The sequence below is a fragment of the Triticum aestivum genome, chromosome 5A (assembly GCF_018294505.1).
Source record: "Triticum aestivum cultivar Chinese Spring chromosome 5A, IWGSC CS RefSeq v2.1, whole genome shotgun sequence".
NCBI classification, from domain to species: domain Eukaryota; kingdom Viridiplantae; phylum Streptophyta; class Magnoliopsida; order Poales; family Poaceae; genus Triticum; species Triticum aestivum.
In genome coordinates this window covers 378,721,885-378,793,973 of record NC_057806.1, presented here as the reverse complement: position 1 = coordinate 378,793,973, position 72,089 = coordinate 378,721,885, and the positions used below count along the sequence as shown (strand labels likewise).

The window sequence follows — 72,089 nt, the reverse complement described above, 5'->3', positions numbered from 1 at the left end:
GTTAGTTGCAGGTGAAGATTGAAGTTTGTTCCTTGTTGGAACCTGTTTACTTGTTGGGATATCATAATATATCTTATTTAATTAATGCATCTATATACTTGGTAAAGGGTGGAAGGCTCGGCCTTATGCCTAGTGTTTTGTTCCACTCTTGCCGCCCTAGTTTCCGTCATATCGGTGTTATGTTCCCGGATTTTGCGTTCCTTACGCGGTTGGGTTATAATGGGAACCCCTTGACAGTTCGCCTTGAATAAAACTCCTCCAGCAAGGCCCAACATTGGTTTTACCATTTGCCACCTAGCCTTTTTCTTTCCCTTGGGTCGGCCAGCCCAAGGGTCATCTTATTTTAACCCCCCCCCCCCCGGGCCAGTGCTTCTCTAAGTGTTGGTCCAACCCAGAGCACCGTGCGGGGTCGTCCCTTGGCAACTTGGGTTACGTTGGCTCCCGTACGCTTAGCTTATCCGGTGTGCCCTGAGAATGAGATATGTGCAGGTCCTATCGGGATTTGTCGGCACAGCGGGTGGTCTTGCTGGACTTGTTTTACCATTGTCGAGGATGTCTTGTAACCGGGATTCCGAGTCTGATCGGATCTTCCCGCTAGAAGGAATATCCTTCGTTGACCGTGAGAGCTTGTGATGGGATAAGTTGGGACACCCCTACAGGGATTTGAACTTTCGAAAGCCATGCCCGCGGTTATGGGCAGATGGGAATTTGTTAACGTCCGGTTGTAGAAAACCTGAAGTTGAACTTAATTAAAATACATCAACCGCGTGTGTAACCGTGATGGTCTCTTTCCGGCGGAGTCCGGGAAGTGAACATAGTGTTGGAGTTATGCTTGACGTAGGTTGTTCTAGGATCACTTCTTGATCATAGTTTTATCGACCGTGCCTTGCCTTCTCTTCTCACTCTCGTTTGTGTATGTTAGCCACCAAACATGCTAGTCGCTTGCTGCAGTTCCACCTCATACCTTTTACCCTTCCTATAAGCTTAAATAGTCTTGATCGCGAGGGTGTGAGATTGCTGAGTCCCCGTGACTCACAGATACTTCCAAAACTAGTTTGTAGGTGCCGATGATACCGTGCAGATGACGCAACCAAGCTCAAGGAGGAGCTCGTTGAAGATCTTGTCCTTTATGTTGTTTCGTACTAGTTGATCAGTAGTGGAGCCCAGTTGGGGTCGATCGGGGATCTGTGTAGCTTTTGGGGTACGACTATATCTCCCACGTGTCGAGGTACGACTTAGAGGCATAATCGCATTGAAGGCATATCTCGCAAGTTAGGCAATCTTCACAACATCCCATGTAATATAAATAATAAAGGGGAGATAACATAGTTGGCTTACACTCGCCACGTCAATCAAGTACATAAATAACATTACATCATCCAAACACTCATGGCCCGACTACGGCGCCAAAATAAAAGAGAACCCAACATGCGACAACGGTCCCGTTCACCCCCAACTGGGCACCACTACTGATCATCGGGAAAGGAAACATAGTAACATTGAGAGTCTTTGTCGAACTCCCACTTGAGCTCATACGCGTCTCCTGGAGCGGAATCATCAGGCCCTGCATCTGGTGTAATAGTAATCTATGAGCCACAGGGACTCAGCAATCTCGCACCCTCGCGATCAAAACTATTTAAGCTTATAGGAATGGCAAGGTAAAATATGAGTGGAGCTGCAGCAAGCGACTAGCAAATATGGTGGCTAACTTATTCGCAAAAGAGAGCGAGAAGAGGAGGCAAAATGCGAGCGAGAAACTAGAGAGCAACCTGCGCAAACATTACTCCAACACCGTGTCCACTTCCCGGACTCCGCCGAGAAGAGGCCATCACGGTAACACACTCAGTTGATTCATTTTAATTAATTTAAGGTTCAATTTATCTACAACCGGACATTAACAAATTCCCATCTGCCCATAACCGCGGGCACGGCTTTCGAAAGTTCAAATCCCTGCAGGGGAGTCCCAACTTAGCCCATGACAAGCTCTCACGGTCAACGAAGGAATAGACCTCCTCCCAAGATGTTCCGATCAGACTCGGTATCTCGATAATTCAAGACACTTCGACAGGTTAAAACAAGACCAGCAACACCGCCCGAATGTGCCAACAAATCCCGATAGGAGCTGCACATATCTCTTTCTCAGGGCACACTCAGATGAGCCAGACGTCGGGTAGGCCAGCCCAGAGTTGCCCCTGGTAGCCCCGGACATCGCTCGGTGGGACCAACACTCAGAGGAGCACTGGCCGGGGGGGGGTTAAAATAAGATGACCCTTGAGTCTGCAGAACCCAAGGGAAAGAAAAGGCTAGGTGGCGAATGGTAAGACCAATGTTGGGCATTGCTGGAAAAGCTTTAATCAAGGCGAACTATCAAGGGGTTCACATTATAACCCAACCGCGTAAGGAACGCAAAATCCGGGAACATAACACCGATATGACGGAAACTAGGGCGACAAGAGTGGAACAAAACACTAGGCGAGAGGCCGAGCCTTCCACCCTTTACCAAGTATATAGATGCATTAAGATAACATAGCAATATAATGATATCCCCAACAAGTAAAATATATGTTCCAACAAGGAACGGCCTCCAATCTTCACCTGCAACTAGCAACGCTATAAGAGGGGCTAAGCAAAGCGATAACATAGCCAATTAACGGTTTGCTAGGACATTGGTGGGTTAGAGGTTTGACATGGCAATTTGGGAGGCTTGCAAGCAAGTGGTAGGCATCATAGCAATGGCATAGCAAAAGAGCGAGCAAACTAGCATAGCAAAGATAGTAGTGATTTCGAGGGTATGATCATCTTGCCTGCACAGTTGTCAGAGTTGACTGGATCCTTGAAAGCAAACTCAACGGGCTCCTCATTACCGAACTCGTCTCCCGGCTCTACCCAAACAAGACAAACAAGCAACAAGGACACAATCAACCACGTGCAAACTCAAACAACACAATGCAAAGATGATATGCTATGCGGGATGCGATGCGGGATGCAAAATGCAAGATATGACAGGAAATGCATGAACCTGGCCTCAACTTGGAAATCCAAGTGTGCCACTGGAAAGATGAGATGAAATCGCTTGAAAATGATATAAAGAATGCCGGAATCGGAGTTACGGTTTGGAAATGGCAAGCGATTTAAAAATGACACCGGTCTGCGATTTACAGCAAGTAGGCATCTAAATGCAAAGAAATGAACATGCTACAGCACTCAAACATGACAACAAAATACATGGCAGGGATGCACACAAGATGCTTAACAAAAATCTAGCACTGAGCTACGGCCAAATCATCCATTAACAGGTTCAAACAAGCATGGCAAAAATGCAAATGGCAAATAGATCTCAGACTTAGTGAAATCAACACTTGTCTGAAATTTCAGATCAGGTAGCCCTCTTCGGAGCAACAAAACTACATGCTACAGGACCTAAACATGGCAAAGTAAAGCATGGCATGGAGCTACTCAAAGAGCTTAACAAAAGTCCCTTAGTGACCTTGAGCCAAAAGGGATAATAAAATACAATTGCAAGCAGGTGAACATAGCAAAAACATAATCAGTTTTCAGACTTAGTGAAAAACTGACACATGCTGAAATATAACTCAAGTAGGCATGTTTACGAGCTCGATGCACTCACTACAGAGCAAGTCATGTCAAGACAAGCATACACCCATCAAGAAGGCACAAAATGCGAGCTATACATGGAAAGAACAATAGCATAGCATGCACGGATCAACTACAACATCACCGGCAAAATTGCAAACAAGTTGACAATCTGCCCAGATTCACAAAGTAGCAAAAGTAGAGCTCGATTGACTCAAGCTAGGGTGCTCCATAAATGCAAACAAATACATGGATGAATAGATCACTACAATGTTAACAAAACTCCCTTACTGATCATCCTCAAAAGAGGCACGGATCACTAGGAAACAACATGAACATATGGCAACATGAGATAAACAGCTCCAGGACTTAGTGAAATCACTAAGTCCCTGAAAACAGAATTAGCAAGTGCACCACTTTGCAAGCTTGCACAAGTCACCACACACATCCTAAAAATACATGGGTTGCACCTCTGGAAAGATGACAAAACCCTTAACAAAACATAAGTAGAACTCACGGGCATATCATACACACATTAATCATGGCAAAAAAGACAAAAGTGCTAAACGGAGTAACAGATCTGGCAATTAACTCAAGTAGCCCTCTTCTAACAGCATTTCGGGCATCAAGATGAGCTCAAATAAAAATGATACAATGGAATGAAATGATGTACTCTCTGGGATGAACATTTTGATATGCTATATGCATGAATCGGAGCTACGGATGCAAAGTTATGGGGCTACGAACATGTGCATATGGACTGAGAATAACTGGGACTTAGAAAAAAAAAACCTTAGATCTAGGGTTTGCACGGATTTCGAAGTTGGCCGGAAACACTGTAGACGCCGGAGTTCGTCGTGGCTCGTCGGAGGAAGGAGAAGGCCGGCGACATGCTCCCGGGGTCGGCGGTGGCGGTGGCGGCGGCGGCGGCGGCGGCGCTAGGCAGTGGCGGCGGCGGCGCGGCGCGGCGGCCGCGGCGCGAGGCGGTGGCCGGGAGGCGGCGGCGCGCGGGCCGGGAGGGCCTTCCCTGGGCCGCGCGGGCCGGCGCGGGGGAAGACGGCGGCGGTGACACTTGGCGCCGCGGGAGTGGCCGAGGCGGCGGGGCGGACGTGTCCGGCCGGCGCGGATCTGGGATTAGGGTTTGAGGACGAGGGGGATCCGGAATTTCGTGGAGGGATCTATTTATAGGCATAGGAGGAGCTAGGAGAGTCCAAATGAGGTGCGGTTTTCGGCCACGCGATCGTGATCGAACGCTCTAGATGATGGAGCAGAGTTAGGTGGGTTTTGGGCCAAATTGGAGGGGTGTTGGGCTGCAACACACATGAGGCCTTTTCGGTCCCTCGGTTAACCGTTGGAGTATCAAACGAAGTCCAAATGATACGAAACTTGACAGGCGGTCTACCGGTAGTAAACCAAGGCCGCTTGGCAAGTCTCGGTCCAATCCGAAAATGTTTAATCCCCACACACGAAAGAAGGCTAGAAATGACCACCAGAGGAGAACGAAGCGCCGGAATGCAAAACGGACAACGGGAAAAATGCTCGAATGCCTGAGACGAGCACGTATGCAAATGCAATGCACATGATGACATGATATGAGATGCATGACAACGATAACAACACACGGAGACAAAACCCGAACCCGAGGAAATAAATATAACTTAACGCCGGAAACGGCAAGAGTTGGAGTACAAATAGGGAAAGTTATATCCAGGGTGTTACAACCGGACAAGGCATTCCGTCTTGAGAATGATGCGTCTCTTTCATTGCGGCACGACAGGAACAACACATTTACCCTTCTTGTCCCTGCATGCCTTGTAGCACCTTATCTCACCTTTGTTGTGCTTGTTAGTTTTTTATTTTCCTATGGTATTCGGTGTTCACCGCAAACCCATGGAACATTGCATATCTCTGGTAGTATTCTTTGGCATCTTCAAACGAACCAAATCTCTGCCCAATATATGGTGGTTGAGGTATCATGATTTCCGATTGCCCATCTTCTTCCTCCCCTTGCAATTCGTCATCAGTTTCATCATTCACTTTAGTATTTGCGGTTGTTTCATCTGCTTGAGTGTTTCTTGTGCTGGTGTGCAAAGGTGTGCTTGTTGTCATTGCTGCAACGATTGCTAGTTCCGACATTGATTCTGCATTGTTTGTGGCATCATTGGTGACTTGCTGGTGGAACGATCCTTCCGTGTGCTCCGAGGTTCCCGCAGTAGATACCCTCGTGCCACTGTTGATTGTAGTTGAAGCTCCTGCAAAAAAAAACAGGTACATGTGTAAGCGGTATTGCTTGAATGGCAGGTTTATCGTAACAGAATGTCGCAACTGCATCTGATTTGGCACGATATCATTCATACAGCAAGCCATGGCATCTGCATCTGGCCATGCATGGCAACTGCAGTTTTTCAGCCATGGCAGCTACAGTTCAACAAACATGGCAGCTACTATTGCCAAGACATGGCAACCACCATCTTTAACATCAAAACTTGCATTCTAGGTACGAGCCCACTAGGCAAATGAAGTTAATCACGAAAGGTATACACACGCAGACAGTTAATCCTGAAGACCATAGATGACTATTTGCACGTATCCACTTTGGTAGCATTTTTGTTGTTTGCCGCCACCACTGTGGCAAATCCTCTTTCCCCCATACTTTCACAAAAGGAAATGCACTATTCTTTGTTGGTTCACATATTTTAACTTGTTGTGTCGCATGTGCTAATAGAAGTCGGTCTGTCATTTCAATTTGTTGTGCTCTATCTGCAATAGCGATGGCCTGCAATGGTGAAGCTTGCCACGATACCCTTGTCGATGTGGTTCCGCCATAACAACCTGCGATCATGAGCAGTTGGTCAATGCATGGCAACTGTAGTTTCTACAACATGGCACATGTAGTAGTTCAACCATGGCAAGCAGATTTGTTCACACTTGGCATCCATAGTTGTTTAGACATGGCAACCATAGCTGATTAGACACGGCAACTGCAGTTGTCCATACACGGCAACTGCAGTTGACCAGACACGGCAACTGTGTTTTGTATTGACACCGCGTAAACACCAATTTTCACCTATGTTCCTTTTCCTCATTCATTGTCCACAGAATCACTTTCATACGACTCACCTATGTCTGACATTGATGGCAGGTACCCGTTTGCTGCCTGTTGCCATGTGTTGCATGATGGTCCTGCGTTTTTCCATAGAACTTGTAAGTCTTTGCATCCTTGCAAGTTTTCTTTCTTGGCCACATCAGTATGTTTTTTTTCATATGTGTTACCTTGATTTGCCACATTGGCTACTTGAAGTTGGTCTCCCGTACATCTATTAGCATTAGCGCCATGTGTTGGAACTTGCCATGGTATCCTTGTGTGTGGTTGTGTCATAAGAACCTGCGAACAAGGACATTGTAGCACATAAGTAGAATTCCATTTTTCCTTCCCACAAACATGTCAACTGTTCCTTTTTTGATCATGCATCATACCGATGTTCGCGTACTGCTCTAGTAGTGGCAGCAACGGCCCCGCGGAAATGAGTTGATTGTACTCTGCTGCATCCCAAGGGGGCGCTTCCGGCCTTTGAGAAAACCAAGGATCAATGTCGTCTTCATGATTCATTTTTTTCCGCTTTTCTCCCACTGTGTTTTCAGTCACTGCATGAACAAAAATGCATGAATATTCGAAATGCATTCTTGTTGTTTGCACATAAAAGAAAACATGGCAATCTTATCACATTTCTTGCATAAACAACCAATACATCATTTCAAGTAGGACATGCACATTCATTCTTTTTTTATAAAATTTGGATGCTAACTATCATTTTGAACTGATGGCAACAACCAACATAATACGATGGCAAGTAACAACATAACATGGTGGCAGCTAACGGCAAAGATAGGTGGCAACTAACGGCAAATCTAGGTGGCAATTAATTTTCTCCCTCCCTATGTACCACCCAAATTCCTCCTTTCTTCCCCTGAATTTTAGTGAATCCTACACATCCTTTTGGAGCAACTACTTGCAACAATCCAACCCAGAATCTTAGTTCAGATCTAGGATAGAACATGGCAGATCTTGGTGACAGAAGGAGGAGAAAGATGAGGAGATCGGAGATCGACCTGTTAGCTCGTCGTCATGTTTTTCGTCGATCGGGAGAGGGCGGGGGGTGGGGGTGGGCGGCGCTAGAGATCTGGTCTGGTTGCCATGGCAACTACAGAAGGAAGGCGATGGAGGTAGGGGATCGGGAGGTGGGAGACGACAGTGGGTTCAAAGGCAGGCCGGGACGACGGGCGCATTAGGTTGTGCGGGCAGCAGGGTCGATTGCCCAACTTGTGGGCGATTGTGCCACACACCGGACTTGCGGGTTGTGGCTGCGTGCACCCGGACGCCGTCGTGCCAGCTGGGTTGTCTCCGTGCCACACAGGGCGTGCGGCACAACCCCCTAGATGCCACATGTGTGGAAGTTATCGTCGTCCTTTATTTTTCACATACTCCCTCCGGCCTAAAGAACTTGTCTTAGATTATACTAATATTTTTTTAGAAGGGTGTGACTACGTCTCAGTATGTGCCTGCATGGGCTGGCTTTGCCTTTCTGTGTTTGTTCCTTTTTGTCTATTGTTGAACTATCTTATTCATTGTAATCATTTAGACAGAAAATTGGTTTTTTTAGTTGTAGTTGGGATCCGGTCATTTTTCTTCCAGTTGCGAGTCCAACCCCGACTCGTAACTAGAGTCCGGTCTTTTTTATCCCAGTTGCAATTCAGCCCTCGTCACATAATTTGGGCCCGACCTTGTTTTATCCCAGTTGCAAGCCCGCCCTCAACTCGCAACTGGGGGGCGACTTATTTTTTTCCTAGTTGCAAGTATGCCTCGACTCGTAACTAGGGCCTGACTTTTTCTTATTTTCTAGGTACAAGTCCACCATCGACTCGCAACTGAGGCCTAAATCTTTTTCTAGTTGCAAGTCCACCCTCGACTCAGAACTGGGGTCCAATCTTTTTTGTCCCACTTGCAATCCCACCTCGACTCGTAACTAGGACCTGGCCATTTTTGTACCAGTTGAAAGTCCACCCTCAACTCACAACTGGGCTCCGACATTTTTTTATCCCAGTTGCAAATCCACCATCGAGTCGCGACTGGGGCCCGACCTTTTTACCCCGTTGCAATTACACTCTCGACTCGCAACTAGGCCCTGATATTTTTTTGTCCTAATTGCAAGTTCACTCTTGATTTGCAACTGGGGCCGACCATTTTTTGTCAAAGTTGGAAGTGCAACATCGATTCATAACTGAGCCCAACCTTTTTTTTCCTAGTTGCCAGTACACCCTCGACTTGCAACTAGGACTCAACATTTTTTATCCGATGCAAGTCCACCCTTGACTCGCAACGAGGGCTCGTCCTTTTTAATTCGAGTTGCAAGTCCACTATCCTTGACTCGCAACTGGGGCCCAACATTTTTTGTTCGATTTGCAAGTCCACCCTTGACTCGCAACTTGGGTCTAACATTTTTTTTGTCCGAGTTGCAAGTCCACCCTCGACTCGCAACACGGGCCCAACCTTTTTTCCAAGTTGCAAGTCCACCCTCAACTCGCAACCGAGGCCCAAGTTTTTTAGTCCCAATCGCAAGTCCATCCTTGATTTGCAACTGAATCTCGACCTTTCTTTGTCCCAGTTACAAGTCCACTGTCGACTCACAACAGGGGCTCGACCTTTCCTTGTCCCAGTTGAAGGTCCACCCTCGACTTGCAACTGGGGCCCAACCTTTTTTGTCCTGGTCAAGTCCAAACTCGACAAACAACTTGGACCCGACATTTTTTACACCCAATTGCGAGACCACCCTCGACTCGTCACTAGGGGTTCGGCCTTCTTTTGTCCCAGTTGCAAGTTTACCCCTCGACATCGAACAAACTGTTGATGATTCAGCCCAAGTAGCTAGGATACTTTTTTGTTTTCGTTTTGTTTTGTTTTCTTCATGATTTTTTTTATTTTACCATTTTTTCTTCATTGGTTTTCCTCTCCTTTTAATTTTCCTATTTTTCAAAAGTTGATCTCATTTTTTTCTTTTTTCTGATTCTTTTTTCATAAATTCACAAGTTTCAACAAATATTCAAAATTCATAAATTTGTTCATTTTTCTAAATTTGTTCATGTTTATAAAAAATTGAAATGTGTTAGTTTTTTCAAAAATTGTTCGCGGGTAATAAAAATGTTCGTGTTTTTTCGAAACAACTACGGGCCTAGATGCAAGTCACCCTTGACTTGCAACTCATATCATAGTTGTCTCAGATGCAAGTCCACCCTCGGCACGTAACTAGACCTGTAGTTTATTTCATCCCAGTTGCAAGTCCACCCTTCACTTGCAACAGGGCCTATGTTTTGTCTTTTATCCTAGTTACAAGTTCACACTTGACTCGCAATGGGCCCGTAGTTGTTTCATATTAATTGCAAGTCGACCCTTGACTCGTAATAGGCTCGTAGTTTTATAGTTTTCTCTTTTCTCTACTTTTCTTTTCCTTTTTCATTTATAAAATCCTGAACTTTTTTTCAAAATTATGACCATTTTTAAATCATGAATATTTTCCAAATTTATGAACATATTTTTTTAGTCTTTGAACAAATTTTGCATCATGAATATTTTTTCTAATCTATGAACTTTTTTGCATGCACAATCAATTGTTTAGTACGTGTTTTAAAATAATTTAGTGTATTTAAAGCAATATTCATTGTGTATAATTTAAAAGGTTCATCATATATAAAAATTACACTGTACATTGCAAAAAAATAATGTGTAGTCAGAAAATAATCTTCATATAATAAAACATTATCCACTGTATATTAGAACACTTTTGGTATTGTTAACACTTTTTATAATTTGAAAAGTATATGTAAATTTGTGAACTTGTTTTTTGAAATATTCCTTACTGAAAATTAATTATAAAATATAAGAGGGAAAAATGCAAAAACCAAAAGGCAAAAAAATGTTGGTAGCCTAGAAACTAGCGACGAGAGATGTACTTGTAAATGTATAACGATTATATGCGAAAGCTAACAAATTGATGTTAGCACTAATGATTTGTTTTTTCCCTAAAGAAAGCTAGTGATCATAAAGCGTGGTGTTTCTGCTCCCGAGCTCATCTACACCCGCCCTGACGAAAAAAAAATCAAAATACTAAAAAAGTTCAAAAAAAATCATTTTTTTGTGTGGTAGATAAGTTTATGCATGAGGTGCGCTCCAAGTTTCAACTAATTTGGATATCTGAGCATATCTCAGCAAAAAAGACTAATTCAGGGTCTGTAAAAAAGTTTACTGTTCACACATGTTGTTCTGACCCGATTTGTTTTTCTTTTGCTGAGAGTTGCTCAAATGTCCAAATAAGTTGAAATTTGGAGCGAACGTCTGACGCCCCCGATTCAATCGTACATTAATCATACACGCAAACGTCTATGATCAAGATCAGCGACTCACGGGAAGATATCACAACACAACTCTACAAATAAAATAAGTCATACAAGCATCATATTACAAGCCAGTGGCCTCGAAGGCTCGAATACAAGAGCTTCATCATAGACGAGTCAACGGAAGCAACAATATCTGAGTATAGACATAAGTTAAACAAGTTTGCCTTAATAAGGCTAGCACAAACTGGGATACAGATCGAAAGAGGCGCAGGCCTCCTGCCTGGGATCCTCCTAAACTATTCCTGGTCGCCGACAGCGGGCTGCACGTAGTAGTAGGCACCTCCCGAGTAGTAGTAGTCGTCGACGGTGGCGTCTGGCTCCTCGACTCCATCGTCTGGTCGTAGCAAACGGGTATAGAAAGGGGGAAATAGGGAGCAAAACAACCGTGAGTACTCATCCAAAGTACTCGCAAGCAAGGAGCTACACTACATATGTATGCGTTGGTATCAAATGGAAAAGGCTATCATATGTGGACTGAACTACAAAATGTCGGAATAAGAGGGGGAATAGCTAGTCCTATCGAAGACTACGCTTCTGGTAACCTCTAGCTTGCAGCATGTAGAAGAGAGCAGAAGGTAAATCCACCAAGTAGTATCGTGTAGCATAATCCTAACCGATGATCCTCCCCTCGTCGCCCTGTGAGAGAGCGATCACCGGTTGTATCTGGCACTTGAAAGGGTGTGTTTTATTAAGTATCCAGTTCTAGTTGTCATAAGGTCAAGGTACAACTCCAAGTCGTCCTGTTACCGAAGATCACGGCTATTCGAATAGATTAACTTCCCTGCAGGGGTGCACCACATAACCCAACACGCTCGATCCCATTTGGCCGGACACACTTTTCTGGGTCATGCCCGGCCTCGGCAGATCAACAGGTCACAGCCCTACCTAGGCACAACAGAGAGGTCAGCACGCCGGTCTAAATCCTATGGCGCAGGGGTCTGGGCCCATCGCCCATTGCACACCTGCACGTTGCATACGCGGCCGGTGAGCAGACCTAGCCTCCCTTATACAAGAGCAGGCGTTCCTGTCCAACCCGGTGTGCGCCGCTCAGTCGCTGACGTCACGAAGGCTTCGGCTGATACCACGACGTCGAGTGCCCATAAATGTCCCGCATAGATGGTTAGTGCGTATAGGCCAGTAGCCAGACTCAGATCAAATACCAAGATCTCGTTAAGCGTGTTATTTTGAAATAACCGTGAACGCCGACCAGGGCCAGGCCCACCTCTCTCCTAGGTGGTCTCAACCTGCCATGTCGCTTCGCCACAAAGATCCACACAGAGGGCTGTCGAGAAAGTATACCACCATAATATAAAAATGTGGTTCACCACCATAATTACTTAGGATTTATTTGTCAACTTTAGAACATTTAATTTTTGACATTTGAAAACTTTTATTGTTTGACTTGATTTTGAACTTGAATTTTGAATCGGTTTTTGAACTAATGAGGAATTAGCAACAGTAACAGAGGTGACATGGCATCATTAGTAGAGTTTTACTGTAGCCTAATTATCCGGGCGTCACAATTCTCCTCCACTACAAGAAATCTTGTCTCGAGATTTAAGAGGTAGTGAAAGGGGAGAAGGTTTGGTAACGAAACTAGCGGGTCTTCTCATTCTGGATTTCTCTTCTTGAAGAGGCTGGTCCAATACATTGATGTCTTCAATTCTCTGCTTCATGTCATCATGATGAAGTTGTCATCCTTTCTTCGGGGTCTCCGTCGTACTTACGAAAGAATAAGGGGGTATACCGGAAGAATGGACCTCTACAAGGTAGACTATCTGGTAGATAACATCGGGGAAGGTGACGGAAAGTAACTTTCAAATTGAAACTTAAGAAAATATCGAGAGCAAAGTAAGAAGGTACCATGAGAAGTTTCAAACGGATAGGCATTCTTTCGATGCCTAATCAGAAGGTGAAAGGGTTTCAAAGCAACGAAATAATTATTGTGTCCGATGCGAGAATTGATGATCTCATCGGAAGGTGGCTCATGAATTACATACGAGTCCACGCGGGAGGAATAACTTTGGGAACAGGGGGTGTACATGAGAGTCAAGTTTCGATCCTATGAAACTGTGGGTTATGGGCCCACCACGTGGGTTAAATGTAGGAAGGGCGGTGACTTCTTACATGATCATGTAAGTAAGGCATGTCAGAGGGTAGCCTGTCAGTTATGTTGGCAACAACATCGGTACCAAGGGCGAGGGACGAAGAGAACCATTTTCCTGCTTGTTGAACGAGGCGGACCAATAGACAAAGTTCTCATCCATCGGTGGTTACCAGAATGTCATCAACAATAGTAACATGGTCTTGCTGACAGAATTGTACAACGAGGTGTTTACATAAGCAGGGAAATATTACTGCTTATATAATATAGATCACAAGAAGGTTTAAACAAACCAATGGAAAGGAAAAGTGATTATCAGGTTTAAACAGAACAACGGAAAGGAAAATGTGTATAAACACATATTTCGGGGGTATATCCTTCCCAAGGACAAGCAGAGCATGATATCCATGGCAAGATACAATGTAGAAAACCCTTTAGGTAAGGGGAGAGAAATTTCATGACATTACCCATACCACGGTGTTTGGCTAAATGAGCAAGAAACATTTAGTATTAGACTTCAAATGTTCTTGTTGAAAATTGGAGTACCACAGACATGCTTCGAGATAGCATTGACAAGGTCTTCAAGCAAAGGTCGGACTTTGGATACACAAAGGATCCATCGAGATAGACTTATTAAACAAGGCATTCAATTTCCTCATGAAAAAAAGGGTTAACCTTGTTAAAAAGGAAACTATAACACTTGGTCCTCCGGCCAGGTGTGCATGACAACACCTTAGCGGGTCATATGAGGATCAATGTTATAATTCTTGAAAATATGTTCCAACCATCATATCTGACCGAGATTCAGATCTGATTGGTGTCAAGATAACTCAAACATGGGATTCCTGAAAAGAAAAGGTGCAACACAAATTGACGAGATGACATTGTAAGATTCTCGAGAAATGGACTATGGAAGCAGGTCCCGAAACCAGAGTTCATCATTAAACCAAGAAGAGGATGAGGAGGTAGCTGATAAACTCAGCGACAATTCATCGAGACTTCCAAAAGATGGGTTTCCACAATTATGTGAACAAGGAGATAACATTAGTCAGATCAAATGATATAATGATGTATGCTCGAGGAAAACATACTCGGTTAAACATTGGTTGAAAGGTGCACCCGAAATATGGGCTTAAGTAGCAAGATCAATGTTAGAATGGTGGTTCGATAACCAATGGTCTAAGAATGAAATATCGACCATTTACTTCAAAGCAATAGGGTTGCTAGAAAGGCAGAATTCAAATAGCACCGTTCACTTGTTGGTACCCCTATTGGAATGAACACGAGCACCAAGAAAGAATGGTGATGGTGAGAAGCATCACTATACCCAGAATTCTTAAGAGGTGGAGCAATCCTCACAACATTCTTGATATAGAAGACAGTTATACTACAAGGTAGAACATAACCTAAGCTAGATAGCAAGGAAATCCAGGTACAACACAAAACATGAAGAAGTTTGTGTTGGGGGAAGGCAAGAATGTTGTCGATGATTACACAAATCATCGAGGGGCAAGGATGGTATTTCCCACCATGAATTCGATTGATATCCTGAACGAGCTCAAAATGTTGATGATGATCACGACACAATTGTCGAGAGATTTCATGAAGGTGTAATCGATCGGCGATGACATCAAGTCAAAGGAATGATGAAGCGAAAGGCTATTGGAACCACGGGTACGTCACAAGCTCGGAATCAAGCTTGTTGTACAAGGCGAAATGATAAGACGAGGAAAGTCGACGTAAGCTTAGCTCATCGTTGAAAAGTTGTGCTCCGGGAAGGACCAGGTAGCACAGTTAAAAAGTTACATGATAATGATATAGCCTATCAGGTTAAAAAGTCTCAACCTGCCCTGTCGCTTCGCCACAAAGATCCACACAGAGGGCCGTCGGGAAAGTATGTCCTTCCAGCCCCCAATTCGTGAATCAACCGCGGGGACTCCTCGAGCCAACCCGACTTTAGTCATCACATGTATCATGTATATACTATATAGTATATACCCGTGATCGCCTCCCGAGTGATCAGGGCCCGATAGTATAGCATGGCAGACGGACAAGCATGTATGGCCACTGATGATAAACTAGCATCCTGTACTAAGCATTAGGTTTGCGGGTAAAAGTAACAACAGTAGTAGCAAGGACAGGCTATGCATCAGGATAGGATTACGGAAAGCAGTAACATGCTACACTACTCTAATGCAAGTAGTAGAGAGAAGAATAGGCGATATCTGGTGATCAAAGGGGGCGGCTTGCCTGGAAGCTCTGTTGTACAAGAAGAAGCGTCGCCGGTGACGTAGTCGCACTCGGTGGCATCAGCGCCGGTCTCGGGGTCTACCGGAGAAGAAGAGCAGGGAAGAAACAGTAAATACGGAGCAAACAAAGCATCACAAAACATGACGAGGCAATACATGGTGCTAGGTATGCCCTAACGCAGTAGTAGGTGATACCGCTGAAGTGCGGAAGACATCCGGGAAAGTATTCCCGATGTTTCGTGTTTTCGGACAGATGAACCGGAGGGGGAAAGTTGCGTGTTTGCTATGCTAGAGATGTGTGGCGGACGAATGGGCTGCGTATCCGAATTCGTCTCGTCGTTCTGAGCAACTTTCATGTATAAAGTATTTTTGTCCGAGTTACGGTTTATTTTATATTAACTAACAAAGTTTTGATCATTTTTAATTATTATTAATTCATAACAAAATATTAAAACGCTAGGGGCACACAGAGTTGTACCCAACAGGATGCAATGTGAGGCTGACAGGTAGGGTCCGGGGGGTCAAGTCAGCAGTTGAATGGGTCAATTCTGACCAATGAGGTCCATGTGTCATACTCTGTAGTTAATCTATTAGTTAGTTTAATATGTGATTAGTCAATTTAACATATCTAATTAACTTAATTAATTCACTGATTAATTAATTAATTAATAATTAAAATCTTTATTAAATTCATTGCTTTCCTTTTATTTATAACGTTCAAGGGGGGTGGACCCCGGTTGTCATTGGCCTAAAGGGCCGTAGCGAGCGCTGGCACAGGCGGGTTACGGGCGCTGGGCATGCGGGCACTGGCCGCAGCCCGCCCGTGTGTGGCTGTGCGCCGACGCGGGGCGGGCGCCGGGGGTGGCAGCAGCGAGGCCACGGCAGCTGCAACGACAGCAGCCAGCAGCGGGTGGCAAGCACGGGAGCAAGTGGCGACGGTAGTAGGGCGGAGCGGGATGAAGAGGCGATAGGCATGCGCGCACGGTGGCGCGCCGGGCGGGGTTAGGCACGGGCCAGGCGAGGCCAGTGCGTGGTGACCTCTATGCAGGGGCTACTCGGGGCGACAGAGCGCGACCGGGCGGGTGCGGCCGCGGGCAGAGCAAGAGCGGGACGACAAGGAGAGGGAAGCAGGGGGAATAGCGTTCTCACCCCCGTTGCAGGGGAGTTGGGCGGCGAAGCGTGATGGCGCCGGCGATGGAGAGACGTGGACGCAAGCGACGAGGACGAGGCATTCCGGCGGGTTTCGGCCACGGCGCGGTCACAGACGGGGCGGCGCCGGTGCGAGGGCGTTGGGGACGTGGCGGGGCGGAGTCGGTGGGGCGGCGTCGAGGCGACAGGGATCGGCGACGGGGTCAGGGCGCCGTGCCTCGATCCAGATCGGGCAAAGGGGGCGAGGAGCGAGGGGAGTGGGGGGTTCTCATCCCCGATCCAGATCGGATCGTGAAGGGGAGAGGGAGGGCGACGTGGGGGAGGGGGAATGGGAGCGCGTGGGTTAGGGTTTCGGTCAGGTGGGGATAACGTGGGATGGGGTGGGCCTTGGCATGGATGGCCAGTTGGGCCATTCGGCCCAGTGGAGGGGGAAGTTTCCTTCTTTTGTTTTTGTTTGATTTTGTTTATTTTCCTTTTACGGTTTTATTTTATTTTCTATTTACTATACTTTTATAAAATATAAAAGCAAGTCCTAATTTAGTATTAAAGTTATGCTACTGCCCCATTAATTTTGGGTAACTAGATAAAATATCTTAACATTTTATTAATTGCAAAAGGACATTTAATTAATTGTTTTGCTACTGTTTTATTTCACTTAGTGCATCTAATCATATTATAAAAATGTGGTTCACCACCATAATTACTTAGGATTTATTTGTCAACTTTAGAACATTTAATTTTTGACATTTGAAAACTTTTATTGTTTGACTTGATTTTGAACTTGAATTTTGAATCGGTTTTTGAACTAACGAGGAATTAGCAACAGTAACGGAGGTAACATGGCATCATTAGCAGAGTTTTACTGTAGCCTAATTATCTGGACGTCACAGAACGTCACACATAAAGTTGTCTATCACACACAAAAATGTATTTTTTTGAATTTGTTTAGTATTTGTTTTGATTTTTTCCTGACTGGGTGCAGATGAGCCTGGGCACCGAATTGGGTTTTTGGCAATCAAACTCTTTTTATATGGGTAGCTAGCGACTAGGTTTATGTATAGGTCGGCCAACCAGGCAGACGCAGGCGAGCTGGTTTTTAGTTTTGACCTCTGGGCTTTGACAAATTAAAATCAAACAAACAAGACAAACAATGAAAAAAATGTGATGGCACTAACATCATACTTAGATGTGAGGTATTATCTCACATCTTGATGCGACGTAGACGGATTCATGATATTTTTGTTGAAAATATATAATTTAATGGTAGGGACAAATCCTCAGCCTGGGCACATATAGTGCACTTGCGGTTGCGGTTCATTCTTAAAAAAACAAAGTAGGACCCACCTCCATGAACCAGAGTAAATAAAAAAATGCACTAGGAACTGTGCACTTGCGGTTCATTCTTGAAAAAAAGCAGAATGAAAACCTGCGAAAAAAACACTAACGTAGCATGCCAAGTCAGCACCAAATTGAGGAAAACATCGGGGGTCACATTCTGTCAAGGGGTAAACTGTGGCACGAAGGTGATAAATGGGGGGGGGGGGGGGGGGGGGGTGTTGTCGCGTGTGTGGACACAACACCTGGGAGCTGGGTGTGCCCCTTTTTTGGTTCAGTGAGGGGCGAAGAGACGAACGAATCCTACCACTATTGCACAATGATTTTACCCAGATTTGGGCCACTGTGAAGCATAATACACTACGTCTTGCTTGATTGTTTTGATGGATGTGTAGAACAAGATTACAAAGGCTTCAATTCAGTTCCGGGGGTTTGCCAGGGCTAGGAATGAGCGATGTGTATGTTGTGGTAGTGGATTGGCTAGCACAGTGTTCCCTTGTATAGTCTCAAGGGGTGGCCACAGTAATTACACAGGAGTAAATGAGGTGGTTGTGTAGTGAAGCACAACGCACTGCATAAGCGAACGGCACGTGGCGTAGAGCCATCTTGCCGGGAGTAGGAGCACGTCCCATCTGTTTCTATCATTGTTGGAAGCCAACGGCTTTTGTGGTTGTACTACGTGTATGGCTTTTGAGCCGACCTGAGTGTAGGGTATGTTTTTCATTTGATACGTATCTTTCTTTCATTAAACTTGTATTGTGTAAACGGTACAGGCTTTAGTTCGTTATAAAGTCGGGCAAGCACCTCCTTTCTAAAGAAAGGTTGAGTTACATAATGTGCTAAGTCTAGAGAAGTTTTTCATGATTTTGGAGGTCCAAGGATCAATTTAGCCACTCCATCATTAGTTGATTAATACCCCATCACTATATTTTGGTAGGAGGACTTGGCTAGAAAACAACGGAAATGGAAGCCCATTACAAACAACCAACATAGTATTTGAAAGAATACAAAAAAAGTACATATGAGTTCATTTATTCAATTTGACATATACATGCAGGCACAGCAAAGGCCACAAATATTAAAAAAAAAACCCGGCCGGTGTCGTCACCAATGGAAGCCCATGAAGCATTATGAGGAAAACTGCATATGACATGCACATGGTGCCGAAGAATCCCTGTATAGACATGCAAATGAATGTGTGAGGCAAGAACAATGGAAATGTAGCAATCATGTCAGTATTAATGAATAATCAATACAACTTTGTACTCGTTGGGGTCGGAGGTAAGTAGTGTTGGCTGATATGAAAGATTGGAACAACCAAACTTTATTTTTTAAGAGAGTAATATATTAATATCAAGAATGACACAGTAACAAGATCTAGTCGAGACATTGATGATGCACACAGTCAAAAAAATGAAAAGAAGAAGAAAACACAAAGAAAGTCGACGTGATTAACATTACCATCCACGGCCCATCATCTTTGACAACATGCTAACTACGAAGAAAGTACTCCAAAAACAGTGCCTACAAGAAGTAAATGATGGGCAACTCCGCCGTCGCCGAATCCAATCATAGAAGGTCGGATCTTGGGGTTTCACCCAAGAGAGCATGTCTAATAAATCTCCAAATAAATATCTTCGACAATGGCATGGTCGTAAACACCGCCACTGCCACATGCAACCATAAAAGGTTAAACCTAGGCCTTTCACCCTAGAACTCAAGACCCGGTACTTGAATAGCACCGCCTAGCCGAAGTCACTTTGGTTGCTTACATCACTTGTCTAAGAAAATGATGTTGCATGTTGCACAGAGGGACACACACACTCCATGGAAACATGCAAACTCAGAACACAAATATTTGATCAAACATCGAATGCTTTAAACTAACCAAATAATTTCCACAACCACCAAATAAATGTTTGCATCACGTTGAAAAATTGCTTAAAGTCCCCTACAACTGTGGTTTGGATTCCTGTATCTCAATTGAATGGATGGTTTCCATGTGATATATAGTTTGTCTACGTACGTTACAACACTAATAATATATTATCACCTAGAAACAACTAATTGTGTTGTGTTCTATAAAACTTATTAATTGGGCACTAACTATATTGGATGCTTACAAAGAAAACCGTGACATGTGAATCTAAGAAGATCCCATAGAGCAAATGACACTTTTTGCCCTTTAATATTTTGGCACATGCCCTTTTACCCCATTTGTCAGAATTGGGGCACTAGTTGAGCTCCAACTAGCTTTTATAGAGTAGCGACATATATACATTATGGTGGCTTGGCTTTAGGAGTTTTTTTTTCAAGCAATAAAAAGTAGTATACTTTCTGACGAAAAATGATGGTGTTTCCTACTGCATATTTATATAATTTTTGAGTTTATATTACAAAAGAAGCTGAGCTATAGCAGGAAAAAATAACTAATAAACAAAAAAAGTGAAATAGGTTGTCCATTGAGTTAATTGAAAGCTTCTAGCCACGGCTGAATATGGCTGTAATTTTTCCTGGAAGGTGGGAGCACTGGAAACCAGCCAACCAATTTCCTCCTTGAATTTTCTTCTGTATCTATATAAACTTGGTTGGGATCCATTGAAAATCATCGTTTCTTGCCGTCCAACTAGCCCGTGCAAGAATAATGAAAACCTCCAGAAAGCAAGGTACTGGAAGTAGGCTATTGAAGGTACTCGAAGTAGGCTCTTGAAATGCTCAATGATATCTAATTGTAGACTAAATTACCCTTAATAAATATAAATAAAAAATAAATATCCAAAGGTGAATTGCCCAAAATACCCTGTAATGGATTTTTTTTGAGACAAATGCCCTGTAATGGATGGCTGGGACTCAATTACTACTAGCCCGTAGGACTAGTAAGTTGCACCTTAAAAGGCCTCAAAACTGGACTCCAGATACAAGACACTCGATGATGAAAGCATTTCAACAATTCCTAATAGTACGTACTGTAGTTTGGAGTTAGAGAGTAGGTCTCAGAGCATCTTCAGCCGTGCCCCCAACATGCCTTTCCCAGGCGATTTTTCAGCACCGGCATAAAAAATCGGCCCAGTCGCGTCCCAGGAGGCCATTTTTCGCCGGTTTAAGCCGAAACTGGCACCGGCAGATCTAAACCGAACCCGGCGCGCTGGGGGGTGCCGGAACGAGCGTTTTTGACACGAAAGAGGATGGGCCCGCCGAGTCAGCGAGACGCCGCTACGACGCCCTCATCGCCTCGGTTCCCGCTGGAATCAATGCAAAGGCTGCCGCGCCGGTCAGCCTTCATTGATGCCTCACAGGCGGCGCAGTAAGGCGCCGCGACGCGCGTCCCGTCCTCTCCCGCCACGCGTCGCCTAGACGGCAGCCCGTCGCCGCCGCCTGTGAGCCCAGCTGCGGCTATAAAAGGTGACCTCCCCGTGGTGTACGCCACAGCTCTCATTTTCCCCCCCTCTCCGGCGCAGAAAGCAACACTCTCCCCTCTTCCCGCCGATGAAAAGATGGCCGAGAGGTTCCCACGCGACGGCGCGGCGGCGAACGGCTTCGGCCGCCGCGACCTCCAGGTGCCAGAGGCGCGCCTGCTCTACGAGGCCGAGTACCCGGCGCCCTCGGACATGCGAGTGCTGGGGGCGTGGAGACTGAGTGCCGGCGGCGTTCTGGTGCCACCGGTGCCTGAAGGGGCGGCGCGGCGGGCCGAGATCCCGCATCTGCTCGTCCCTGATGGAGGAGCGGCGGAACAAGCCGCGCTACGCCGCCGACAGCCACACCCTCTGGACCATGTACTTTCAACGCCGCCGTGAGGAGCAGATCACCTCCACCAACGGCGTCATCCCTCGCGGCCGCCTCAACGCCGACGAGCCGCGCGAGTGGTGGGGCGTGACAGGCCGCACCCTCGAGGCCGTCCTCGACCACATCGAGATCGGCAACGTGTCGCGCCTCGAGTACCCACCGCGGCCGTCCTTCTCTCGCCGTCGGGGTAGCTCCTGGATGCCGCGGTGGATGGAGCCGGGGTCGTCCTTGTCGTCGGGCTCCGGCTCGACGGCACTCCGCCCCGTCAAGCCCGAGCCGGAGGAGACGCCGCTCGGGCGCCGCACCCGCAGCGGCGCCCTCGTCATCAACGAGGGTGACCGGGGCCCTCCCCGCGCGGCTCCCTCCGCCTGGTCCGGCCAAAGCCTGAACCGGGGCTGCTCCCGGTGAAGCCGGGGCACGTCGAGATGGTGGCCCCCGACGATGAGTCCGCCCCTTGCATGTAATTATATGCGAAAGGTCGACTATTTGACGCAAAGCGCGTCAAGTAGGGGGGCAACTAATTGGAGGTTACCCCTTGCAGGTAAACCTCGAGAGGTCACTTTTGGTGACCTGGTTGCACGTCAAGTGGTGCATCCAGCCGTTGTCACATCTGACTTCGTACAGGTGTGAAGGTTAACTAGTGACTTCATCAAATAGGAACTCTAGAAGCGGAGTGTGTGTTGGTGTGGGCTTTCCTATTTTCTTTCTGGTTATTTTTTTCAAACGGGCTTTACCCCATTTTCATTATTGTTATTTTTTAGAACCAGTTAAAGCTGAAAAAGCTTACCATCGATCGAAAGCACATTTTCATTCTTTCGTATACTAGGGGCCTTTCCATTAAAAACTTAATGGAAACACAACAATCACGAGAGTAAGTTTCAGGAAGCAAGAAGGGGAAGTGAGTTCGACGCATTGATAGGAAACCCACCACATGTGCTCAGTAACAAAACACATGCAATGGGAACTATCAACACACAAAAGAGTAATCTAAACAGACAAAACCAGTTCCAAAATGACTCAACCAACACAGCACATAGGCTGGCAACACAACCATCTATAGATTTGTTCAACAATGACATAGTAGATCAACGGATGTCTGCCTTCTAGCTTTGGCACGCTCCCTCCATGCAATCAGCTCGATGAAGCAGCCGCCTCTCCTTGCACGGACGCACATATCCTCATCAGCTTTGATGTGTTTGCCTTCAGCATCTCTGTGCCTTGAATCATGACCTCTCTAGTTGAGTCCTTTTGAAGACCTTCACAATAAACTAATGAAGCACATACAACAAACACTGATTTGAAGGGTGTTTTAGCCCATTTAAATTCAAACATGGCTCTGTTGCAACAATTCCAAATCGCCCAGCAAACAAACAGCAAAAAAAATAGCCTAGACTTTCTCATACCCAGGCTAAAAATCAAACATCTAGGAAAAAATATAGCTAGTTGTTATTATGGCAGAGCTCACTGCCGAGCATAACCCCCACCGACCTCCACACAACCCTAGCATGGGGATATGAAAATAACACATGCTGCAATGTTCTTCCTTATTACAAAATGAACATCTAGAATTACGTGACTAGTTTCAATGTTTCATAACTTCCCTAGTGAGCACAACATCCTGTGAGAGATGTCACATGAAGATTTGGTTCTTAAAAGGGATTTTAGCATTCCAAATCCAACGATAATCACGCCCATCCAGAGTACTTTCCAACCACTCATATACTCATTTCGTAGTGAACTTTTTGAGATGTCCTAATGACCAACCAATCTTATTAGGGTCAGAGGACAAATCCACTACTTTGTTCCATTGCTCTTCTCTAGATGTAATCTCCTCCTAAAGAAATCATTGATATTAACACTTACTACCCTTCACCAAGCACATGGAATAATTGCAGATCCCAAACAGTTAAGGATATGTTTCCTTGAAAGGAGGCATAAAATAGGCTATCTTTCCAAACCCTAGCATCATTCCCAGATTGAACAGTAACTATTCTCCACACCATATAGCTTTCCTTCACTTTCATAATAGCTTTCCATCATGGGGATCAGAAAACTTCCCTTGAACTAAAGAAATATCACAGGTTTTCAGATACTTGGCTTTCACAATATCTACCCAAATCCCTTCCCAGTGTTTCAACTTCCACCATCATTTGACCAAAAGGCTCAGGGTTTGGTTTCTACCCCCAGCCCCCCTTTCTTGGATCTACAGATCTCGAACCACTTAACCAAATGATATCTTTCTAGAGGAACTTGCTATGCAAAAAACATTATGCTACACATTCACACACAAGAACAGTATGAAGATGGCAGTAATGATCAAACTCAACAACAAGCTAAGTAGCAGAAGCAGTGAAGAAGTTGGTGAATCATCATGATTCCCGCGGCTAGATTATACCTCCGAGTCGCGATGATATTATCCGATCTAGGAGTTGAAGTAGACAACCCCTTCGAGGTATCCACATGTTCCGAAGTAGTATTCCGGCAAAGTTTCAACGTCCAAGAAGAAGATCTCCGAGAAAATAGAGAGAAAGCCTAGCGGCGCTTCTCGTCTAATTAGGAGTCTAATTCTATTAGACCAATTAGACCAAGATTCGAGCCCACCTAATTAGGAGCCTAAACTTAAGCCATTTAGACTTGGTGACCGTGGAGCTATGTGGGAGAAGACCTCCAAGATTTGATATGCTTTGGAGGAAAGGGGTGCCCACATATTTATTGGTGAAAAGGGAGAAGAAAAAGGGGCAAGGGGAGGCCGAATTGAGGAGGAACCCTCCCCCAATTCGGCCACCACTTGGGGGGAGGAGGATTCCTCCTCCCCTAGTTTGGCCTAGCCCTTCTAATGTAGGGTAGAGACCCTATGTGGAACACTCTTTACAAAATGGAGGTGGATTTGAGGAGGAACACAAAGAACACGAGGGGAAAATGTGGGAAATCACAAGGGGAAGCACTCTATTGGACAAGATCCACACCAAGTACTCCTCAAATCACAAGCAATACATGGGATGCATGAAGATCCAAGAATAACAAGGAAAATAACGATACAAAGGTAGTTCATCCAAATCCCTAGGGGAGATGGGTCTTGCGTCCAAGATGGATCTTCTCACTAGGAGGTCTTTCATCCATGAAGGGTCTTCCCATAGGGGTCATGCGCCCCTTGGAGTCTTCACCTATAGTGGCCTTCCAAGTTGCAACCATGACTGGTTCTTTTCTAATGGAGAAATCCTACAAGGGAAGATACATGAGCTAAGCTCTATGATTTGGTTTCTATTCTTAGCTAATCCTAAAAATGAGGTGGCGGAGAGTTATTTAGGGATGAAGGGGTAAGTGAGTGGCGAAATGGGCAAGTTACAAGGCCGCATGGCCAGATCTGCACGTAAGCATCCGAATTGTTTGGGCAGGCGTCCGGATGACCCGACATCGTCCAGATGATCCGGGTTCCTGTCCGAATGGTCCAGCTTCGGGGTGAACCTTGGGTGGTGTAGCTAACGGTGATCGTTGATGGTGAGTCAAAATCACTTGCTCGTGGAGGAGACGATGACACCGGATGGCAACCTCGGCTTCTCTTTTCTTGTGTGGGTTGTCGGGTTGCCCAGGGTGCCTTGTTTTTGCGCGCGTATTGCGATGATTTTTGCTCAATTTTTAGATTATTGATTGGCAACTCTCTTCTTGCTTAATGAATTCGATATCTTGTGGGGCTGACTTAAAAAAATAACAAGACATTATAACTTTTGTGTGTGGGAGAGACATTATACTTCAATATATGTTATTTAGCACTTGGAACAAGTAACCACCATAGACATTATACTATTTTTGTGGGGGATACATTTTACTTTAGGACGTGGCTACACAGCGCCCATGCGCTCGTTGGACGCCGCGAGCAGACCTACCAAAAAAGAAGTCCTGACTTTATTTGCGAAAGTTCATAGTCTCCATCCCACATCACCCGTTACTCTGCAGATTCCATCCGAGAAAGGATAGGATGCCATAACTTTTGGTTCGAGCATCAAAATTCAAATCCATTTTCACCGTTGGTTTTCTTTCAAAAAGATCTTCAAAACTAGATCTCATATGGATAGGTTTCGACAAACTTTTTTCACGAGCAACTTTGGATGCTACAGAGGCAACTTTAGTACTATGAAAAAGCAAGTACTTGTTAGTTGGTCAGTATGACTGTCTATCAGCGGAAAACCCTTCTAAGTTGGTTACCATGACTACCACGTTGACTAGCTTCACCTCTAAGGCTGCTGTTATAACTAGCAAGTATCCTAACACTATGTTTCAGAGGTAGACAACCTAAGCAACAATGATGGATAACTATTCATGGTATTGTAGACAACTAATTAACGATGGCATGCAACTAGGAATCACCAGTAGGCAACTATAGCAATGTCGATCAACATATAGTACCCACGATAAGCAGCTAACTAGTATGAACACACCCTCAGCATCAATGGTAGATGACTTCATAATATAGCAATTTAGAAGCAACGGCATACTAGCATTAATGGTAGGGAACTCAGAAGTAGCAGTGAGGAAGTTAGGAGAGTGTTAAAAAAATTAACCAGGACACAAAATGTAGTGAAGTTGCCTATTTGTAGCACTAAAGTTGCCTCTCGTAGAAGGGAAGTTGCTTATGAAAAGTGATGTGATGTTACATACCTCTGTTTTGAAGTTGTTCGTTGTTGCTAATTAGTTGTCTATCATTTCTAACTAGTTGCTTTTAAATGTGGTGAAGTTGTCTACTGTCGGTGTCAAAACCGGCGGATCTCGGGTAGGGGGTCCCGAACTGTGCGTCTAGGCGGATGGTAACAGGAGGCAGGGGACACGATGTTTTACCCAGGTTCGGGCCCTCTTGATGGAGGCAAAACCCTACGTCCTGCTTGATTAATATTGATGATATGGGTAGTACAAAAGTAGATCTACCACGAGATCAGAGAGGCTAAACCCTAGAAGCTAGCCTATGGTATGATTGTCTCTTCCTACGGACTAAAACCCTCCGGTTTATATAGACACCGGAGAGGGCTAGGGTTACATAGAGTCGGTTACAATGGTAGGAGATCTACATATCCGTATCGCCAAGCTTGCCTTCCACGCCAAGGAAAGTCCCTTCCGGACACGGGACGAAGTCTTCAATCTTGTATCTTCATAGTCCAGGAGTCCGGCCGAAGGTATAGTCCGGCTATCCGGACACCCCCTAATCCAGGACTCCCTCATCTACCTTATTTGTTTTCTAACATTAATCCTAATTTAGTCCACTTATGTTATAGGAAACTTTATGACCATGGTAGAAAATTTAGGAGAAATATTTACCCTACATTTACAAAACATGCATAACACATGTTGTATATATGCACCTTCATAACATGAGTTGCCTACTATAGTGCTGAAAGTTGTCTCCATGTAATGTGAAAGTTGCCAGGCGACGATGCCCAGTTGCCTATATACGATGAAAAGTTGTCTGCCATGGTTTCTTAGTTGTCTACAATATACTTGCTAGGTAAATTGACTATACACATGGTGCGAGAAAGTTGCTTCCATTTAGCACTAAAGTTGTCTCATCTAGCATCAAAGTTGCTCTAGAAAAATCATCGAAACATATTCATATGAGATCTGGTTTTGAAAAGGTCGTCGCGAGAAACCTAACGGTGAAAATGGATCTTCATTCCGACAATCGGTGCTAAAGTTGTAGCTTTTACAAAATGGAATGAAATAAAATGGGTTGACTTCAACACATGCATGCAGTTAATACTTACGTCATCACATGCGTTAATATTTCTTCCACCTGACAGAGTGGACCGCGTCATGACAAAAAACATGGTTCATATGTCTCCATCACATGGTCATCTTTCAATCATACGGGTGAAAGAGTGAGCGCTTGGAAATATCAAATAGTGCTACACTAGTAAGCATTTAGGTTTACTTTAACATATGATACTCCCTCCGTTCACAAATAGTGCGACGCCTATGAAGCGCTTAGGCATGCTTAGATGCCAGGGAATGAGCAAACACCTCGTCTAGGGCATACCCGAAACTCTAGGCAGCGCAAGATGGAAGTTGTCTACTGGATCAAAAAATCATGTCATATTGCATAGACATTTCAAATGGCACATCTTCCAATGGATAGCAGCTGGATGTTTACTCACTTATATGCTCTAAGGACCTCTTTGATTCGCAGGATTTTGAAAACGCGAGAATAGGAAAAGTATAGGATTGGATTGTCATGCCCACTTGAATCCTAAGGATTAGCAAGGAGTGTTTGATTTCACGGCAAAAGCAAATGAATTGTAAAAAGAGGTTGAAGTAGATGTTAGATTTTCTATGAAATGTAGTACAAAAGATTTCATTGGAAAAATTCCTATGGGATTCAATCCTATGAATCAAAGGACAAACGTAGGAAAAATTTCAAAGGCTTTCAATCCTTCAAAAATCCTATGAAATTCGTTTGAATCAAAGGAGCCCTATATACAGATGCAACACCTCAAATACGCTCTGATAGCCAAAATTGTATATCCGCCAAGGCTGCGCCTAGGGCACTTAAGCGCTAAGCGAAGGCCCACCGCATCGCTTACGCCTAGCGTTTTTTTCCTAACCGTGTGCCACATGTTTCTTTCTTTTTTAGATGGTCAAAGGATGGACAAGACTGATATTTTTAACAGACTGGCCGTCGTCGATTAATTTGAAAAATCCTTGAGTCAATCAAAATCGTGAATGACATTCGAAATTGAATACATCAACTGAATGAGAGGGCTCGTTGAGGAATAAAGGGCAAGATCAAAATCAGAAACCATATTCAAAATTGGATACGCCCTAGGGAGCATCGTGAATTAGATGGTGCTTACCTAGAAAAGCCAAATGAATGGAGGAAGTATTCAATTGTCGATTCCACCCCCCACATTAGAGATTTCCATTTCTCACACCCAGTTACTTCCCAATTTTTTCCATCTAAAAAGAATACGAGTACTTCCCATTTGTTTCCACACGTCTCACACGGTCACACCCCATCTCCCAAAACAGAATCTGACACACCGGTGACCGCCCGTCTCCTTCCCTGGGCGAGAATGGAGTCTCCTCGGGTCGACAGGTCGGAGTCGGAGTCGGCGCCGCGGTCGCGCAGACCCAGCGCGGCGGAGAACAACCCTTCGCCCACCTCCTCCTCCGCTGCCTCTAGTGCCGGAGATGCAGACGGCCGCGCCGCCGCCGACGACCACGAAGCGGTGGCTGACCGGCGTCTCGTCAGTAGCAGCAGGTTCGGCCACCTTGCCCTCCGCTGGTTCAGGGTCATGAAGAGCCCGCGGCCAGCAACGATTCCGCCGCCGGCATTGACCGCGGCGCGCACACCGCGCGGACGCTGAACCCGCTCAACGCCGATGCCTTCGCCGCGGCCGCTGCCCAATTCGCGGGCGAAGTGGCAGGCTCCCACTACGGTGCCGGTTCTCCATCTGCATCGACATGAGGTTAAACGTCAGGTATGATTGCGGCAAATTCCACCACATTCTATAGCTTGAATCATGTTGAATCTTGGAGTACTCTGAATCTTGCAATGTAATGTGAATAACTTTCATCAAGTTTGGCTGCTCCATAGATGGACATGGCTATAGGGATGTAGCCTCTTCCAGATCAGTTCAGCGTTGCTAGTTTTTTTTGTGTGTGTGTTTAGCTGATCTTTCATGCCTGTGTCTGCTGGTGCAACATGTTTGTATTACCTGTGAACTTGTTTATCTTCTTGCTCCTTACGCTGTTTGACCCTTGCTGTATGACCTGCTGGCATGTGGTGCCTTTTGTCTGAAAAATTAACTTTGACTAATTTTTTTCAGGTTAAGATAGCTGATCAGAGGACATTTATCTTTGGTTTAACGTTGAGCACCGCTATTGCACTGTTCACCACCATGAAGGTGGAGAGTGTCATGTCCGCCGAAGTCGCAGCTTGGGTAGGTGGAGGCAGCGCAATTGCTTGGTTGTGTGTTAATGGGGGATCAATGTCAATTTGTATGGCCAAAGCATCTTTGAGCAGCGAGCAGCTCAAAACTTGAGTCGTCTTGGAATGATGGGTTTAGCGCTCCTCTATCCATGTACGCATGGTTCTTCCCTCACCTCCTGGGGCTATTCTGGACACTTGTGGCACTGGCTGCTGCACTTCATGGTGTTATGTGGCTTCTGGTACGTTCCCTTATTTTTCAACCAGTCCAATTTATATTTGTATATACTTCGTTAAGTTTGCAGTCATAGGTATTTTTTTGAGGAATGCATTCATATGTATGCTTAGCTACAACCTTACAAGCTAAAGTGTGCTGCTATTAATAACTGCAGAGCTGCTTCCGGCATGATGATGATAGCACCGTCAGATTGAGCGAGGAGGACCTGTGCATGTGCCCGCGGTGCAAACCTTCATGCACCTGCTGCAGCAACCTTGGATCCGGGGCTCATGCTGTTGAGTCCGTGTGAGTGCCAAGACAGTCTGACAATATATATAGCTACAGGTGCTCGTTCAAAAATATGGACCGACTTGATTACTTCTGTCCATCCCAATTACACTGACATGATGTAAGGCTTCTTAGTTGGCAATGTTTAGTTTCCTTGCATGGGCCGGCGAGAAATATTCAAATGACTAACTCAGTTGTTTCTGTTCAGTCCAAATTCAACCGACATGATGGTTCTGTGGTGGTGTTCTGAACATCATGGGTGAGGAATGACTTTCTGTTTCGTAAGAATCGGCAAGAACCTAAGCAAGAAGTGTGCAAGGACTAACTTGGATGCTTTTGTTCAGTCCAAAATGACTGATTGGCATGATTAGGTATCTTCTCTAGTTGGAGAATGTCAGTTTTCTTATCAGAATAGAGGGAAACTATTCAAGGACTAGCTTGGTTGCATTGGTTGACATGATGGTAAGTACTCCCTCCGTTCCAGATTATAAGGTGTATTGATTACCGTGCAAGTCAACCATTTGAATGTTGGACCAAGATTATAGAATAAAAAAAAACATCTGGAATACCTAATAGATAAAATATGAAACTACTTGTCATGATGGATCAAATGATATAAATTTCGTATTGCGGATACTGATAATTTTTTCTAAAAACCCGGTCAAACATGGAATAGTTTGACTTTTGAGAAAACAAATACAACTTATATAAAGGAACGGAGGGAGTAATATACAAGGTGGTGTTTCGAGTAACCTAGTTGGAGAATGCCCAGTTCCCTTGTAAAGGTCAGAGGAGATCCAGTGACTGAATCAGTTGGTTTGGTCAGTCCAAATTGGATTGACATGAATATGTGGCATTGTTTGGAACTTCTTGGTTGACCTGGATAATATTTGGTTTTCTTGCAATTGCAAGAATCGGTTGAATACTGCACGAGATGATTGAAGCGAAAGGATAGTTCTGGTTTGTTCTATGTTTGCTATTTTAATGAAAAGTATACTTTTCGTCCCTCAACTCTTGGTGAAGTCTAGATTTGGTCCCTCAACTTCAAAACCGGACAACTTGCACCCCCAACTACCGAAACTGGACAAGGTTCGTCCCTGGACTCGGTTTTGACCGGTTTTTGGTGTTGACTCACCCCGGTTTTGGCCGGTGCTCACTCATATTCCTGTAATTTTTTTATATCCGTGAACTTTTTGAAATTCACATACACTTTTCAAGGTCGCGTATTTTTTTAAAAATAAACATATTTTTTTTCAAATCAGTGAACTATTCTGAAATTCGCGTACTTTTTCCAAATCCGTGATTTTTTAACATTTACGTACTTTTTCCAAATCCCCGTATTTTCCCAAGTTTGTGTAATTTTATCAAATCCAAGTATTTTTCAAAGCCATGAATTGTTTCTGAAATTCGCATACTTATTTCAAATCCACATGCTTTTTCAAATCCATGTTGCTTTTATAATCCATGAACTTTGTATGAAATTCATGTACTTGTTTCAAGTTGAAATAATTTTTGAAATCCACATATTTTTGCGCAAAAGAAGTCCATATCAGCGTACTTTTTTCAAGTTCGCATAAAATTTTCAAATTCATGAACTCTTTCAGAAAAATGTACTCGAAAGGTGCATCAATTTTAAAAAATTAAAACTTAAAAAAAACTAAATGAACTTTTAAAAAATATGCATATTTGAAAAAATACATGAACTTGGAAAAAAGTACGCCGATTTAAAAAAGGTACGCAAAATTTAAAAAGGTTCACGTATTTGAAAAAAGTAACCGAATTTGAAAATAGTACGTGGACTTGGAAAAGGTAAGCAAATTTGAGTCGGAACGGTCAAAACTGGGGCACCAAAACCGGTCAAAACCGTGACCAGGAATGAATCTTGTCCGGTTTGAAAAGTTAAGGGTGCAAGTTGTCCGGTTTTGGAGTTGAGGGACCAAATCTAGACTCCGCCAAGAATTGAGGGACGAAAACTATACTTTTCTCTAATTAATTTTAGGTCCAGTTATATGCACATTTCTAGCTGCCTATATACACAGATTGCAGTCATATGTCATTTGTGATACTGAACAGATTGCAGTCATATGCACATTTCTAGCTGCCTATACATTATACACTTTCCTTCTTTCTTTTGAAAAAACAACTTGCATGACCAAAGCATGATACAAGAAAGGAGTGTTGTAAGTATCAATAGTAACATATAAAGCTGAACAGATCACCTGTGTTTGTATTTATTACAGAAGTAACACCACACGCTAGCTAATGTTCCTGTTTATTTTCATGCCCTTTCAAAATGATGGCAAAAACACTAAAAGATAACCTGTATCATCATCTCCTGTCTTATTTCAGGACAACTATTTGGCATATGACTATTCATTGTGGTCAGACTACACATTTGTATCTGTGTCTATCCTGCAACTGTCCTCGCCATTTTGAATGTGCTAGTAAAGTATGAAAAGATCTCACTCTTTCACGTGTCACCTTTTTTTTTCGTTCTTTCGAAACCGTGTTCTGTGTCTCCTCTGCATTATGTCCGCCTCTATCTACAGAAAAACAAACGGTTGCTTTGCTGATTCCTGTGTGTACTACAATGCTGTCTGTCTGTCATCCATCGCCGGGACCTGAACATAGATACCAACCCAAGGTCCAGAGTGGTAGTTCGTGTTTCTTTCTTTGCCTGCCTGCTTATATGCCGTTTCCAGTGGGCGCCGACGATGCAAATGGGCTCTCCGGCAGGAGTTCGATCTGGTTGCTGCGATCAGAAACCGAGTCATATGATGAACAACGACGAACTGGCTCGATAACACCAGGTAATGGCAATGCAAGTATCCGAACATATATACAGACACTTGAGAAACTAGTGAGTAGTAATACCTCTCTTGGTCATCGTAGTTGTTGTTGGCCTGTATGGGAGGGGCCTGGCTCTGGCTGGTTGAGACGATGTCATCAAGTTGATCAGCCGTGGAGAGGGGATCCATCGTCCGTCCCACTTCCTTGGAACCTGAAGACGAAACATGATCATCAGAAAGATAAGACACAGAGAGAAAAGACTTGGGAGTTGGCAGCAGCAACCGACCTGCGGATTGGGACTGGGACTGTGAGTGGGAGTTGAAGGGCGCAACGTCCCCGATGCTGCAATCGAAGTAGGCGGCGCACTGCGGCTCTACCACCCGGAGCCCGGCGAGGTGCCTCCTCTCGAGCTCCAGCAGCTGCTGCCTGTCGCGCGCCAGTTGCCTCCTCTCCAGCCTTGGAGAATCATACTGGTCTGCTCCCACAGATTAGTTCATCAGGTACTGTTAGCTAACAAATTTTGATCCGGCCGGTGTTGAAACTGCATTGTTGTTTGTAGGTACTATAGTAGTACCTGGATAGAACTCTGGATCGGTCTCGATCCAGCGTGGAGGGTAGCAATGCGTCGTCGACTTGTTGTTGGTCCTGTCCACACCGCGCACATGAATTACTAAGTTGTATCGTAGCAGAAGTTAGTAGTACTAATTGCTGCTGATTTAGTATAAAATCAGCGACAATTAATATGGATATATAGGATGGAGTAATAAGTTACAGTCGAGTATGAACAGTGTGTATGTTACCTCTCATTGATGCATTTGGTTTTCTCTCTGTAGGCCTTGGCGAGGACCCGTGATCCGCAGATGAAATGCGGGTTGCACCGCATGAGAAGGGCCGTCACGGTCTCCGGGTTCTGGAAGCTCACGAACCCGAACATTCGCTGGTCTTGGCATGGGATCCGAACGTCACGCACCGGCCCGTACTGCCTGCCCGCCGCACAAATCAACAACTTAACGCATAAGCATTCCTAGCACATCGATCGATAGGAAAATGAATGAACATTACCCGAAATAATTGGCAACGTCGTCCTCGGTGAAGTTACTGTCGGAAGGAAACGTGAGGTATATCTGATGCGAGCTCGCCGGGATCTCCCCTCCCCTGTCGCTCCGGCAATCCGAGTACTTGGCGGCGTCCTCGGCCAGAACCACCGAGTGCTGCCCGTGCGGCCTACGTACAACATTTCCAAGTTCCAACAACAAACATAATGAATAATGATCATGCGCGTACGTACGTCTACGTCCAGAGCCCACTCACCTTTCGATGACCCTGATCTTGTTGAGGCGGGAGAGCAGCTTGGTGAGGCTGAAGCCGGCCTTGCCGTGCCGCTGGCTTTCGGTCAGGTAGCCGTCGGCCTGGAGCCCCTTGCCGTACTTCTCGCCGTAGAGCGTGGGCAGCGACGCGATGGACACCGGCTGCCCGCGCCGCGAGTGGAGCAGCTCCGTGATCTCTATCTCCAGGCTCTCCAGCGGCCCCGGCGTGGCGCCCCCGTGGACGTGGTGGTCGACGGCGACCCCGTCCGTGTACACCTGGTGGTGCGAGTAGTGGCAGTTCTGCCCGTTCTTGCAGATGCCCTTGAAGAAGTAGTGGCAGGGCCGTCTCGAGGACACCCCGTTCGACCGCCGTCCGCTCGCCGGAGGAAAGCCCGCGGCGGCGTAGTACCCGCCTCCGCCGCCGTCGCCGAGCGCGCCGTGCCGGCCGCCGCGCAGCCCGTAGTGGGGCTCGGCCGCGGCGGCGGCGTCGACGAACGAGTACTCCTTCTCCGGCGGGGGCGGGGAGTCCGGCGGCCAGTACTGGACGGCGGGGGAGAAATGGCGGAGGCCGGCGGGGTGGGAGCAGACCTGCTGGTAGCCGACGCCGTTGGGCTGGTGGTAGTGGTGGACCGGGGAGGCGGAGAAGCGGGCGTAGATGGCGGCGAGCGTGCCCTTGGCCTCGTAGATGGTGTTGCGCAGCGCGGCGTCGGTGGCGTAGGCGAGGTGCACCAGCTCATCCTCGTCGGGCTCCCGCAGCAGGATGCAGCCGACGATCTTGCTCACGTTGTCCGGCTCCACCTCCTGCACCCGGGAGAAGATGATCTTGGCTAGCTCCGCGGGCTCCATCGCCGCCGCCTGGACATGGATCGGATCGGAGCGCCCTACGTAACCAACCATGAGCCCCTAGAAAAAACCAACAAGTAATCACCACGGATCACTCGACAATGGCTGAAACCCTCGTACCTCCGATACCGACCGATCGAAACGTGCAAGAGATTGATTGCGCACCGGCCGGCCGATCGACGGGAGAGGAGAGACGGCAGGGAAGGGAAGGCCGGCGTCGGCGGGAGGACTGGTGCTGCTGGAGCAGCTCTAGGGTACAAGGAAGGGTGGCGTGCGATTGGATCGGAGAGAGTTTATAGCCGCGGCGCGCGCGTTCGCTGAGGAGAGGATGGCGGAGAGGGAAAATCGGTGTGAAATGGTTGGGTTTTGACTGGGGATGGAGCTAGAGTGCGGCAGATCTGATTCCTGCTATGCCGGGTCCAACCGGAATAAACGCCCCGATAAATCCACGCACAAATATTCATTCCGGCCGTGTGAAATATGCTCTGGATGCTGGATGAGAGAGGGCGACGCAAACCATGCACCCCATGCGCGTCGCTGGCCTAGCTGCCTGCCACCCGCGAAACGTTTTTTCACCCCACCCAACCCAAACACAACGCCAACGCCCGATATTTCACTCCCCTTCTCGCTCCTGGACTTTGGCGGCGGCGGGGTTTAGAGATCGACGACGATGACCTTGGAGACTGCGTTTCCCCTTCTGCTCTCTCCTCTGGTGGCGGTAGGGCGCGACGGGCGGCAGCTCTGCCGTGTGGCGTGTACGTACGCGTTGATGTTGGACATGAAACTTCTTCTCGCGCTTGAGGACGGCGCACAGGGACGAGCAGGCGGCCGCGTAGATGGCGGCAAACCCGGCCGTGACGTGGGCGACCATGATCGACCTTCCCCTAGCTTGCACCACCAGCGCACCCACGCGTGCGTCTGGATACTCCAAGCGGTGCCCGCGCCCGGCCTGGGAGGATCTTGGAGAAATGATACTACAACCAAGTGTTAATTATAACAATGGTGTTAGCCCTAATGATTCTAATCAATATTGGTGGTATCATGAATTGATCTCCGTTTATAAGCTGGTCATATATAGTGGGGTAACTTAGTTAGTAACATAACGCACTTCAAGATAATGTTGCTTATGTGCAGTTAATGAGCATACAAGTGTTTGGGGGTAACGTATGTTACCATTACATAGTGCTTTCCAATATAGAGTTGAGCTCCTTTGCATCACTGTACCCTGCTGTAGTGCAGATGACAAGCCGGGTTGGGTCCGCATGACAGTGACCATACTGCAACATGTACTATACCGCAGAGGATCCTAACCTCCAAAGATAAAATAAGTCTACATGCTAATAAATACAATCATCTACTATGATACTACCTTTATGCTACTACTTTGCACTACAAAGGTAGTAACATAAATTAATGTCATATGCATGACACTAGTCTAAGTTACTCCTCACTATGATGACTAGCCTAACTAGACCATGTTTAATCTTAATAACTAATGTCATGGTTTAATTTCTTACGGATCAGTAATAAAATCATGATTAAACTAATTATAATATTTTGATGTTAGCACTTTATGATCATGTGTTAGGATATGCTAACTCCGTCGAGTTTATTGGGTCTCCTCGTATTTTAGATCAAACTTTAATCATCTATATAACTGATACTCCCTCCGTCCCGAATTACTCGTCCATTTCTGCGATAAGTAGTTCAAATGGACGGAGTAGAATATATGAGGTATATGTATGCTATAAAAAGTATACTATTGGATTTGTATTTGAAAGCGGTATCGCGTGGTATATTTTATGACGTTCAAACTTTTACATAAACTAAGAGGGGCACCATAAACACGAACAGAGGAAGTACTACCCTTTGTTTAATTTAATTGTTCATGCATGTTTACGGTTCAATTGCTCCTCATTATGATGTATGGTGTTTAAGTAATAGGCCTAATTAATATGGTCAAGTGTCCATCAATTTTCTTATTTAGATTATCATGCATGCTTAAGTTGGGTAGCCCTCTCTTAATGCTAATAACTGTTGTTTAGGGTTAGCTAGTTCTGGTCAAGGCTCTAATAGCAACATGTTAGTGCAAATGATATTTAATCATGTTAAAGTTTCAGTTAATGTCGTCAAGCTTTGACCTTAATCTTTTTATGTCGCAATTAGAATTGTGTTAGGCCCGGTTAAACAATCACAAGGACATGAATTAGTAACCGATGAAATCCCCCCAAAAAATCTCAATCACCGAAACCCTAACACTAGAAAAATTTCCTAATCCTGAAACCTATGAATGAAATCCACCAAAAGTGGGTTCCGGAGGTTTACGTTGTTGGGGAACGTAGTAATTTCAAAAAAATTCCTACGCACACACAAAATCATGGTGATGCACAGCAACGAGAGGGAAGAGTGTGTCCACGTACCCTCATAGACCGAATGCGGAAGCGTTAGCACAACGCGGTTGATGTAGTCATACGTCTTCACGATCCGACTGATCCAAGTATCGAACGCATGGCACCTCCGAGTTCTGCACACGTTCAACTCGATGACGCCCCGCGACCTCCGATCCGGCAAAGCTTTACAGGAGAGTTTCGTCAGCACGACGACGTGGTGACGGTGATGATGATGCTACCGACGCAGGGCTTCGCCTAAGCACCGCTGCGATATGATCGAGGTGGCTTATGGTGGAGGAGGGCACCGCACACGGCTAAGAGATCAATGATCAATTGTTGTGTCTATGGGGTGCCCCCTGCCCCCGTATATAAAGGAGCAAGGGGAGGAGGCGGCCGGCCAGGGAGAGGCGCGCCAAGAAGGGGAGTCCTACTCCCACTAGGAGTAGGACTCCTCCTTTTCCTAGTAGGAGTAGGAGAGGGGGAAGGAAAGGGAGAGGAGGAGAAGGAAAGAGGGGGCCGGCCCCCCTTGCCCTAAACCAATTCCGTTTGGGCCTTGGGGGGGCGCCCCACACTCTCCTTGCTGCCCTCTATTTCCACTAAGGCCCATGTAGGCCCATTAAGCCCCCCGGGGGGTTCCGGTAACCCCTCGGTACTCCGGTATATGTCTGAAACCTTCCGGAACCTTTTCGGTGTCCGAACATAGTCGTCCAATATATAGATCTTTACGTCTCGACCATTTCAAGACTCCTCGTCATGTTCGTGATCATATCCGGGACTCCGAACTACCTTCGGTACATCAAAACACAAGAACTCATAATACCGATCATCACCGAATTTTAAGCGTGCGGACCCTACGGGTTCGAGAACTATGTAGACATGACCGAGACACGTCTCCAGTCAATAACCAATAGAGGGACCTGGATGCTCATATTGGCTCCCACATATTCTACGAATATCTTTATTGGTCAAACCGCATAACAACATACGTTGTTCCCTTTGTCATCGGTATGTTACTTTCCCGAGATTCGATCGTCGGTATCTTAATACCTAGTTCAATCTCGTTACTGGTAAGTTTCTTTATTCGTTCCGTAATACATCATCCCGTAACTAACTCATTAGTTACAATGCTTGCAAGGCTTATAGTGATGTACATTACTGAGTGGGACCAGAGATACCTCTCCGACAATCGGAGTGACAAATCTTAATCTCGAAATACGCCAACTCAACAAGTACCTTCGGAGACACCTGTAGAGCACCTTTATAATCACCCAGTTACGTTGTGATGTTTGGTAGCACACAAAGTGTTCCCCCGGTAAACGGGAGTTGCATAATCTCATAGTCATAGGAACATGTATAAGTCATGAAGAAAGCAATAGCAACATACTAAACGATCAAGTGCTAAGCTAATGGAATGGGTCAAGTCAATCACATCATTCTCCTAATGATGTGATCCCGTTAATCAAATGACAACTCATGTCTATGGCTAGGAAACATAACCATCTTTGATCAACGAGCTAATCAAGTAGATGCATACTAGTGACACTCTGTTTGTTTATGTATTCACACATGTATCATGTTTCCGGTTAATACAATTCTAGCATGAATAATAAACATTTATCATGATATAAGGAAATAAATAATAACTTTATTATTGCCTCTAGGGCATATTTCCTTCAGTCTCCCACTTGCACTAGAGTCAATAATCTAGATTACACAGTAATGATTCTAACACCCATTGGAGCCTTGGTGCTGATCATGTTTTGCTCGTGGAAGAGGCTTAGTCAACGGGTCTGCAACATTCAGATCCGTATGTATCTTGCAAATCTCTATGTCTCCCACCTGGACTTGATCCCGGATGGAGTTGAAGCGTCTCTTGATGTGTTTGGTTCTCTTGTAAAATCTGGATTCCTTTGCCAAGGCAATTGCACCAGTATTGTCACAAAAGATTTTCATTGGACCCGATGCACTAGGTATGACACCTAGATCGGATATGAACTCCTTCATCCAGCTCCTTCATTTGTTGCTTCCGAAGAAGCAATGTACTCCGCTTCACATATAGATCCCGCCACGACGCTCTGTTTAGAACTGCTCCAACTGACAGCTCCGCCGTTCAATATAAACACGTATCCGGTTTGCGATTTAGAATCGTCCGGATCAGTGTCAAAGCTTGCATCAACGTAACCATTTACGATGAGCTCTTTGTCACCTCCATAAACGAGAAACATATCCTTGGTTCTTTTCAGGTATTTCAGGATGTTCTTGACTGTTGTCCAGTGATCCACTCCTGAATTACTTTGGTACCTCCCTGCTAAACTAATAGCAAGGCACACATCAGGTCTGGTACATAACATTGCATACATGGTAGAGCCTATGGCTGAAGCATAGGGAACATCTTTCATTTTCTCTCTATCTTCTGCAGTGGTCGGGCATTGAGTCTTACTCAACTTCACACCTTGTAACACAGCCAAGAACCCTTTTGTTGCCTGATCCATTTTGAACCTTTTCAAAACTTTGTCAACGTATGTGCTTTGTGAAAGTCCAATTAAGCGTCTTGATCTATCTCTATAGATCTTGATGCCCAATATGTAAGCAGCTTCACCGAGATCTTTCATTTAAAAACTCTTATTCAAGTATCCTTTTATGCTATCCAGAAATTCTATATCATTTCCAATTAAAATATGCCATCCACATATAATATTAGAAATGCTACAGAGCTCCTACTCACTTTCTTATAAATACAGGCTTCTCTAAAAGTCTGTATAAAACCATATGCTTTGATCACACTATCAAAACATTTATTCCAACTCCGAGAGGCTTGCACCAGTCCATAAAATGGATCGCTGGAGCTTGCACACTTTGTTAGCACCTTTTGGATCGATAAAACCTTCAGGTTGCATCATATACAACTCTTCTTCCAGAAATCCATTCAGGAATGCAGTCTTTACATCCATTTGCCAAATTTCATAATCATAAAATGCGGCAATAGCTAACATGATTCGGACGGACTTAAGCATCGCTACGGGTGAGAAGGTCTCATTGTAGTCAACTCCTTGAACTTGTCGAAAACCTTTCGCAACAAGTCAAGCTTTGTAGACAGTAACATTACCATCAGCGTCTGTCTTCTTCTTGAAGATCCATTTATTCTCGATGGCTTGCCGATCATCGGGCAAGTCAACCAAAGTCCACACTTTGTTCTCATACATGGATCCATCTCAGATTTCATGGCCTCAAGCCATTTTGCGGAATCTGGGCTCATCATCGCTTCCTCATAGTTTGTAGGTTCATCATGGTCTAGTAACATGACCTCCAGAACAGGATTACCGTACCACTCTGGTGCGGATCTTACTCTGGTTGACCTACGAGGTTCAGTAGTAACTTGATCTGAAGTTTCATGATCATCACAATTAGTTTCCTCACTAATTGGTGCAGGTGTCATGGGAACCGGTTTCTGTGATGAACTACTTTCTAATAAGGGAGCAGGTACAGTTACCTCATCAAGTTCTACTTTCCTCCCACTCACTTCTTTCGAGAGAAACTCCTTCTCTAGAAAGGATCCATTCTTAGCAACGAATGTCTTGCCTTCGGATCTGTGATAGAAGGTGTACCCAACAGTTTCCTTTGGGTATCCTATGAAGACACATTTCTCCGATTTGGGTTCGAGCTTATCAGGTTGAAGCTTTTTCACATAAGCATCGCAACCCCAAACTTTAAGAAACGACAACTTTGGTTTCTTGCCAAACCACAGTTCATAAGGAGCCGTCTCAACGGATTTATATGGTGCCATATTTAACGTGAATGCAGTTGTCTCTAAAGCATAACCCCAAAACGATAGCAGTAAATCAGTAAGAGACATCATAGATCGCACCATATCTAGTAAAGTACGATTACGACGTTCGGACACACCATTACGCTGTGGTGTTCCGGGTGGCGTGAGTTGCGAAACTATTCCGCATTTTTTCAAATGTAGACCAAACTCGTAACTAAAATATTCTTCTCCACGATCAGATCGTAGAAACTTTATTTTTCTTGTTACGATGATTTTCCACTTCACTCTGAAATTCTTTGAACTTTTCAAATGTTTCAGACTTATGTTTCATTAAGTAGATATACCCATATCTGTTCAAATCATCTTTGAAGGTGAGAAAATAACGATACCCGTCGCGATCCTCAATATTCATTGGACCACATACATCAGTATGTATGATTTCCAATAAATCTGTTGCTCGCTCCATTGTTCCGGAGAACAGCGTTTTAGTCATCTTGCCCATGAGGCATGGTTCGCAAGTACCAAGTGATTCATAATCAAGTGATTCCAAAAGTCCATCAGTATGGATTTTCTTCATGCGCTTTACACCAGTATGACCCAAACGGCAGTGCCACAAATAAGTTGCACTATCATTATCAACTCTGCATCTTTTGGCTTCAACATTATGAATATGTGTGTCACTACTATTGAGATTTAACACAAATAGACCACTCTTCAAGGATGCATGACCATAAAAGATATTACTCATATAAATAGAACAACCATTATTCTCAGATTTAAATGCATAACCGTCTCGCATCAAACAAGATCCAGATATAATGTTCATGCTCAATGCTGGCACCAAATAACAATTATTCTGGTCTAAAACTAATCTCGAAGGTAGATGTAGAGGTAGCATGCCGCCGGCGATCACATCGACTTTGGAACCATTTCCCACGCGCATCGTCACCTCGTCCTTAGCCAGTCTTCGCTTAATCCGTAGTCCCTGTTTTGAGTTACAAATATTAGCAACAGAACCAGTATCAAATACCCAGGTGCTACTGCGAGCTCTGGTAAGGTACACATCAATAACATGTATATCACATATACCTTTGTTCACCTTGCCATCCTTCTTATCCGCCAAATACTTGGGGGCAGTTCTGCTTCCAGTGACCAGTCTGTTTGCAGTAGAAGCACTCAGTCTCAGGCTTAGGTCCAGACTTGGATTTCTTCTCCTGAGCAGCAACTTGTTTATTGTTCTTCTTGAAGTTCCCCTTCTTTTTCCCTTTACCCTTTTTTCTTGAAACTGGTGGTCTTGTTGACCATCAACACTTGATGCTACTTCTTGATTTCTACCTCCACTGCCTTTAGCATTGCGAAGAGCTTAGGAATTGTCTTATTCATCCCTTGCATATTATAGTTCATCACGAAGCTCTTGTAGCTTGGTGGCAGTGATTGAAAAACTCTGTCAATGACACTATCAACAGGAAGATTAACTCCCAGTTGAGTCAAGTGATTATGATACCCAGACATCTTGAGTATATGTTCACTGACAGAACTATTCTCCTCCATCTTGCAGCTATAGAACTTATTGGAGACTTCATATCTCTCAATCCGGGTGTTTTCTTGAAATATTAACTTCAACTCTTGGAACATCTCGTATGCTCCATGACGTTCAAAACTTCGTTGAAGTCCTTGTTCTAAGCCGTAAAGCATGGCACACTGAACTATCGAGTAGTCATCAGCTTTACTCTGCCAGACGTTTTTAACGTCATCAGCAGCATCTGCAGCAGGCCTGGCACCCAGCGGTGCTTCCAGAACGTAATTCTTTTATGCAGCAATGAAGATAATCCTCAAGTTACGGACCCAATTCGTGTAATTTCTACCATCATCTTTCAACTTTGCTTTCTCAAGGAACGCATCAAAATTCAACGGAACAACAGCACGGGCTATCTATCTACAATAACATAGACAAGCAAAATACTATCAGGTACTAAGTTCATGATAAATTTAAGTTCAATTAATCATATTACTTAAGAACTCCCACTTAGATAGACATCCCTCTAATTATCTAAGTGATCACGTGATCCATATCAACTAAACCATAACCGATCATCACGTGAAATGGAGTAGTTTTCAATGGTGAACATCACTATGTTGATCATATCTACTATATGATTCACGCTCGACCTTCGGTCTCAGTGTTCCGAGGCCATATCTGCATATGCTAGGCTCGTCAAGTTTAACCCAAGTATTCTGCGTGTGTAAAACTGGCTTACACCCGTTGTAGATGAACGTTGAGCTTATCACACCCGATCATCACGTGGTGTCTCGGCATGACGAACTTTGGCAATGGTGCATACTCAGGGAGAACACTTTTACCTTGAAATTTAGTGAGAGATCATCTTATAATGCTACCGTCAAACAAAGCAGAATAAGATGCATAAAGGATAAACATCACATGCAATCAATATAAGTGATATGATATGGCCATCATCATCTTGTGCCTTTGATCTCCATCTCCAAAGCACCGTCGTGATCACCATCATCACCGGCGCGACACCTTGATCTCCATCGTAGCATCGTTGTCGTCTCGCCAACTATTGCTTCTACGACTATCGCTACCGCTTAGTGATAAAGTAGAGCAATTACAGGGCGATTGCATTGCATACAATAAAGCTATAACCATATGGCTCCTGCCAGTTGCCGATAACTCCGTTACAAAACATGATCATCTCATACAATAAATATAGCATCATGTCTTGACCATATCACATCACAACATGCCCTGCAAAAACAAGTTAGACATCCTCTACTTTGTTGTTGCGAGTGTTAAATGGCTGCTATGGGCTGAGCAAGAACTGTTCTTACCTACGCATCAAAACCACAATGATAGTTCGTCAAGTTAGTGTTGTTTTAACCTTCGCAAGGACCGGGCGTAGCCACACTCGATTCAACTAAAGTTGGAGAAACTGACACCCGCCAGCGATCTGTGTGCAAAGCACGTCAGTAGAACCAGTCTCGCGTAAGTGTACGCGTAATGTCGGTCCAGGCCGCTTCATCCAACAATACCGTCGAACCAAAGTATGACATGCTGGTAAGCAGTATGACTTGTATCGCCCATAACTCACTTGTGTTCTACTCGTGCATATAACATCTATGCAATAACCTGGCTCTGATGCCACTGTTGGGGAACATAGTAATTTCAAAAAAATTCCTACGCACACACAGGATCATGGTGATGCACAGCAACGAGAGGGAAGAGTGTGTCCATGTACCCTTGTAGACCGAATGCGGAAGAGTTAGCACAACACGGTTGATGTAGTCGTACGTCTTCACGATCCGACCGATCCAAGTACCGTACGCACGGCACCTCCGAGTTCTGCACACGTTCAACTCGATGACGCCCCGCGAACTTCGATCCAGCAAAACTTTACAGGAGAGTTTCGTCAGCACGATGGCGTGGTGACGACGATGATGATGCTACCGGCGCAGGGCTTCGCCTAAGCACCGCTATGATATGATCGAGGTGGATTATGGTGGAGGGGGCACCGCACACGGCTCATAGATCAATGATCAATTGTTGTGTCTATGGGGTGCCCCTGCCCCCGTATATAAAGGAGCACGGGGAGGAGGTGGCCGGCCGGGGAGAGGCGCGCCAAGAGGGGGAGTCCTACTCCCACTAGGAGTAGGACTCCTCCTTTTCCTAGTAGGAGTAGGAGAGGGGGAAGGAAAGGGAGAGGAGGAGAAGGAAAGAGGGGCCCGACCCCCCTTGCCCTAAACCAATTTGGTTGGGGCCTTGGGGGGCACGCCCTGATGTCTACTACACAACCTTTTTCTTGTAGACGTCGTTGGGCCTCCAAGTGCAGAGGTTTGTAGGACAGTAGCAAATTTCCCTCAAGTGGATGACCTAAGGTTTATCAATCCGTAGGAGGCGTAGGATGAAGATGGTCTCTCTCAAGCAACCCTGCAACCAAATAACAAAGAGTCTCTTGTGTCCCCAACACACCCAATACAATGGTAAAATTGTATAGGTGCACTAGTTCGGCGAAGAGATGATGATACAAATGGTATATGGATAGTAGATACTAGTTTTTGTAATCTGAAAATATAAAACAGCAAGGTAACGAATGATAAAAGAGAGCGTAAACGGTATTGCAATGTGTTGAAACAAGGCCCAGGGTTCATACTTTCACTAGTGCAAGTCCTCTCAACAATAATAACATAATTGGATCACATAACTATCCCTCAACATGCAACAAAGAGTCACTCCAAAGTCACTAATTGCGGAGAACAAATGAAGAGATTATGGTAGGGTATGAAACCACCTCAAAGTTATTCTTTCCAATCAATCCGTTGGGCTATTCCTATAAGTGTCATAAACAGCCCTAGAGTTCGTACTAGAATAACACCTTAAGACACAAATCAACCAAAACCCTAATGTCACCTAGATACTCCAATGTCACCTCAAGTATCCCTGGGTATGATTATACGATATGCATCACACAATCTCAGATTCATCTATTCAACCAACACATAGAACCTCAAAGAGTGCCCCAAAGTTTCTACCGGAGAATCATGACGAAAACGTGTGCCAACCCCTATGCATAGGTTCATGGGCGGAACCCGCAAGTTGGTCACCAAAATATACATCAAGTGAATCACGTGATATCCCATTGTCACCACAGATACGCACGGCAAGACATACATCAAGTGTTCTCAAATATTTAAAGACTCAATCAGATAAGATAACTTCAAAGGGGAAACTCAATCCATTACAAGAGAGTAGAGGGGGAGGAGAAACATCATAGGATCTGATACGTCTCCAACGTATCTATAATTTTTGATTGCTCCATGCTATATTATCTACTGTTTTGGACATTATTGGGCTTTATTATCCACTTCTATATTATTTTTGGGACTAACCTATTAACCGGAGGCCCAGCCCAGAATTGCTGTTTTTTTGCTTGTTTTAGGGTTTCGAAGAAAAGGAATATCAAACGGAGTCCAAACAGAATGAAACCTTCGGGAACGTGATTTTCTCAACTAACAAGACCCGGGAGACTTGGACCCTACGTCAAGACACAAAAGAGGAGGCCACAAGGTAGAGGGCGCGCCTACCCCCCCCCCCCCCCCAGGCGCGCCCTCCACCCTCGTGGGCCCCCTGTTGCTCCACCGACGTACTCCTTCCTCCTATATATACCTATGTACCCCCAAACAATCAAATACGGAGCCAAAAACGTAATTCCACCGCCGCAACTTTCTGTATCCACAAGATCCCATCTTGGGGCCTGTTCGGGAGCTTCGCCGAAGGGGGCATCGATCACAGAGGGCTTCTACATCAACACCATAGCCTCTCCGATGAAGTGTGAGTAGTTTACCTCAGACCTTCGGGTCCATAGTTAGTAGCTAGATGGCTTCTTCTCTCTTTTTGGATCTCAATACAATGTTCTCCCCCTCTCTTGTGGAGAACTATTCGATGTAATCTTCTTTTTGCGGTGTGTTTGTTGAGACTGATGAATTGTGGGTTTATGATTAAGTCTATCATGAATAATATTTGAATCTTCTCTGAATTCTTTTATGTATGATTGGTTATCTTTGCAAGTATCTTTGAATTATCAGTTTGGTTTGGCCTACTAGATTGATCTTTATTGCAATGGGAGAAGTGCTTAGCTTTGGGTTCAATCTTGCGGTGTCCTTTCCCAATGACAGTAGGGGCGGCAAGGCACGTATTGTATTGTTGCCATCGAGGATAACAAGATGGGGTTTTCATCATATTGCATGAGTCTATCCCTCTACATCATGTCATCTTGCTTAAGGCGTTACTCTGTTTTTAACTTAATACTCTAGATGCATGCTGGATAGCGGTCGATGAGTGGAGTAATAGTAGTAGATGCAGGCAGGAGTCGGTCTACTTGTCTCGGACGTGATGCCTATATACATGATCATACCTAGATATTCTCATAACTATGCTCAATTCTGTCAATTGCTCAACAGTAATTTGTTCACCCATCGTAGAATACTTATGCTCTCGAGAGAAGCCACTAGTGAAACCTATGGCCCCCGGGTCTATCTTTATCATATTAATCTCCTACTACTTAGTTATTTCCTTTGCTTTTTTACTTTGCATCTTTATCACAAAAATACCAAAAATATTATCTTATCATATCTATCAGATCTCACTCTCGTAAGTGGCCATGTAGGGATTGACAACCCCTATTCGCGTTGGTTGAGAGGATTTATTTGTTTTGTGCGGGTACGAGGGACTCGCGCGTAGTCTCCTACTGGATTGATACCTTGGTTCTCAAAAACTGAGGGAAATACTTACGCTACTTTGCTGCATCATCCCTTCCTCTTTGGGGAAAACCAACGCAGTGCTCAAGAGGTAGCAAGAAGGATTTCTGGCGCCGTTGCCGGGGAGGTCTACGCAAAAGTCAACATACCAAGTACCCATCACATACCCTTATCTCCCGCATTACATTATTTGCCATTTGCCTCTCGTTTTCCTCTCCCCCACTTCACCCTTGCCGTTTTATTCGCCCTCTCTCTCTCTCTATCCTCCCTCCCTTTCTCTATTTGCCTCTTTTTGCCCGCTTGCTTTTTGTTTGCTTGTGTGTTAGTTTGCTTGCTTGTCACGATGGCTCAAGATAATACTAAATTGTGTGACTTCACCAATAACAACAACAATGATTTTATTAGCACTTCGATTGCTCCTCTTACCGATGCTGAATCTTGTGAAATTAATATTGCTTTGTTGAATCCTGTCATGAAAGATCCGTTTTCCGGCCTTCCTAGTGAAGATGCCGCTACCCATCTAAATAGCTTCGTTGATTTGTGTGATATGCAAAAGAAGAAAGATGTGGATAATGATATTGTTAAATTGAAGCTAGTTCCTTTTTCGCTTAGAGATCGTGCTAAAGCTTGGTTTTCGTCTTTGCCTAAAAATAGTATTGATTCATGGAACAAGTGCAAAGATGCTTTTATCTCTAAGTATTTTCCTCCCGCTAAGATCATCTCTCTTAGAAACGATATTATGAATTTTAAGCAACTTGATCATGAACATGTTGCACAAGCTTGGGAGAGAATGAAACTAATGATACGTAATTGCCCTACTCATGGTTTAAATTTGTGGATGATTATACAAAAAATTTATGCCGGATTGAATTTTGCTTCTAGAAATCTTTTAGATTCGGCCGCGGGACGAGGCACTTTTATGGAAATCACTTTAGGAGAAGCTACTAAACTCCTAGATAATATTATGGTTAATTATTCTCAATGGCATACTGAAAGATCTATTAATAAAAAGGTGCATGCGATAGAAGAAATTAATGTTTTGAGTGGAAAGATGGATGAACTTATGAAATTATTTGCTAATAAGAGTGTTTATTCTGATCCTAATGATATGCCCTTGTCTACTTTGATTGATAATAATAATGAATCTATGGATGTGAATTTTGTTGGTAGGAACAATTTTGGTAACAACGCATATAGAAGAAATTTCAACCCTAGGCCTTATCCTAGTAATCCCTCAAATAATTGTGGTAATTCCTACAACAATTCTTATGGAAATTATAATAAGATGCCCTCTGATTTTGAATCTAATATTAAAGAATTTATTACTTTGCAAAAGAATTTTAATGCTTTGATTGAAGAAAAAATGCTTAAGATTGATGATTTGGCTAGGAACGTTGATATAATTGCTCTTGATGTTGATTCTTTGAAACTTAGATCTACTCCACCTAAGCATGATGTCAATGATTCTCTTAAAGCCATGAGAATTTCCATTGATGAGTGCAAAGAAAGAACCGCTAGGATGTGTGCTAAGAAAGATGCCTTTATAAGAGCGTGTTCTTCTAGTTCCTATGAAAATAATGATGAAGATCTAAAAGTTATTGATGTTTCCCCTATTAAATCTTTGTTTTGCAATATGAATCCTGATAATGATGGGACTTAATATGATCCACCTTTACCTAGAAGGCGTTCCAAGAATTCGGAATTTGTTGATCTTGATGCTAAAATTGATAAAAGTGGGATTGAAGAAATTAAGACCCTAGATGTTGCTAAACCCACTATTATGGATTTCAAGGAATTTAACTATGAAAATTGCTCTTTGATTGATTGTATTTCCTTGTTACAATCCGTGCTAAATTCTCCTCATGCTTATAGTCAAAATAAAGCGTTTACTAAACATATCGTTGATGCCTTGATGCAATCTTATGAAGAAAAACTTGAATTGGAAGTTTCTATCCCTAGAAAACTTTATGATGAGTGGGAACCAACTATTAAAATTAAAATTAAATATCATGAATGCTATGCTTTATGTGATTTGGGTGCTAGTGTTTCCACGATTCCAAAGAATTTGTGTGATTTGTTAGGTTTTCATGATTTTGATGATTGATCTCTAAACTTGCACCTTGCGGATTCCACTATTAAGAAACCTATGGGAAGAATTAATGATGTTCTTATTTTTGCAAATAGGAATTATCTACCCATAGGTTTTATTGTTCTTGACATAGATTGCAATCCTTCATGTCTTGTTATTCTTGGTAGACCTTTCCTTAGAACGATTGGTGCAATTATTGATATGAAGGAAGGAAATATTAGATTCCAATTTCCATTAAGGAAAGGCATGGAACACTTTCCTAGAAAGAAAATTAAATTACCTTATGAATCTATTATGAGAGCCACTTATGGATTGCCTACCAAAGATGGCAATACCTAGATCTATCCATGCTTGGTATGCCTAGCTAGGGGCGTTAAATGATAGCGCTTGTTGGGAGGCAACCCAATTTTATTTTTATTCCTTGCTTTTTGATTCTGTTTAGTAATAAATAATTTATCTTGCCTCTGTTTTGGTTGTGTTTTTTGTGTTTAATTAGTGTTTGTGCCAAGTAGAACCGTTGGGAAGACTTGGGGAAAGTCTTGTTACACTTGCTGTAAAAAACAGAAACTTTAGCGCTCACAAGAACTACTGCCATTTTTATTTGGAGAGTGATATTTAGTTAATTATTTTTGCATATGATTAATATATAAATTCCTCACGTCCAGTAATTTATTTTAGAATTTTTGGGGTTCCAGATATTGCGCTAGCTACAGATTACTATAGACTGTTCTGTTTTTGACAGATTCTGTTTTTCGTGTGTTGTTTGCTTATTTTGATGAATCTATGGCTAGTAAAATAGTTTATAAACCATAGAGAAGTTGGAATACAGTAGGTATAACACGAATATAAATAAAGAATGAGTTCATTACAGTACCTTGAAGTGGTCTTTTATTTTCTTTCGCTAACGGAGCTCACGAGATTTTCTACTTTAAGTTTTGTGTTGTGAAGTTTTCAAGTTTTGGGTAAAGATTTGATGGAGTATGGAACAAGGAGTGGCAAGAGCCTAAGTTTGGGGATTCCCATGGCACCCCCAAGATAATCTAAGGACACCTAAAAGCCAAAGCTTGGGGATGGCCCGGAAGGCATCCCCTCTTTCGTCTACTTCTATCGGTAACTTTACTTGGAGCTATATTTTTATTCACCAAATGATATGTGTTTTGCTTGGAGCGTCTTGTATGATTTGAGTCTTTATTTGTTAGTTTACCACAATCGTCCTTGCTGTACACACCTTTTGAGAGATTCATACATGATTTAGAATTTGTTAGAATACTCTATGTGCTTTGCTTACATCTTTTGAGTTATATAGTTTTGCTCTAGTACTTCACTTATATCTTTTAGAACACGATGGTGGATTTGTTTTATAGAAACTATTGATCTCTCATGCTTCATTTAGATTAATTTGAGAGTCTTAAATAGCATGGTAATTTGCTTAAAGTCTTAATATGCTTGGTATACAAGATTAATAATAAAACTTTCTTATGAGTGTGTTGAATACTATGAGAAGTTTGATACTTGATAATTGTTTTGAGATATACCGATGGTGATATTAAAGTTGTGCTAGTTGAGTAGTTGTGAATTTGAGAAATACTTGTGTTAAAGTTTGTGATTCCCGTAGCATGCACGTATGGTGAACCGTTATGTGATGAAGTCGGAGCATGATTTATTTTTTGATTGTCTTCCTTATGAGTGGCGGTCGGGGACGAGCGATGGTCTTTTCCTACCAATCTACCCCCCTAGGAGCATGCACATAATACTTTGATTTGATAACTTGTAGATTTTTACAATAAGTATATGAGTTCTTTATGATTAATGTTGAGTCCATGGATTATATGCACTACTCTCACCCTTCCACCTTTGCTAGCCTCTCTAATACCGCGCACTTTTCGCCGGTATCATACACCCACCATATACCTTCCTCAAAACAGCCACCATACCTACCTATTATGGCATTTCCATAGCCATTCCGAGATATATTGCCATGCAAATTTCCACCATTCCGTTTATCATGACACACTCCATCATTGTCATATTGCTTAGCATGATCATGTAGTTGACATCGTATTTGTGGCAAAGCCACCGTTCATAATTCTTTCATACATGTCACTCTTGATTCATTGCATATCCCGGTACACCGCCGGAGGCATTCATATAGAGTCGTATTTTGTTCTAAGTATCGAGTTGTAATTATTGAGTTGTAAGAAAAATAAAAGTGTGATGATCATCATTATTAGAGCATTGTCCCAGTGAGGAAAGGATGATGGAGACTATGATTCCCCCACAAGTCGAGATGAGACTCCGAACGAATAATAAAAAAGAGAAAGAAAAGAGGCCATAAAAAAGGAGAAAAGGCCCAAATAAAAAAATGAGAGAAAAAGAGAGAAGGGACAATGTTACTATCCTTTTACCACACTTGTGCTTCAAAGTAGCACCATTGTATTCATAGTAGAGAGTCTCTCATGTTATCACTTTCATATACTAGTGGGAATTTTTCATTGTAGAACTTGGCTTGTATATTCCAATGATGGGCTTCCTCAAAATGCCCTAGGTCTTCATGAGCAAGCAAGTTGGATGCGCACCCACTTAGTTTCTTTTTGGGAACAATTGTATTCGTGCCCCTAGTTGGGTCAAACTCAACTAATTTGCCCCTATTTTTTCAACAATTGCGGTTTTGCCCAGCTCACTTCACTCGCCTTGTGTTTTTGCCCTTCCGGGGCGGTTCCGACCAATCATGGTTCGCCACGTGGCGACTGCTCACTGGTCGGAACCGCCCCAGAAGGGCAAAAACACAAGGCGAGTGAAGTGAGCTGGGCAAAACCGCAATTGTTGAAAAAATAGGGGCAAATCAGTCGAGCGTGACCCAACTAGGGGCACGAATACAAAAATCCCTTCTTTTTGAGCTTTCATATACTTATAGCTCTAGTGCATCCGTTGCATGGCATTCCCTACTCACTCACATTGATATCTATTGATGGGCATCTTCATAGCCCATTGATATGCCTAGTTGATGTGAGACTATCTTCTCCCTTTTTGTCTTCTCCACAACCACCATTCTATTCCACCTATAGAGCTATATCCATGGCTCACGCTCATGTATTGCGTGAAAATTGAAAAAGTTTTGAGAATGTCAAAAGTATGAAACAATTGCTTGGCTTGTCATCGGGGTTGTGCATGATTTAAATATTTTGTGTGGTGAAGATGGAGCATAGCCAGACTATATGATTTTGTAGGGATAACTTTCTTTGGCCATGTTATTTTGAGAAGACATAATTGCTTTGTTAGTATGCTTGAAGTATTATTTTTATGTCAATATGAACTTCTGTCTTGAATCTTTCGGATCTGAATATTCATACCACAATTAATAAGAATTATATTAAAATTATGCCAAGTAGCACTCCGCATCAAAAATTCTGTTTTTTTATCGTTTACCTACTCGAGGACGAGCATGAATTAAGCTTGGAGATGCTTGATACCTCTCCAACGTATCTATGATTTTTGATTGCTCCATGCTATATTATCTACTGTTTTGGACATTATTGGGATTTATTATCCACTTTCATATTATTTTTGGGACTAACCTATTAACCGGAGGCCCAACCCAGAATTGTTGTTTTTTGCCTGTTTTAGGGTTTCGAAGAAAACGAATATCAAACGGAGTCCAAATGGAATGAAACCTTCGGGAACGTGATTTTCTCAACAAACAAGACCCGGGAGACTTGGACCCTACGTCAAGGTACAGAAGAGGAGGCCGCGAGGTAGGGGGCGCGCCTACCCCCCTGGGCGCGCCCTCCACCCTTATGGCCCCCCTGTTGCTCCACCGACGTACTCCTTCCTCCTATATATACCTACGTACCCCCAAACGATCAGATACAGAGGCAAAAACCTAATTCCACCGCCGCAACTTTCTGTATCCACGAGATCCCATCTTGGGGCCTGTTCCAGAGCTCCATCGGAGGGGGCATCGATCACGGAGGGCTTCTAGATCAACACCATAGCCTCTCCGATGAAGTGTGAGTAGTTTACCTCAGACCTTCGGGTCCATAGTTAGTAGCTAGATGGCTTCTTCTCTCTTTTTGGATCTCAATACAATGTTCTCCCCCTCTCTTGTGGAGAACTATTCAATGTAATCTTCTTTTTGCGGTGTGTTTGTTGAGACTGATGAATTGTGGGTTTATGATCAAGTCTATCTATGAATAATATTTGAATCTTCTCTGAATTCTTTTATGTATGATTGGTTATCTTTGCAAGTCTCTTCGAATTATCAGTTTGGTTTGGCCTACTAGATTGATCTTTCTTGCAACAGGAGAAGTGCTTAGCTTTGGGTTCAATCTTGCGGTGTCCTTTCCCAGTGACAGTAGGGGCAGCAAGGCATGTATTGTATTGTTGCCATCGAGGATAACAAGATGGGATTTTCATCATATTGCATGAGTCTATCCCTCTACATTATGTCATCTTGCTTAAGGCGTTACTCTGTTTTTAACTTAATACTCTAGATGCATGCTGGATAGCGGTCGATGAGTGGAGTAATAGTAGTAGATGCAGGCAGGAGTCGGTCTACTTGTCTCGGACGTGATGCCTATATACATGATCATACCTAGATATTCTCGTAACTATGCTCAATTCTGTCAATTGCTCAACAGTAATTTGTTCACCCACTGTAGAATACTTATGCTCTCGAGAGAAGCCACTAGTGAAACCTATAGCCCCCGGGTCTATCTTTATCATATTAATCTCCTACTACTTAGTTATTTCCTTTGCTTTTTTACTTTGCCTTTATTTTACTTTGCATCTTTATCACAAAAATACCAAAAATATTTGCTTATCATATCTATCAGATCTCACTCTCGTAAGTGGCCATGTAGGGATTGACAACCCCTATTCGCATTGGTTGCGAGGATTTATTTGTTTTGTGCAGGTACGAGGGACTCGCGCGTAGCCTCTTACTGGATTGATACCTTGTGTTCTCAAAAACTGAGGGAAATACTTACGCTACTTTGCTGCATCATCCCTTCCTCTTCGGGGAAAACCAACGTAGTGCTCAAGAGGTAGCAGGATCCAAATATAATAGCAAAGCTCGCGATACATCAAGATCGTATCACATCAAGAACACGAGAGAGAGAGAGATCAAACACATAGCTACTGGTACATACCCTCAGCCCCGAGGGAGAACTACTCCCTCCTCGTCATGGAGAGCACCGGGATGATGAAGATGTCCACCGAAGAGGGATTTCCCCCTCCGGCAGGGTGCCGAAACGGGTCTAGATTGGTTTTCGATGTCTACGGAGGCTTCTGGCGGCAGAACTCCCGATCTATTGTGCTCCCCGATCGTTTTAGGGTATATGGAGATATATAGGCGGAAGAAGTACGTCGGGGGGCACGAGGGGCCCACGAGGGTGGAGGGCGCGCCCCCTACCTCGTGGCTTCCTCGAAGCTTCCTTGACTTGGACTCCAAGTCTCCGGGGTTGCTTTCCTTCCAAAAATAAGTTCCGTGACGTTTCAGGTCAATTGGACTCCGTTTGATTTTCCTTTTCTATGATACTCTAAAACAAGGAAAAAACAGAAACTGGCACTGGCACTGGGCTCTGGGTTAATAGGTTAGTCCCAAAAATAATATAAAAGTGTATAATAAAGCCCATAAACATCCAAAACAGAAGATAATATAGCATGGAGCAACCAAAAATTATAGATACGTTGGAGACGTATCAGCATCCCCAAGCTTAATTCCTGCTCGTCCTCGAGCAGGTAAATGATAAAAACAGAATTTTTGATGCGGAGTGCTACTTGGCATAATTTCAATGTAATTCTTCTTAATTGTGGCATGAATATTCAGATCCGAAAGATTCAAGATAAAAGTTCATATTGACATAAAAATAATAATACTTCAAGCATACTAACTATGCAATTATGTCTTCTCAAAATAACATGGCCAAAGAAAGTTCACCCCTACAAAATCATATAGTTTAGTCATGCTCCATTTTCGTCACACAAGAATGCTCTCATCATGCACAACCCTGATGACAAGCCAAGCAATTGTTTCATACTTTAGTAATCTCAAACCTATAAACTTTCACACAATATATGAGCGCGAGCCATGGATATAGCACTATGTGTGGAATAGAATATGATGAGGGGGTTATGTGGAGAAGACAAAAAAAGGAGAAAGTCTCACATCAACGAGGCTAATCGATGGGCTATGGAGATGCCCACCGATTGATGTTAATGCAAGGAGTAGGGATTGCCATGCAACGGATGCACTAGAGCTATAAATGTATGAAAGCTCAACAAAAAAAACTAAGTGTGTGTGCATCCAACTTGCTTGCTGACGAAGACCTAGGGCACTTGAGGAGGCCCATTGTTGGAATATACAAGCCAAGTTCTATAATGAAAAATTCCCACTAGTATATGAAAGTGACAAAACAAGAGACTCTCTATCATGAGGATTATGGTGCTACTTTGAACCACAAGTGTGGCAAAGGATAGTAGCATTGTCCCTTTTTTTATTTGGCCTTTCTCTTTTTTTTGGCCTTCCTTTTTTTGGGACAATGCTCTATTAATGATGATCATCACACTTCTATTTATTTACAACTGAAGAATACAACTCGATACTAGAACAAAGTATGACTCTATATGAATGCCTCCGGCGGTGTACCGGGATGTGCAATGACTCAAGAGTGACATGTATGAAAAATTATGAACGGTGGCTTTGGCACAAAAACGATGTCAACTACATGATCATGCAAAGCAATATGACAATGATGATGCGTGTCATAATAAATGGAACGGTGGAAAGTTGCATGGCAATATATCTCGGAATGGCTATGAAAATGCCATAATAGGTAGGTATGGTGGCTGTTTTGAGGAAGACATGAGGAGGTTTATGTGTGAAAGAGTGTATCATATCACGGGGTTTGGATGCACCGGCGAAGTTTGCACCAACTCTCAATGTGAGAAAGGGCAATGCACGGTACCGAAGAGGCTAGCAATGATGGAAGGGTAAGAGTGCGTATAATCCATGGACTCAACATTAGTCATAAAGAACTCACATACTTATTGCAAAAATCTACAAATCATCAAAAACCAAGTATTACGCGCATGCTCCTAGGGGGATAGATTGGTAGGAAAAGACCATCGCTCGTCCCCGACCGCCACTCATAAGGAAGACAATCAAATAACACCTCATGTTTCAAATTTGTTACACAACGCGTGCATGCTACGGGACTTGCAAACTTCAACATAAGTATTCCTCAAAATTCACAACTACTCAACTAGCACAACTTTGATATCACTATCTCCATATCTCAAAACAATTATCAAGTATCAAACTTCTCTTAGTATTCAATGCACTTATATGAAAGTTTTTATTATATTCCTCTTGGATGCCCATCATATTAGGACTAGTTTCATAACCAAAGAAAATTACCATGCTGTTTAGGAATCTCAAAATAATATAAGTGAAGCATGAGAGTTCATCTATTTCTATAAAATAAAACCACCATCATGCTCTAAAAGGATATAAGTGAAGCACTAGAGCAAATGACAAACTACTCCGAAAGATATAAGGGAAGATCAATGAATAGTCGAATAATTATGAAACTATGTGAAGACTCTCTAACATTTAATAATTTCAGATCTTGGTATTTTATTCAAACAGCAATCAAAACAAAATAAAATAAAATGACGCTCCAAGCAAAACACATATCATGTGGCGAATAAAAATATAGCTCCAAGTAAAGTTACCGATGAACGAAGTCGAAAGAGGGGATGCCTTCCGGGGCATCCCCAAGCTTAGGCTTTTGGTTGTCCTCGAATATTACCTTGGGGTGCCTTGGGAATCCCCAAGCTTAGGCTCTTGCCACTCCTTATTCCATAGTCCATCGAATCTTTACCCAAAACTTGAAAACTTCACAACACAAAACTTAACAGAAAACTCGTAAGCTCCGTTAGTATAAGAAAATAAATCACCACTTAAGTACTGTTGTGAACTCATTCTAAATTCATATTGGTGTAATATCTAATGTATTCAAACTTATCTATGGTTCATACCCTCCGATACTACTCATAGGTTCATCAAAATAAGCAAACAACACATAGAAAACAGAACCTATCAAAAACAGAACAGTCTGTAGTAATCTGAATCAAACGTATACTTCTGGAACCCCAAAAATTCTAAAATAAATTTCTGGACCTGAGGAATTTATCTATTTATCATCTGCAAAAAAATTAACTAAATAGCACTCTCCAAATAAAAATGGCAGCAATTCTTGTGAGCGCTAAAGTTTCTGTTTTTTACAGCATGATCACAAAGACTTTCCCCAAGTCATCCCAAAGGTTCTACTTGGCACAAACACTAATTAAAAGCATAAAACCACATATAAACATAGGATAGATGAATTATTTATTACTAAACAGGAGCAAAAAGCAAGGAACAAAAATAAAATTGGGTTGCCTCCCAACAAGCGCTATCGTTTAACGCCCCTAGCTAGGCATGATGATTTCAATGATGCTCACATAAAAGATAAGAATTGTAACAATAAAGAGAGCATCATGAAGAATATGACTAGCACATTTAAGTCTAACCCACTTCCTATGCATAAGGATTTTGTGAACAAACAACTTGTGGGAACAAGAATCAACTTGCATAGGAAGGTAAAACAAGCATAACTTCAAAACTTTAAGCACATAAAGAGGAAACTTGGTATTATTGCAATTCCTACAAGCATATATTTACCCCCCATAATAATTTTCAGTACCATCATGAATTATTAAACAATATAACCAGCACCTAAAGCATTCTTTTCATGATCTACAAGCATAGAAATTTTATTACTCTCCACATAAGCAAAATTCTTCTCATTTGGAATAGTGGGAGTATCATAAGAGACTCGAATACTATAAATTGTTTCCACATTAAAAGAGTAATGTTCAGAAAAGGGGTAATCATAATCATGACAAGTTTTATAAATATAATCGCTACTTTTTATAGCATAAGTATCATCACAATAATCATCATAAGTAGGAGGCATGCTATCATCATTATAAATTTGCATATCAAAACTTCGGAGACTAAAAATATCATCTTCATTAAACGTAGCATCCCCAAGCTTGGGACAAACATTAATTGAAGCAAATATATTCTCAAAAACATCATCTTCGTCAAACATAGCATCCCCAAGCTTGGGCCTTCTCATATCATAAGCATAATCACTCTCATCATTAATAGTATGGATAGCACCAATAGTATAGCAATTATCATATTCTTCCAAGCAAGTGCCAAAAAGATTTTCAAGATCATAAGAAGTATCATTATATTCCATAATTATATTTTCATGAGGCACAATAGTAATAGGAGCAGCACTATTTGGGGGAGATATCTTTTTACCTCTCTTCCTTCTTCTTTTCTTCTTCTTCACCATATCATGTGTAGGTTCAATCCTCTTTTTGGAGCTCCTTATTAATGAGATTGGTTGAATAGGAGGCTCCTCCTTGTTACCTGATTCATCATAAGAAATAATAGGAGGGTATTGGGAAGTCTCTTCCCTTTCATTATTATTCTCTTCATCTTCTATTTCTTTTCTTTTCTTTATGTAGTTGGCAATATAAGGATTTTCAATACAATTCACTGCACAACACATATAAATTTCCTCTAGATCAAAATGAAGAACTCTATCAAGGGAAAATTTCGGAATATCCTTAGGTATACGTTTCATTTCTTAATAACCCAAGAGCAAACTAAGTTCATTATGATGTGCAAGGGAAATCAAATCATTACAGTTTTTGGACACGATACGATCATGAAACAATTTGCATTGGGTACTAAAATGATCACGTTCATTGCAAAGTTCACAAGTATGGCCAAGAAAGTTTAAAATTTTAGCACAAGCATCTAGCCTTTCTTGCAACCATTTAGTTTCCAAGTACTTATGCCTCTTGCAATATCTATCTTCCCTATCTGGTGTGTACTTGCAAACCCAATATACCCCGCAAAAATCGACATGCTTATAAGAGATATTTTCATCATAACTAGTGCAATCATCATTAGCACTATGGATATTCAAGGAGTTCATACTAACAACATTGCAATCATGCTCATCATTCAAAGATTTAGTGCCAAACATTTTAATGCATTCTTCTTCTAACACTTTGGCACAATTTTCCTTTCCATCATACTTACGAAAGATATTAAGAAGATGAAGCGTATGAGGCAAACTTAATTCCATTTTTTGTAATTTTCTTTTATAAACTAAACTAGTGATAAAACAAGAAACTAAAAGACTCGATTGCAAGATCTAAAGATATACCTTCAAGCACTCACCTCCCCGGCAACGGCGCCAGAAAAGAGCTTGATGTCTACTACACAACCTTCTTCTTGTAGACGTTGTTGGGCCTCCAAGTGCAGAGGTTTGTAGGACAGTAGCAAATTTCCCTCAAGTGAATGACCTAAGGTTTATCAATCCGTAGGTGGCGTAGGATGAAGATGGTCTCTCTCAAGCAACCCTGCAACCAAATAATAAAGAGTCTCTTGTGTCCCCAACACACCCAATACAATGGTAAAATTGTATAGGTGCACTAGTTCGGTGAAGAGATGATGATACAAATGGTATATGGATAGTAGATAATAGTTTTTGTAATCTGAAAATATAAAAACAGCAAGGTAACGAATGATAAAAGAGAGCGTAAACGGTATTGCAATGTGTTGAAACAAGGCCTAGGGTTCATACTTTCACTAGTGCAAGTCCTCTCAACAATAATAACATAATTGGATCACATAACTATCCCTCAACATGCAACAAAGAGTCACTCCAAAGTCACTAATTGCGGAGAACAAACAAAGAGATTATGGTAGGGTACGAAACCACCTCAAAGTTTTTCTTTCCAATCAATCCGTTGGGCTATTCCTATAAGTGTCACAAACAGCCCTAGAGTTCGTACTAGAATAACACCTTAAGACACAAATCAACCAAAACCCTAATGTCACCTAGATACTCCAATGTCACCTCAAGTATCTGTGGGTATGATTATACGATATGCATCACACAATATCAGATTCATCTATTCAACCAACACATAGAACCTCAAAGAGTGCCCAAAGTTTCTACCAGATAATCACAACGAAAACGTGTGCCAACCCCTATGCATAGGTTCATGGGCGGAACCCGCAAGTTGGTCACCAAAACATACATCAAGTGAATCACGTGATATCCCATTGTCACCACAGATACGCTTGACAAGACATACATCAAGTGTTCTCAAATCTTTAAAGACTCAATCCGATAAGATAACTTCAAAGGGAAAACTCAATCCATTACAAGAGAGTAGAGGGGGAGGAGAAACATCATACGATCCAAATATAATAGCAAAGCTCACGATACATCAAGAACACGAGAGAGAGAGAGAGAGATCAAACACATAGCTACTGGTACATACCCTCAGCCCCGAGGGAGAACTACTCCCTACTCGTCATGGAGAGCACCGGGATGATGAAGATGTCCACCGAGAGGGATTGCCCCCTCCGGCAGGGTGCCGGAACGGGTCTAGATTGGTTTTCGGTGGCTACGGAGGCTTCTGGCGGCAGAACTCCCGATCTATTGTGCTCCCCGATCGTTTTAGGGTATATGGAGATATATAGGCGAAAGAAGTACGTCAGGGGGGCCACGAGGGTGGAGGGCGCGCCCAGGGGGGTGGGCGCGCCCCCTACCTCGTGGCTTCCTCGAAGCTTCCTTGACGTGGACTCCAAGTCTCCCGGGTTGCTTTCCTTCCAAAAATAAGTTTCGTGAAGTTTCAGGTCAATTGGACTCCGTTTGATTTTTCTTTTCTGCGATACTCTAAAACAAGGAAAAAACATAAACTGGCACTGGGCTCTGGGTTAATAGGTTAGTCCCAAAAATAATATAAAAGTGTATAATAAAGCCCATAAACATCCAAAACAGAAGATAATATAGCATGGAGCAATCAAAAATTATAGATACATTGGAGACGTATCACGCCCCACACTCCCCTTGCTGCCCTCTATTTCCACTAAGGCCCATGTAGGCCCATTAAGCCCCCCGGGGGGTTCCGGTAACCCCCCGGTACTCCGGTATATGTCCGAAACCTTTCTGGTGTGCGAACATAGTCGTCCAATATATCGAACTTTACGTCTCAACCATTTCGAGACTCCTCTTCATGTCAGTGATCATATCCGGGACTCCAAACTACCTTCGGTACATCAAAACACAAAAACTCATAATACCGATTGTCACCGAACTTTAAGCGTGCGGACCCTACTGGTTCGAGAACTATGTAGGCATGACTGAGACACACCTCTGGCCAATAACCAATAGCGGGACCTGGATGCTCATAATGGCTCCCACATATTCTACGAAGATCTTTATCGGTCAAACCGCATAACAACATACGTTGTTCCCTTTGTCATCAGTATGTTACTTGCCCGAGGTTCGATCGTCGGTATCTTAATACCTAGTTCAATCTCGTTACCGGCAAGTCTCTTTACTCGTTCCATAATACATCATCCCGTAACTAACTCATTAGTTAAAATGCTTGCAAGGCTTATTGTGATGTGCACTACTGAGTGGGCCCAGAGATACCTCTCCAACAATCAAAGTGACAAATCCTAGTCTCGAAATACGCCAACTCAACAAGTACCTTCGGAGACACCTGTAGAGCACCTTTATAATCACACGGTTACGTTGTGACGTTTGGTAGCACACAAAGTGTTCCTCCGGTAAACAGGAGTTGCATAATCTCATAGTCATAGAAACATGTATAAGTCATGAAGAAAGCAATATCAACATACTAAACGATCAAGTGCTAAGCTAACGGAATGGGTCAAGTCAATCACATCATTCTCCTAATGATGTGATCCCGTTAATCAAATGACAACTCATGTCTATGGCTAGGAAACATAACCATCTTTGATCAACGAGCTAGTCAAGTAGAGGCATACTAGTGACACTCTGTTTGTCTATGTATTCACACATGTATCATGTTTCTGGTTAATACAATTCTAGCATGAATAATAAACATTTATCATGATATAAGGAAATAAATAATAAATTTATTATTGCCTCTAGGGCATATTTCCTTCATACGTAATGCACGTCGTGCCGCCATCTCCTCCTTTGTGGAGAGTTGCATGGGGCAGACGATGTCGTCGTGGCAGCAGGAGTGGTCTCATAAGTAGCTTACGACACCATGCATGTTACTTATGAAGAGGAGTCTAAAGTCAAATCTATTGAACTTATTCCACTAGTACTTGGAGATGGCTTAATTATACGAGTGTAGTGATTCGGTGCCCAGACTCATCTGCACCCGGTCAGAAAATAATTCACAAAAAATTTAAAACAAAAAAATCCTTTTTTTTCTTGGTAGATAATTTATTTTATGAGGTCCGCTCCAATTTTTAGATCATTTGGACATCTTAGTAGCTCTCAGCAAAAAAGACAAATCAGCCATAACAGTACATGAGTAGTAAATTTTTTTACAGACCCCCGTTTTTGCCGAGAGCTGCTCAGATGTCCAAATGATCTGAAAATTGGAGAGGCATAAAATTATCTACCATGCAATTTTTTTGAATTTTTTGGAATTTTTCTAGTATTTGTTTTGATTTTTTCTTCAGCGCTGTTGCACATCAGCCTGAGCTCAGAAATGGATATTCATAATTATACATCTTATTCATGTTGATTGTTTATAATCCTAGTTTTTGGAGAAACATTTTTTGTCTCTATAATAGATGACATTGATATGTGTATTTTAAATGTACTATTAAGTTAACCCCAGCTGTGTGAAGAGGCGTGACAACTTATGTTTTCTTTATAAAAAAGTTGTGTTATGGTACAATTAAGATGTAAGGGAAGTGTGAAATAATGAGACCTCAACAAAATCATGATCTCGTCAATAAAAAGTGTGACAGTTCCTAATTAAGATGCAACAAATATTATTGAGAATAATGAACGAAAATCACACTAATGGCATTTCTATGATTCAGATGCAACCAGTCTTATTTAAAAGTGTGAATGGAAATGTCACTAATCTTCTAACTATTTATTATCATGTTTATGTGTAGTTACCCTCTTGTGAACAATAGAAGCACATATTAATGCTAAAGTGGCAAGTTTGCTTATCTATGTGGACTGTGACACTAATGTGTCATGTGGCCTATGATTATATTTCTACCCAACATTGTTTCTAATTATGTGGCACACTTCATTAAGTTCTTATGTGTCTTCTGCCCTATGGTGTAGCAGATTAGAACCAAAATGTATGCTTGTTAAAGCATTGTACCATAGAGCACGATATATGTTCACAAGAATAAAGTAATAACGGGATCTCGGAGCCTATGAACACATATTTTTAGGAGAAGTGATCTTGAGTACTAGCTATCGTTGACATCTTTTGTTCCTATGTGGATTAAGGACTATGAAAATTCTAATGCAACAACAAGTGTTGAACCTCGATCTTTTGGTGTGATAAATAATGTGTGTGGACGTTCATATTCTTCTAAATAAGTGTTCACCAAGTGTTGATCCTCGATCTTTCAGGGTGGGCGTCTCATTCTAAATGAGATGTCACACGCACCTCTCTTATTGATAGCATATCATAGACAAAATAAGTGTGACAGTTCCTAATTAAGATGCACCAAATCTTATTTAGAAGAATGAACGAAGTCACACTAATGGCATTTCTATGATTCATATGCAACTAGTCTTATTTTAAAGTGTGAATGGAAATCTCACTAATGTTCTAACTATTTATTATCTCTTGTGAACAATAGAAGCACACATTAACGCTAAAGTGGCAAGTTTGCCTATCTATGTGGATTGTGACACTAATGTGTCATATGGCCTATGATTGTATTTCTACCCAACATTGTTTGTAATTGTGTGGCACACTTCATTAAGTTCTTGTCTATCTTATGCCCCGCGGTGTAGCAGATTAGAACCGAAATGTATGCTTGTTAAAGCATTATACTATAGAGCATGATATATGTTCACAAGAATAAAGTAATCACATGGTCTCGGAGCATAGGGACAATTTTGTTTAGGATAAGTGGTCTTGAGTACTAGCTATCGTTGACATCTTTTGTTCCTATGAATCGGTGGATTAAGGACTATGAAAATTCTAATGCAACACCAAGTGTTGAACCTCGATCTTTCGGTGTGATAAATAATGTGTGTGGATGTTTATATTGTTGGGAAATGTAGTAGAAAACAAAAAACCCGCACCTACAATCACCCAGGAACAATATGAAGATGCATAACAAGTTGAGATCAACGATCGTTACCGACTCCGGAGTGCAGCGGAAGAAGATGAGTTGGTGTGGATCATACTTGGAGTCCCTCGAACGTCGATGACGATCCCACGAATCACCCTCGAACAGAAGACCGAAAGCATGGCATCTCTACTTGGTTGCAAGTGTACAGTCTTCATGATCCGGCAGTGCTTCGCCGTTCAGAGCTAATCGTCGCCAGAGAATTAGAGAAAAGAGATTAGAACCACACGGGGCTTCTAATTATGAGGATAAGAGGAGTCTAGGGCTAGCCCTAATTAGTCGATTAGGACCAACTAGAACTAGTAGTGGATGAACTAGAGAAGGCTCCAAAACTTGTGTATCTCCAAGGACAAAATCCTCTAGTATATAACTATATATAGGTTCCAAGGGGAGGGAGGGGCTGCCACCAAGGAGGGAAAGGCCTTCCTTCGGGCGCCGGCCAGGGGAGGAGGAGTTGGACTCCTCCCCCACACTAATTCGGCCTCCTTCCTTGAGGAAGGGGGCACTTTCCCACTTGGACCTTTTTGGCACAAGTTGCCTTTCACCACTTGGCCTTTTAAGCTCTGTTGATATTAAATTACATATATAAATATTCTAAATATTTTCAGGCCATTAAATATATAATTTAAGATCCTGGAAACATTTTTCACATATATATATATATATATATATATTTAGCGGTAATACCCAGTATTACCTGATATTCACCGAAACCCTTCCCGTGACCCTGAAACGCTTTCGAGTCCTCTCAAAACTATTCTGAATATTCATGAAAAAATTCCACAAATATACTCTCATGACTCCCGTCCTACTAACACTCGGCAGAATGTGATTGCCTTAAGCCTGTGACCCTATAGGTTCAGTAACTCATAGACATGAACAAAACCGTTCGTTCAAAGACCGACTGCGAGACCATGGACATCCGTATTGATCCCTATGAGCACACGAATGATATTCGAGTGAACCTTTGGTTATCATATGATGTTCCCTTTCCTTCGTGATACTTCACAAAACTCGGGATGCATCGGTATCCTCCTGAGTCATCACCATGCTCACTATACCGAAATCCTTGTTACCGGTTTTGTTCTTCTTTCATGTTATTTTGTTCCGGCATCCCATGAAAAAGCCACCTGGGTCTGGCCAGACGATGATCAATGCCTTCACATCGAGAGGGCCCTAAAAATATCTCTTCATCATTGGAGGAGCAAATCCCCTCTCGAGCTATCCGGTCACTTGTCAAACTTTTCGTTGAACCTGTAAGTTGTCGTTATGATCACCGTGTTACAGGTGACATTTGAGCAACCCCATAGCCTCCCTTTTCTTTTTTATGTAATGTCAATACGATTTCATTTGTGTTCATGTTCACACGATAAGAAGTAACCGTGATACTCTCATAGTCTAAGGAGCAATATCACACGTTAACACTCCGTGTTATTACAATTGAATACAGACGATACTAATCCAATTCACAAGAAACAAGTTTGGATCATTTCAATATGATCGTTCTTCCAACGTCATAATCTCAGTATTGTTTTAGGACTATCGTTACACTTAAAGATATCTAAGATCCGGAAACATGATCACCAACAACACTTGAGCTAGTCCTAGAGGCACGACTAGAAACCTTTTATTTAACCGTTTATCATTCCACACGTGCATATAATTTTTCCACTAAATCGCATATTTCACAATCATAGCATTTATAGCATAGAATATAAACTCTATACTTATGAATACGAAAATATAATAATACAAATATTATTGCCTTTAGGGCATATTTCCAACATATATTAGTGGTTTGTCACCATATAAGATGAAGAATATGAGCTCTGGAACTTCATAGAGTTTTCTGAATAAGTCAAATATGGTAGGCTATAAATGATTTACAAAAACAAATGTTACTATGAGGAAAATTTCAAAAGGTTGGAACAAATACTTGTAGCCGAAGTGCCGAACAACTCATAATAAAGTTAGAAAACAGTTATTATAATGACATGTTTTTCTCCCATTTGGAATTAGGAATTTTCACGGCGCTTGTGTTATCCTTATGTGATGTTATTATGTTGAATTATTAATATTTTTTACGTAACTCCAGCAGGGGGTTTATTATCATGAAAGGAAGGCAATGTAAGGCATGTTGTCTTTTTTTAAAAAAGGGCGCTTTTATTACTTAAAGGGTTTAAGCATTACACCCAATCTCTGTATAATTAAGATGCACAAAATCAACAAAGTCCTCACACCAAGCCAAAATAAAAGAAAAAGGCGAAATATAAAAAAAGTGTGCCACATATTTTCCGCCCGCGGCTGGACGTGCGTTTGGTTTGCTCCCGATGTTTCGGATCTCAACCAAAATTTTGGTCGCGCAGTCATATTTCCGCCCGCGGCTGGCGATTCCCGTGGGGGTAGAATCCCTCGCTAATAAATTGACATGCCCACGATTTGGCAAGGCCAATGCAGGCACAATCTAAACAGCCCCTAATTGTATTAAGACTCATCGGGGTATAGGTCAACAAGAGTACAAGTACTATTTTTGATTGCATACATGGAAGAGTGCGAAAGAAACACATTGTGCACTAGGACTCTCACCTGATACTAAAGTTAAGCACACCAAGGTTGAACACTTTGATGCTATCAAAGGAACCATGTAAAACTAACTAGAACTTGAAGGCACACGATTGATGCACCTGCCCATCTTCAGATTGTAGAGTCATGAGAAGAAATCTTGATAGTCAGAGAGAAGAAATTTATAGTACACACACATCTTGGAGCATGCACTGTTTAGTGTACATACTCGATTAAGGCCCTGAGATGCACTTCTTACATACACAAAAAATTATGGAATGATATTGATCAACTCAAACTAAGAACTTGAGGTGGTGTGAACAAAACAACATCCGATATGGTCTCTTTGCATTCTCTTTATTCATGGGAGGTCGAGCGAGTTGATTCATTTTTAGTGGAGGAAATAGATTATGTGTTATTTCATATTTAGTTTTAGTTTTGGGTCACGACTTGCAAAAAAGGCATGTCACAGGTTCTAGCCCATATACACACATAACATTTTTAATTTTAATTTTTTGGTACACCACTACATAATCTGTAAGGGGTTTTATTTTTACTTTTTTTTTTAGTTTAAGGACTGTGGATTCAAGCACATAAACCGCGAGGCCTATCAACGACATTCAATCATGTTTAGAGCCTCGCCAGCTCGGCAAACATGACCGACATGGCTACAAAACAACACGCTATGACTAGTCATTAGTCTGTCACATTTCGTCACCCCTCAGAGAGTTTGCACCTGCACACAACATACACTCAAGGTTTGTGACCTGCACGGGTTTTAATTGAAAGAACACGTGCGAACCAAATTAGGAGTTTAAGTCCTAGTTTTGTTACAAGTGCTGGCACTTTTCTAGATTTATTTTAGACGTTTTGATGATGTGCTTTTAGTGAAGAAATGACGTTTCCGTCGATCACAAATGCATATGTGACGACTTTGTCAATCTTAAAATAGCGTGCCGTTTCAGTCTTTTGAAGATACTCATAGACATAAAATGTATGGATGTGTTCATAGAAATAAGGGCAAGTGCATGTTTCTATGGACCAATATTGTGTATGTATTTACCATTAATACTACATTCACGGGCTCATTAGAGGCCTTTTACATGATAATCCTTCTAAACTCTCCACCACCCTCTGATTTTTTGGGTGGGCCCCTATTCTAATCTTTTTTAATTAAATTAGCGTAGCTAGGATATTTACTATGTTAACACGATACAGATACAAGCGCTCATACACATACGTGCATACACTCATTCTTTATGAACGCACACATATTTTACCTTTATGAAAACCTTCGAGAGACTAAGTCGGCATGTAAACACTATAAACCCTGACGGGCTGGGTGCCTCGGTACCACTGTCCATCTAACCATCCACCCATATATTCTTAGTTCCCAGTGTGTTAGTATGTTAAAGAAAACTGAAAGAACACATCAAAATCAAAAAAGAAAAACTCGAAACCACGGTTTACTTCAACCTTGCTCACCCCGTGCGGCTGCATCGCCCGCCGGCCGCCGCCTCTGCTGCACGCGGCACGCGTGCCCCGCCGCCGCCCTCCCCTGTTCCCCTCTCCCCACCTACTGGTTGCTCCGCCTCCACGTGACCGCGTCGTTCCGCCTCGGCCTAGGCAGTGTTCTCCCCCTCCGGCCAGTTCCCGCCTCCGCTTCGACCGGCGGACTCCTGCCGCCGCCGACCTCGTGTAACGCTGGGTCGAGATTGATGCTCGCCGAGTCACGCAGCGACGCAGGCGCAACCGCGGCCTGCTCTCGCAGCTCGCCTACTCGTGGCTCCTGGGTAATTTCTAAATTTGATGCACTGAACTAAATAGAAGATGCTTATGTCAGTATGTTTAGTCCTAATTCTGGTACTGGTTCTCTAAAAAAATTCCGGTGCTGGCAATGTCAGATTTCTAAATAAATTGATGCATTTTGTTATCAATTTCATTTCTTGTTATAGAAATAGAAGATGAAGATATATTCATTGTGCAATCCAGCCATATCTTTTTTCTGCTTTCAGTGAGGCATTTTTTTGAGGTAGTTATAAGCGCTTAGCTTTTGGCCTGTGGTTTGCTCCAAATCCCACTGGTCGTACCTGCATTAGCGTTTCCACACAGCTTACTGTGCCGATCATATTTAAAATAGAATTTCCTTTATTGTAGTTTTTTTCCTTGATTCTAGCTCATGTTGAGTCTAACATAAACATAGGTAAGTAAAATGTCCCTTCAGTTCCTTAAGTTGTGCGGTGCACTCACTTTAGTCCTGGTACTCTAAATTCACATATTTGGACCCCCTAAACTTGCTAAAGCGGTGTGCCTTGGCCAAAAACTGCTTACAATAACACTGACCATGGCCAATCACGCGAGGGGTTGACCGTGCCACTTGGTTATGTGCTCACTAACAGTGAACCCCGTGTTCATGCATGTGTATCCGTGACTCCGTGTGCAAAATAGGTGATTTGTGCCTGCCCTTGAACGGTGCTTCACAGAACTATTCTCCGTCACACTGTCACCATGTTGCTACAAAACTGTATTTATCCTTTTGTACAGTATAGACAGGGGTCGAGCCAGTATATATGCATGGGGTGTGTAGGGAGGGGGGTGTTAGGGGTCAGCTGGTCATGGCTACTGTGAGGCTTAAACAGTCGTCACAATCTGTCAGATTTGAAAATTTTACAAGCCATTAAAATTCAGGTTGAAGAAATTCAAAGCGAGAATTTCTAGTGATATTATCATCAATATTTGTTGTGCAGGGCCCTGAGCGTGTGTTTGATGAATTGACTAAGGCGCTGAAAGATCCTGCAGATTTTGTTGATTTTGATCTGCCATCTGCGTTGAAAGAATGGAAGCTAGGCTACTATATACCAATTAAGCGGAGTATCCTTGCCAATCATTTCTTGAAACCTATCTACTTCTCGAGTTTTCAGAGCAGCAATCATGTGCACCATTGCATGATTCAGTTTAGTAAAGTGTCGGGTTGAAGTTTCCATATTCTGTTATGTTGTGAAGTACGATTCATCATATCTTTCAATGTATTTCACCTGGCAATCTGGATTTGTGATACACCTATAACTGTAATGTGACATGCAAGGAAATCTGATAACATAGTCTTTGAAGTAGAAAGCAACATGGTATGGGAGTGTTTTTATGTTTTGCAATAATGTGCTTACAAGGATGCATCGCAAAATGGCTTAATGTATTGTTGGTTCTCTCATTTGCCCCCCCCCCCCCCCACCCTATGATTAGGTATATAAAGTTTTCATTGCCCATTTACACTCTCATGATGTGAACTTCTAATCTGCACATGATAATCATATTTTTTTACATTATTGATGTCCTTAATTCTGCAAAGATGTTTATCTTACTAAGAAGCGGGTTGAAGATGATGGCATTTTTTGTTCTTGCTCCCTTTCTTCTGGATCACCAGTTGCTTGTGGAAAAGATTGCCAATGCGGGTACCTCTCTCTCTCTCTCTCTCAGGCACGCAAACACAAGTGCGCATAATATAATTGCTTCGTACTCTGTAAGAAAAATACATTCTTGGCTATTTGATTAATGCACTTGTAAAATTCAGTATTGTCGAGAAAAGAACAATTCTGAACCGCTATTTTATTGGTGCAGGATGCTGTTCTCTTGTTGTTCATCAAACTGTAAATGTGAGAACGATTGTGCCAATAAATCATTCCAGCTCCGACCTTTGTTCAAAACAAAATTGATTAAGGTATGACCTATTCAAATTTTCATAATTAGTGAGTCTGGAAGAATTGGCCATTTAAGGGGAAAATTGAGGACTGAGAAGGAACACTGTGATTGCTATATATGGCCCTATAATGCAATATCTGAATATAATCTATTTTTACTGCACGCGCCTTGAATAGAATGTGTTCTAGTTTCTATGTTGTATCGTAAGGGGACTGTGGGTTCCTTATTTTATAATAGGATTAGAGGAGCCATATTCATTAAGAATATTCTTCCGGGTTGTCTAATCTTCAATAATGCAAAGTATATAGCACTGAAACCAACCTACAAACTTCGTCTCACTGTCAAAAGCCCAGCAAGGACCTCTACCACCAACTTTATAGAAATAAACAGCTTTGGGTCTGCCAACAACTAAATCCTGCATGGGTAAAAATGAACAAAATAAGGTTTGCATTGGAGCAATATAAAATCCTAACAGCAAATATCGAGGAAAACATGGGTAGGTCTGTAGTAATTTGAGTGACTGGCCGTGGATTGACAATAGTAGCTAAAATTTCGTACATTTTGTAGACTTATTTAGTTTCAGTGACCAGGGTGGAGATCTTGTAGAGTTTTTTTAGTAGCAGAGTAGCGGCTGAGTAGAACAACTATACTGTATCAAGAGCCTATTTCGTCAATGCCCATCAATTACCTCAGAATGGTGTCTTGCCACGGCCAACAGGGGATGGTGCTAGGTCACACAGTTTGTGACAAATAATACTGTTTGTACATAATGTGATTCTAACAGACGGGCTAACCGAACTTGCCATGTTATTCCTGGTACACTGCTGTCTGGTTGCAAACTTTTAACCTTCCAATAAGACTTGTTAGGATGGCTATAAAACATTAATACGGTGTTAGAGATCGTATTCTTTAGAACAATTAGCCTTCTCTTAGCTTTCCCTGGAGTGAAACAATTTCTTTCTTTCTCCTCTCTTGCTTCGGTAGATAATTAAATATCATGACGAAGAACACCCCATTGTACATGCCGT

At 42.9% G+C, this 72,089-nt stretch overlaps 2 protein-coding genes and 1 long non-coding RNA gene across 7 annotated transcripts in view; 2 read left to right on the top strand and 1 right to left on the bottom strand.

Annotated features, from left to right (window-relative positions):
• The first annotated feature begins 28,652 nt into the window (after positions 1-28,652).
• On the top strand, positions 28,653-33,552 carry LOC123103473 (uncharacterized). Of its 2 annotated transcripts, XR_006449845.1 has the most exons (7): positions 28,653-29,126; positions 29,475-29,817; positions 29,968-30,201; positions 30,289-30,339; positions 30,425-30,542; positions 32,430-32,890; positions 32,973-33,552. It is a non-coding gene; the product is annotated as an uncharacterized lncRNA (long non-coding RNA). The 2 variants fall into 2 exon arrangements; XR_006449844.1 differs by having other exon boundaries at positions 30,289-30,542.
• Positions 32,132-35,378, bottom strand: LOC123103472 (zinc finger CCCH domain-containing protein 54). 3 transcript variants are annotated; one of them, XM_044525072.1, is made up of 8 exons: positions 35,154-35,378; positions 34,182-35,080; positions 33,933-34,094; positions 33,671-33,853; positions 33,445-33,515; positions 33,157-33,345; positions 32,955-33,081; positions 32,132-32,832 (listed from the first exon to the last, which is right to left on the bottom strand). In XM_044525072.1, exons 2-8 carry the CDS (start codon positions 35,072-35,074, stop codon positions 32,766-32,768), a joined length of 1,692 nt encoding a protein of 563 aa, XP_044381007.1. In that variant the 5' UTR covers positions 35,075-35,080; positions 35,154-35,378; the 3' UTR covers positions 32,132-32,765. The 3 variants fall into 3 exon arrangements, with proteins under 3 accessions (XP_044381007.1, XP_044381005.1, XP_044381008.1); XM_044525070.1 differs by having other exon boundaries at positions 35,186-35,378; XM_044525073.1 differs by having other exon boundaries at positions 34,182-35,058; positions 35,141-35,375.
• A 33,412-nt stretch (positions 35,379-68,790) lies between these two features.
• LOC123103471 (histone-lysine N-methyltransferase ASHH3) overlaps positions 68,791-72,089 on the top strand; it is a 9,210-nt gene continuing 5,911 nt past the window's right edge. The window contains exons 1-4 of one of the 2 annotated variants that reach the window (XM_044525069.1): positions 68,791-69,158; positions 70,113-70,236; positions 70,712-70,814; positions 70,981-71,080. In XM_044525069.1, the coding sequence (XP_044381004.1) occupies positions 69,084-69,158; positions 70,113-70,236; positions 70,712-70,814; positions 70,981-71,080 (402 nt within the window). In that variant the 5' untranslated portion in view covers positions 68,791-69,083. The remainder of the gene's footprint in view (positions 69,159-70,112; positions 70,237-70,711; positions 70,815-70,980; positions 71,081-72,089) is intronic. The other variant, XM_044525068.1, reaches the window with a different exon arrangement.

Coding starts and splice junctions, on each gene's coding strand:
- LOC123103472 (XM_044525072.1), bottom strand. CDS start 35,074: ATGGTTGGTTACGTAGGGCGCTCCGATCCGATCCATGTCCAGGCGGCG. Junction 33,082..33,156: donor GTCCCAGTCCCAATCCGCAG/GTCGGTTGCTGC, acceptor TTTCGTCTTCAG/GTTCCAAGGAAGTGGGACGG. Junction 32,833..32,954: donor AACTACGATGACCAAGAGAG/GTATTACTACTC, acceptor TTCTGATCGCAG/CAACCAGATCGAACTCCTGC.